Source organism: Ixodes scapularis, unplaced genomic scaffold (genome assembly GCF_016920785.2).
Source record: "Ixodes scapularis isolate PalLabHiFi unplaced genomic scaffold, ASM1692078v2 PGA_scaffold5__190_contigs__length_132052651, whole genome shotgun sequence".
NCBI lineage: Eukaryota > Metazoa > Arthropoda > Arachnida > Ixodida > Ixodidae > Ixodes > Ixodes scapularis.
In genome coordinates, this window is record NW_024609880.1 from 103211653 (window position 1) to 103283741 (window position 72089).

General features: G+C 46.4%; 2 protein-coding genes across 2 annotated transcripts; one reads left to right on the plus strand and one right to left on the minus strand.

The window, feature by feature from the left end:
* Positions 1-412: 412 nt before the first annotated feature.
* On the minus strand, positions 413-37148 carry LOC115316206 (luciferin 4-monooxygenase). Its single transcript, XM_042294292.1, has 8 exons — positions 37124-37148; positions 36925-37028; positions 36185-36405; positions 14649-14817; positions 8395-8667; positions 5202-5346; positions 1939-2199; positions 413-534 (listed from the first exon to the last, which is right to left on the minus strand). Exons 1-8 carry the CDS (start codon positions 37146-37148, stop codon positions 413-415), a joined length of 1320 nt encoding a protein of 439 aa, XP_042150226.1.
* A 19881-nt stretch (positions 37149-57029) lies between these two features.
* Positions 57030-58342, plus strand: LOC115310682. The gene is made up of 2 exons (XM_040213894.1): positions 57030-58113; positions 58262-58342. The coding sequence occupies exons 1-2, from the start codon at positions 57112-57114 to the stop codon at positions 58340-58342; spliced, it is 1083 nt and encodes a 360-aa protein (XP_040069828.1). The 5' UTR covers positions 57030-57111.
* Positions 58343-72089: the final 13747 nt, after the last annotated feature.

Consider the following 72089-nt stretch of genomic DNA (forward strand, 5'->3'; position numbering starts at 1 on the left):
TGATCACAGAAACCATGTTATGGTACCTCAGGTCAGGCGACGTCAATATCGCCGCTGAATATTGTGGGGAACTTAATATTACGGACGTGATACCATGACGTCACGTGAAACTTTTGACGTCATGCGGTAAGACCAACACGAGCTGAAGAGGGCCTTGGTGGAATCCCAAATAAAGTTATTGTTTGAAAATAAAAGAAAAAACATGCCTCCTGTTTGACTCAAATGTTACTCTTGCCTCCTAAAAACGTAAAACTTTCTTTCACAATAGGCTTCACTGGGGCTTGTTCGTATTCACTACTTTCTCCCTCATAAAAATATTGACACAAGTTCAGTTCATTTTTAGATCCTTGTTTATGACAATCGAAATAAAAAAACGCTTTTATCCCAATTCATATCTATTAATTTTCGACTTTCACTTTTCATTAGCAATTTTCGTCTTGAGGTCTTGTCTCAGGATCTTCCCGCTATGAGACTTGGGAAGAGATTTCATGAAAAAAACTCCACCGTACAGCTGCTTGAACACTGCTGCTTGACCTGCAAACCAGAAACAAACGTGGTACAAATTCTAATAAAAATAAAATCAATGTTCCGCGAGTTCACCACTCCATTCCTTCAATCATGTCTTGGCAGCTGTTTTGAAACATTTGTATCTGGGTTACAAGATTTTATTGCAAATTCAGAATTTTGAAATTCTGAACATAGCTGCTACCTACCATAAATGATGCTCGAAAATACCACATGTTTTCTTTTCGTATTCACCAGAAATACTGCGGAGTGACTTCCCTGTGATCACGAAACGTAGTCATAACTTTTTAAACGAGGCGAATGCTAAGGGGGGACACTACCTTGAATTGCACCTTTTTCCAAAAAATGCATATTAAGAACTGCAGAGTTTTGACATGTATGGGTAACAAGGAACACTCTCACAAAGTCTTGTCAATGCACACTGACAAACAACGTAAAAAAGAAAAATTATTCTTTCTATGCTGGTGAGCCGTACTGCACTGCGTAGCACTTGTCATCCAAACGTGAAAATTGCTGAAAGCAATGTCAGTATATCAGAATAAAGCTTGAAAAAGACATCACCTACACTGCTGAAAAAATTTCTGACAATTAAGATGCAAAAAGGAATTTTTAAAACGTCATCTTGAAACTTCAAGTGCATTTATCTCAGCCTCACTTTTTGGCAGCAAATCCCACCTTATAAAACTATCATTTCAGTATGAAACTACCGAGAGACTTAATATTTGCGGATTATACGCCGAAATTGTATCGAGCCGGTTACTATGAAGTCAGATTTTGCAATTTCACGTTTCTTTATCATGGAATTTTTAATTCGCAAAACTTGGCAAATGTAAAAAAAAGATAGATATTAATTTCATAAATTTATTTTTACCTGGAAAACGCATATTTCCTGATATTTCTTTTCATAGTAACCGGCAACAAGTATTTCAGTATGCATTTCACCAGAAAACTATGTGGTGATCAACATTATTTCTCAACGATAGATTCATTGAGTAGATTCCATGCAAAGCTATGCTTTACTTCGTTTGGGAGGTATAGAACCTCATAAAATTGGTTCACAGGCCTGAAACTTTGCATGCCCTCCTTCTATATGGCTGCAAACACCACCAGCAAATTTCACACCAATAAGTGAGCGGTTCAAAAGTAGACATGCCCAGGTAGTGTCTCCCCTTAAGTAAAAATAAAAGGTTTCAGAGTAAAGGTGGCTCCCATATGACTGCCCACCATTGGAAACAAGTCTTTTTCTGCGTTTTGCCTGAGATTCGGTATCTCGAATTTGTATTCATTTTCGGATGGTCTGGTGCACACTGTAGAAATAATTTTTCTATAGGTAACTAGTCATCCATATTTGGCGCCCTTGTGCTCGAAACACAACAGAGAACGACATTTAAATATCAGGAACATGACATATACCTGCAATTAGCTCCTTCAACTCTATCGCCAAACTTTCAAGGTTTTTCTCAAAGCCGTCTTTTACAACGACACAAGCTGCTGGAGCCTCGCCATACTTGGAGCTTGGAACGCCTACAACTGCGGACTCCGCGACAGCTTCATGGGTCATCAAGATTTCTTCCAGCTCAGAAGGGGTGACGACATTATCCATGCATTTTATCATCTGTTTTAATCTGTCGATGATATAAATCCGTCCTTCAGTGTCGTAAAATCCTAAATCTCCTGAAAAGTCAAATATCGGTCATGTTTCCATTCCCATGTAGATTGCATTCGAAGTACACAATTATAGCGATTGTTTTAGAAATGAACGCGTCGGAAGTGCGTACGTGAGACTCTTTGCCTTTGCAAAATTTGTGTTCTCAGCGCTCATGCACTCATCATGGCTGTGTTCTATGTGTGAAAACAGTTTCTCCGCATATCGGTTTCCGATTGGTGACTGGTCCCATATAGAGGAATGTGCATTCCAGTTTAAAGTTTCTTTAAAAATATTGTACAGGTTTACAGCTCACCGTTGTAAAACACACGTTATAAATTTGCGAGGTAACATCCAATATTTTAAAAGCGGGACCTTCTAAGAACGTGAAGTCATGGTTAAGTCGATAGCATTGGCAGGTTTCTAGCACAACATTACAAGGCTTTCCTCATAAAGAAAGCTGTTTAAGCGCATTCGCGTTAAATCAGTTCAAAAACAAAACAAAAAAAATGCACGTATAAAATTGTACTGTGGTGCACTGCTTAAAAAAAGAACAAATTCTACACTTAAGCTGACATTACTTGTGTGTCAACGCACTGCAGTTCAGAGCTGGTTTAGCGAATGTTCACCCTACAGGACGGAGGAGGTTTGGGTGCCTATTTACAAGCATGGGCGGCAGTAAGTCCTCTCATATTGAAAATCCTTTTGAAAATATTTTTACAAAGGGGAATAATACTAACATGGAAGTTTGGGCTAGTTGGTATTTTATTATTAAAAATTAAAACAGCTCAAAGACACGGACAAGAACAAGAAGGTAGACGAACAAGGCGCTGACTTACAACTAAAGTTTATTCGTGCTAACATCACGTATAAACACTGAACGTCATGACAAACAAACAAAGATAAAAAAAGATAAAAAACATGTAATCGACGCCACGTGCTCCTTATCCACCGTTATGCGCCGTCACTTCGTGTCGAGAAAGCAACATTCCTTTTCGGATAAGCATATAGAAGGAGTGCTGACGCAGTTTTCTCCCAATTTTCCGATTTCCCGCGCCTCAATGATTTCTCGAGTGAGCTTGTCCTTATTCTTTCTAATCGCTTTACACTTGTCGAAGACGGGAGTGCAGCAGCAGCCACAACAATGCAGGCCAAGGTGACCTGACACAACTCTAAAAACGTTATACTTGTGTTCTCGCACGCGATCATTGAGGCAGCGCCCCGTTTGCCCGACGTATCTCCTGCCACACGAGAGGGGAATAGAGTACACCACTCCCTCCACACAGTTCACGAATCGGCCGTGGTGTATTTTGCTGCAACACTGCTTTTCTTTAGAACAGGGGTTCGGTACGGTGTTTTCGATTGTGAGAACGTGTGGACTGACGAAGTATTGTATGCAGAGGGCTGAGCGATGTTTACTCTTATAGTACATTCTATTGCACATAATAAAATAGTTCGGATGAATCCGTATATTTTTGAAGTCCTTCAAAATGTTTTCTTAACGTCAATACTGGTTTTTAGGTATTAGCATTGCATAAACCGAAGGTTGAGTTTTTTCTTTGAATCCATCTCCGCCGCAGAAAACAGAGGTTTTATTTCATTTTATTCATTACACCAGAAAAACACGCCGTCGATGAAATAACATTAGAGGGGACCGTTAAAGAAATTTCAAAATACAAAAAAAGAAAAAACTGGTGATACCGGACAGTGTTTTTTTTTTTTTTTTTTTATAACGAAGGTCATTTAGTTAAGTGCCGGAAAGGTGTTGTCGAGAATATTTACCAAGGGTTTATAATTACCGTTATTTAGTACGCGAATCCTAGAAGTCAGAGTTTTGATTTGGACTTCTAATTATAAAAGGGACAACTTGATCTTTCGAACGTAGTTCACGCATACCTAAATAACACTCGTTAGAGATTTTCATTTGAAGTTAAGGGCCGCTGCGGCAGCGCGCCGGCACGGCCCTGCTCCACGCCTAGCCCGCTCATAAATGTTTCGCGCACTCGCCTAGCTACCGTGACGTCACAGAGGGGAGTCGGTGGGCCTCAATCCACTAGGTGATTTTGACAATACCACTGGGAGATTGTTTAATGACTATTGAGTGAAGCACGCTAAAGAACCCAGATGAACTGTCGTATACTCAAACAGGTAAATTGTTTCTCTTCATGCAGAGCTAAACCGACATTCCATATAAAAAAAAAAAAAAAAAAAAAAACGGATGGCACCTTTTTTTGAAAATGTTCAGTGTGATTTTAATGTGTCTAATGGCGAATTCCACAGGTCATTTTGGAGCGCTCCGGGATCGACTTTTCTGGAGCGAGCCTATTTCAATGGGCGATTGGGATCGAGAGGGACGTGTTCCACGGGTCGTTTAGGATTAGCTCCCACTCCAGATCTTGATCTGGATCCGAGAAAAGTCGCTCCGACGATTTCGGCGGATTCAACCGGAAGCCAGCCGGGCCAGCCCTCGGCGCACACTTGTGACTTCCTTTCTCGCGGGGCATCTTGCCTGATCTCGCCCATCTCGCCTAAGTCGAATTCGTAATGGCCGCTTGCTTACCCCTTGGCTCCACAGCCGGTTCGTTTTCCAAAAAGGAAAAGGGTTTGCCGCGCTACGGGAATTCTGGCAATCTTAAGATCCTGAGCCATTCCTGCCGCTCGTGCGCCGAGCACGTGTTAGCGCCACGATTGTGAGCACGTCTTCGAAACGGCCGCGGCGGCTGCGTAAAGGGGATTCCCGGGCAGTTGAATGACGGGAAGGCATCCGATGATCCCGGAGCAGTGATCATGTTCACTGGGGATCCGCAGGCGGTGTGACCCCGTTCGGGACGTATGCTCCATTCCGGATCTGGTCAACTGATCGCGGCGCGCTCCAAAACACCCAGTGGAATTCGCCATATAATTGCTCTACACAAAAACAGTGCGTGAGAAGTGTCTGTGAACTAATAGAGTACAAACGAGATATTTCAGTCCATTATAGCTCAGTTGTTTCTGTATTGACTGCGAAGAAAAAATTGAATGAGGTTTTTACCTGACCGCAACCAGCCATCCTCGCTCAAAGCTTCAGCAGTAGCTTCTGGACTTCTGAAGTAGCCTTTCATGGCGTTTCGGCTGTGAACCACAATCTCGCCTTTTTGATATGGGCCAAGTGAGTCTCCGCTGGTTAAGTCTATAACCTACAACATACGTCTTGGTTAACATTTTTATACTCTGTGTTCATAGTAGTGTTCACTTAAATAGACAACTGGCGCCACCAGCTCCCAAGAATTCCGGCGTATTTGTGACTATCTGTGTCGATTTATGATCAAATTGAACATTTAACACTTTCACTTTCGTACACCAGTTTAGATGTCAGGAAGCTAATTTTTATGTTGTAAGCTGGTTTGAAAACTGAGATAAACACCTTAAGGTTAACATATAGAACGCTTCGATGCAGTCGCTGAACGTTTTACTCTCCGCGTAGCAGACGGCATCGCACAGGCCTTATATAGAGCCTGTATTACAGAGAGTCTCCCCTTGGTCGATCGGGGTAACGTGGTTTATAAGCCTCGTTATTGGCTGAAGCTGAGCATGTTGGTTCATTGCTTGTGAATGGGGCCAGCTGAACATGGAAAACACACAGAGAAAAAATATATCATTCGCACCGCTGGACTAGCAACATTTAATGATTCCTCTTTTTCCTTTTCTGCTAATACTTGATTCCGGTTTCCTTTTTCTTTACACTTAGATTTTTTAATTCTTTACACTTGATTTACGTTTTCTTTTTCTTTACGCTTAATTCGGAATTTCTCTTCCTTAAACGCATTGTCCTTTCTGCCTTCGGAATGTTCTCATCCCTTTTCTTCTGTCTCCCTTAAACGGTCTTCCTCTTCTTCTACTTTTGCCTGGTCCTCATGTCACTCCGCAGGAAAATCTTCTCGGAGTTGTGTAGTGCGACGGAAGGGGCACTAACACAGTCCTCGCCTTTTTCTTCGATGGCTAGGGCTTCCAGGAGTTCACGGGCGAGTTGATTTTTATGTCGCCCCACGATGCTTACGTTGCACAAGGTTGCCCCGCATTCGCATGCGCGACAATGGGCTGCAAGGTGTCCTGCTGCTGTCACGTTTCGTAGAGATGTGGCATGTTCTCTGGTTCTATCGTTGATACAGCGCCCTGTCTGCCCAATATAACACCTTCCACATGTTAATGGAATGTTATAAATGACCTCTTTTTGACATTGGGCGTACTTTGTTTTGTGTGCGATGTTACATTCCTCTTGGTGCCTACGTTGGACTAAAAAAGATCGCAGGCCGGCAAGGGGTCCAAGTGATAAGCTCCGCGCCAAACAAAGGGTATTCAATGTGCGGCAGGGTAAACGAAGACCAACGTAGGCACCAAGAGGAATGTAACATCGCACACAAAACAAAGTACGCCCAATGTCAAAAAGAGGTCATTTATAACATTCCATTAACATGTGGAAGGTGTTATATTGGGCAGACAGGGCGCTGTATCAACGATAGAACCAGAGAACATGCCACATCTCTACGAAACGTGACAGCAGCAGGACACCTTGCAGCCCATTGTCGCGCATGCCAATGCGGGGCAACCTTGTGCAACGTAAGCATCGTGGGGAGACATAAAAATCAACTCGCCCGTGAACTCCTGGAAGCCCTAGCCATCGAAGAAAAAGGCGAGGACTGTGTTAGTGCCCCTTCCGTCGCACTACACAACTCCGAGAAGATTTTCCTGCGGAGTGACATGAGGACCAGGCAAAAGTAGAAGAAGAGGAAGACCGTTTAAGGGAGACAGAAGAAAAGGGATGAGAACATTCCGAAGGCAGAAAGGACAATGCGTTTAAGGAAGAGAAATTCCGAATTAAGCGTAAAGAAAAAGAAAACGTAAATCAAGTGTAAAGAATTAAAAAATCTAAGTGTAAAGAAAAAGGAAACCGGAATCAAGTATTAGCAGAAAAGGAAAAAGAGGAATCATTAAATGTTGCTAGTCCAGCGGTGCGAATGATATATTTTTTCTCTGTGTGTTTTCCATGTTCAGCTGGCCCCATTCACAAGCAAATTATAAGCCTCGTTAGCAATACCAGCTGCGAGGAGGTGTCAAATGCGTTGATTGACTGCGAGCGTACCTGCATTTCCGCCTGTTTTCTTCCTTGCCACGGGACAATGCAGCGCATGCCCACTTGCGACCAATCGGCGCGGGAGGTGTCCACCATTAAAACTGCAGACGCTCTCTATGGTTTGAGGTGTACCCCAACTTCCATCTAGGGTCTCTAACCTCGATGACTGTGGCGCCATCTGGTGGCTTATGCGCTAAATCAAAAAGAAGGTCAGACGCCTACTGTACCTAATTGTATTGTATTCTGGGCTTGAAACTTTGGGTTGACCGGTGTTAAGATGTTACATCTAGCGTCTGTATTTGATGCACGACATATTACGGTGCACACTTCTTCGGTTCGCACAGCTATAATTACATAAACTGTTTTAATTACTGCATTATACTAGATATTAGTCTACATGTAATGTACAGTACGCCAATTCGTTGCCACAACGTACGTAGCGGCACATACAAGTGCCGTTTAAGGTTTACAAGGATTGTTATTTCTAGAAAGGAAATGAAAAAGTCGACGAAAACATGACTATAGTTTTTAAAACCATTCCCCGTGCCCGATGAGACACCTCTGCCGTCGCTTTAGGATTTTCGAGATACCGTTTGGCATAGAAGTGGGCTGCCTAACTGCAGTCGGCCGAGCATGTCCCTGCCGTTCATTTGTCATCGGCTATCGACCTTGGCCAAACCGTTGACAAAACGTCTATTCCCTTTACGGTGCGCTTGCTCCCCAAATTTTGTTTGCAATCTTCTCAAAAGTTTCAGTCGATTTAACTTCATTTTTCATCATAAATCTGATTATGCACAGCTGCTTCAGAGCCACTGACGCACATTAAACGCGGCCATAATAGCTAAAATGGCTGCGCATGCTTCAAATACGTTATTCCGAGCGTGAGATATTTGAGATAAATTACGTTAACGTCCTTCCCGAATTTAATCATGCAACACTTGCTCAGTGATTTCTGATGAACAAAACCTCGGACGGCCATCGGGATGAAAAATTGATTTTGACTCTAGTGTAGGAAATTATACAGTGAACAATGAACGGTTCGGGCAATCTTTGAGCGGTACCAAACAAATGTGTTTGCATATAACGTATACCGTTTGACGCATTTCAGGCCTACCTTGACTTTGCTGCCGGCAACAGGAAAGCCGCAATTGTCGAAGGTGATTTGTCCTACAGGTGAGGTGCTCAGAACTGCAAACGTTTCAGTTAAGCCGTAGCAAACGATCATTGATTTCAAGTTGAATATTTCACAAATGTCCTTTGCGAGCGAATTTTTGATCACTGATCCACCAACCATTATTTTGTTTAGACGAAATACATTATCACTGTTTTTTCTGGCTTCATTCACAACATCTTGCATCCGAGCAGTATGGCCAAGAAAAAGAGACACCTGCGATATGTAAGAAACAATAATGCAGTGTTTTGTAGGTAATGTTTGCAGAATTCAAAAGAAGATAGTATGGCGCAGAAGTCCAGCCAGTAAATACATTTTTTTTTTTGCACATCGGTAGCTTAGTTTTATGTTTGCCGTAAAAAAAGAAAAAGTATGTTTAAATTCCGAGTTCAAGGTATGCTTCTTATGTAAGGCTCGTCAGGATATTGGGCGCTGGAGAGAATCAGTCATCTGTGTTAGGTGCTTATTTTTAACTCTTTGATCACGTTCCACCCATTGAAATGCATGGGAAAAGACCAAAGGACCTCATGGCCAGGAATTTGCGACAGGCACTTCTAGTTCACTAATCTCTCTCCACATGGCGCATTCACCTTTAACTTTCATGCCGTCTTTGAATTCCCTACAAGGCGGGGTGGTGTGTGTGCAAAGGAAAAAATAAAAGAAAAAAGTAACTGCAAAGATAAAAAAATATAAAATAATGAATGTCTTGCGGTTGCAACATACTGGTACGTTACCATTTCATGGCGGTACTAAATCAAAGGAAGTACATCGGAACTTCTAAACAATTTCGCAAAATTCATCGCACCCAGTTCTATAGTTCTTATAGTTGACTTAGAAGTCGATATAGTTAGGTACCTTCAGATATAATTGTGTTGTGAGTGTGGCAACCTGCAATGCTGTTTGGTTTGGCGCTATCTAGCGACTGAAGCAAGAAACATTGGGTATGCTTGACAGTGGCGGCCAACGTTATTAAAACCAACTCAGTTCTGGAACTCCGCTCCTGAGGGGGGTCCCTTTGCGTGGCGCTTGTTAGACGGCGCGCGCTCCGCATTAATACTCGCTATCATCATCATTGACGGCGCGCTTGTGGCCGTTGCCATAGAGATCGTACATGGCCGTTGCATCTGGCCGACTGAGTTTACGGATGTTCGTGGCGCTTTTTCTGACGGTAGCAGACGACTTTCAAGTGGTTTCTGCTGCAGTTGGCAGTCATCGGCACATCTACTATTACAGTATCTACTATATTACTCTGATTGTAGCCACCGGATTGTGGCGCCGACGAATTTGGGTTGTTCGAAACGCTTCGCGCTGACAGCACAGCGAAGGCAGCAGCATTTTACAATAATGCAAAGCGTATGCCAAGACGGTCGTAGCGCTTTTCATGCTCTAATTGTAAATTTTACTGGCGAAAGGGCAAAAATTAACCAAAAACCATGCTGAACCTCGAGAGGAGTCGGGACTCGCAAGCAGCCGCGGAGCAGAAGCAGACGAAAACACATGGAATAATGCGCCGGCAGCGCCACCTAGCTGCAAAAAAATCGGACACGGTTTCGGACCCCCTCCAATGTACAGTGTCTATGGGAAGTTACGGTGGTGGCGGCTGCATTGTTCAAGCGTGAGCTATTCCTCTGGTGGCGCTGCTTACCCTAGTGACTGAAGCAAGAAATACTGAGTAGGGCAGGAGGCCGTGATCGCACAACGTCGGAAGCTACGGCGGAAGCTACGGTCTTGGCGGGCAACCGGAGCCTGTCATCACAGTGCGCGTTTACTGCGAAGATGTATCAGGCTTTTCGCTGCGCCATGCAACAAGATGTGTGCGTTGCGCTCGTTAAAGTAGCGCAAATGAAAGCGGTCGGCACAAAGAAGGTATAAAAGAGTCCGCTTTGCCTTTAAACGTTCTATAGAAAATCTTTTTTTTTTTTTTCGGGGGGAGGGGGGGGGGGGGGCTCTTTATTATTGTGTTTAGGTGTTTTTTTTTTCACGACTTTTGCGACGTGCGGTGGATGAAATTCTATTTCAAAATCGTTTCATGGTCCCCTTAGGGCCGGTTGCACCAACGTCGTTTACCTTAACCCAAAGCGGCTCTTTCTTAAGTCCGCTTAGCGTGCTAAACCGAGCTCGGATAAGCACGGGTTTAAATTCCGGTTGCACCAACGTAAACCCGCCTTTACAGACGCGCCCCTAGCTAAACGCTGGATTTGCGTAGGGAATGTGGGGACAAACAGAGCGAACTAGGGAACGCTCAGAGGGACGAATACGATTGGCGGAGAGGAAACACGTGATGTAAACAAAACAAAAAAAAAAAACTGCCCTAGTAGTCGTCGTTGGCGTCTGCTTTTTGCTGTATTTCTTCGGTGAGTAACAAATTAAAGGTCTCCAAATTCAATCATTTTTTCACTTAACTTTCAATAACAGAAGTCAAAGCGTTAAATAAACACGAATGCTCTTTACATATGTGATTGTGTGTTTAATATCGGTTGATAACAGAATATTTTGACAGTGGCAGTAGTTTTCGTGCTCACATTTTGAGGTGAAGGAGCCATCGGGGGCTCCAAATCTCACCGAACGCGAGAAGGACACTCTACTCGCTACATCGCTGAAGACAAAACATCATCGAGAATAAGTAGGCAGGTAAGATGAGTGCTAAAATCAAGTCATGCCTGAGAGCGATAAAGTTCAAAACAGTGACGAACTCGGCACGGCAGCTGCGAAAATGCCTGGAAATCGTCGAATAGAAGTCGTCGAGAGGTCAGGTCACGAGACCTTGCTTCGAAGGTACTCGTTGCTATCAGCAAGGTGACAGAACTGTATTGTACCGTCGTTGAACATCACCTGCAGCCTCAAACGGACTTTACTTTCACACTGTTGAGTTCAGAAAAAAAAAAAAGAAAAACAACAGCTCCCACTAGTACATCACGTCGTGCCGATAAGAACGGTCGTCTCTTCGCATCACCTGCCCCAGCCTGCCCCAATACAGCAATGAACGAATCTAGCATAGTTTTCGTTACGATTTGTCGTCGCCACGAATGAAAGATATAAAGCAAAATATTCCTAAAAAATCGCGATCACCAAAAAAGTTACGGTTATGGAACGATACAGTTTTCTGAAGCCAAGATTCTACTCGCGAGATTAGGCAATTCCACTGAAGATTGTCTCAAAACTCAGAAAATGAAATAAATTGAATTTTTGCTGTTTTATTACTTAAAAGCGCCGCAATCTAATGCAGACCGCAGAGGTGTCGACAATCAACTGATCGCCGAGATCATCTACTGCCACTATTCAACGCGCTGATCGGTTTGAAGGATACGCGCTGCAAGTGTAAATAAACAAGGTGGTAAATAACAATACGTTACAGTTATTCGAAAATTAGTAAGTACATATGAATAAGCTCGTTGACAGAAGAACCAACGGGAAGACAGACGTGAGGCTAACAGCTCCGTACATATCTCGGTTAGGGCTAATACGCCCTGAGAGTGGAGAGCCAACTTGAAAACAGGGGTCGAGAAACACTTCACGCGACAACATTTTGCATCCTTGTCACAACCGAAGGTCATTCTGTCGAGACTTTCACGCTGATGTAGCCTAAAACACTTTGCACAACCAATTTCGTCCACCGCGTCGGCCGCGACAAACCAGCCGCCATGTTTTAAATCCAGGATTAAGAAACAACCAAAAGCAAAGCGCCCAATGTTGAGCGCTCAAGTTAAGCATAGTTTAGTGCTAGGTTTAGCGATAAGCGATTTTGGTGCAACCGAACGAAACCGAAACTAAGCTTAGGTTCCCGGCTAAGCTCCGCTTTGCGCTAAGCGGCGTTGGTACAACCGGCCCTTAAAGACCGAAGTAAACTTCACGCTTTCCACTTTTGCCTGCCTCCTCCTTTCCTGTACCCTCTCCACTTTTTTTACCTTGCCCCAACCTGACTCCCCTTGTAGCCTAGGAGAGGGAGAGCGCTAAGACTATAATCTCTCTTGCAGAAAACCGAGGTTGTACGTCGGCCTTTAAAATGAAAATCATGTTTCTTTGGCCAACCGACAGCCGGTTTTTATCCCTCGGAACTTGTGCCGTAAATATCACTGTTTTTTATCACTGCTAAATATCACTGCTAAAATAGCGCTAGAGAAATGAGCAGTGATATAACAAGGCGACAAGTTGGGGGGAGGGGCGGGAAAAAATTGTGCTATGGGTTGTTTAGTTTAGTTTAGGCTCCGTAATTTGATCATTACAATTATATATCATTGCAAAAATTAGAAAACCATAAGCTCGTATTAAATTGTTCGACCGTAGTGCCTTTCCAGGTAAGTGTCATTGACTTAAACAACCTGAGTAAAAAAGGGCGTCAGCCATAGAAACATGCTTTCTATTTGAAGCTCTAGCCACCCGCCTTGATTGAACATGTTTTGCACGAAGTGGTTCGTTCCTGGAGGCTAACACATAATGATAAATTTGATTAGCACCTAACTGTTTCCGGTCCTTCACTCCTGTGACGGAAGACAGTCCCACGATTGCTGTGTGAGCTTTCGGCTTGAGGGCTGGAACGCGTGCTCTCATTGATTGTATCACAGCCCAACACTAACGCCAGATCGGTGTCTGATACGTGCCTTGCGTTGACCTCCGGTATGTTGTAACAAGTGATTTGGTTAGCGGGAGTAACTCAGATATAGCTGAGTACAATTTAGAGCGTAGGCCACGTAAAATAGACACACGGTACTGTATGGAATGGCGAAGGAGCGCTGAATATATTTAAAGGGCCCGTGCAAAAATGTTTGGACGCTGTTCAAATAATTGGGTTAGTTATTCCTTGTCACGTCTGAATTAAAGAACAGAAAACCAGGCATGCCTACGTGTGTTAGTTCTTTTTTCTCCTGAAAAGCTGTCGAAAAATTGACCGTTTTGGTTCCCCCCCAAACCCTTCTCAACTCCACACCTTGTTCAGAGCCATGTGCCAAGTGACGCGCAATGGGGACACGGAAAATTCGGTTTGGTTCTCGTTCAGAGCTTCCAGCGTAGGCGGCCTCTGCTTACGAAGTTGCGATTCACATGGCGACCTTGAAGGTAGCTCTGAGTGATGTAGAGAGGGGGAGAAAGAGAAACGGGGGAAGGGGGGGGGGGGGAACAAAGTGTTTGCTTTTTCGTAAGGCCCGCTTCATACAGGGTAATTTTCCCCGCAAACTTCATTTAGGATCTAGGGAAAGCTGGGGAACAACCGGCCAGCAACAATGAAATTTCTGGGAAAGCCGCCCTGTCTGAAGCGGCCCTAAGGAAGTTCGATTACGTAGTAGCGCAACGGGGTGAGGCTCAAAAAAAAGAATAGTTTTTTTTCCATCTCGGGCTGATAGTGCCACTAAATCTTAATTTACTACAACTCTGTCGATGACATGAGGTTTTCACGCAGTTACAGATGTTGAAATGACAACATTTAAAAAATATAGCATTAGACTAAGAACATGATGGCAAATCTTGCCAACTTATTACATTGTACCCAGGTGTGCGTCACGCATCAGTTCCTACAGCTGCCACGGCTGCAAATCGCGAAATATTCCCCTTGTTTGCATTGCTTACGCAGCTGAATCGCGATATTTCAACAGAATGAGGAGGCTTTTTCACCCCTTTTACTGATATATTAAACAGTGTAAAAATTAAGAACTGAGAGTTCTTTCTAAATTGAAATTGTTGCATGGCCCCTTTAAAGTTATCTACCCGAGGTACGTGAAAGCGATTGGACACCAGAACACGAGTGCTGCGTCCGCCACTGACTGGGACTCAATTGTTTTTTATTAAACAAATGCACTACACGTTTGGCCCTCGCTTCCCTAGCTTACTGCGGGAAAACAAAACCACCACAGCAATAGAAACATCGGCGGCTTAAAAACCGACCTACACTTCGCGCTTCCATTTCTGCCCGCTTTTCCTTTTCTATATACTCTACCTTGTTCGGTTCGCCCTAACATGGCCTCTCTCACAGTTCAGGAAAGGAGGACGCTTCGACGATTATCTTCCCTGTAGATAACAGAGGCTGTACGTCGGCCTTTAAGACTATAATACCAATACAATATGTATATTATAAAAATAAATTTGTTTAAAAATGTGCTGTGGTAATCCGTCACTGCGTGCGCCTGTGCTGTCAATATACATGGAAACAGACAGGTCAATATTTTGAAGGATTTTGATTATTTGTAATTTCGCCTCAAATGTATTACCTGAAATGTTTCGAGGATATCCTTAAAATCGTTGTATGAAATCCAAGGCTCAGCGATGACGATTTTCGCGCCTATAAGCATACCAAACATATCATATCCGAAGCCTGACACGTGGGTAATCGGATTCCAGGCAAGGTAAACGTCCTCTTCAGTGCAATTTCCAGTAGATCTGGAGTTAGAATACAAAAAATACATACATAAATACAATCACAATATTAAAAAGATGCTGCTTAAAGTTCATGAATCAACTGTTCCTCTGTCGCCTTTAATTCTACCTTAAACACTGAATATTTTGCACCAATGCAAGCGCTACTTTTTTATAGTGAAGCACCCTTAATATTATATATAACCCAGCTCCTAAGGGGACAGGAAACGAAAAAAAAAAGGAATATTTCATATACTTTTATTGTAAACGACGTGGTAGCATCATGGTTAAACTTATCGCGAGAACCTCGCAACCGCCCCCCCATGATATCGCCGTATGTTTGAAGTGTTGGTGACATAGTCCACACTGACTCTCCATGCCTATCCTAGTGTTCATAGATGCGACAGAATGACCTTTCCTTTTCGTTTATTTTTGCATGCACTTCAAGGCACGGCTTTCTGGCGCTTGAGCTGCTTAAACTTTTGGCCTCCTTGTTGCACTGCCACGTTTCGAGCCACTGGTTTCTACGGCGTCGCTCGCTTCATCGCAATCCTTTTTTTTTTCTGAGAACTGCTACGTGCCCTACACAGATATTTTTCAGTGGTGAGTGTGGTTACAAAAATATATGTGTTTTAGCTGGTAATTTTTCTTCGGCCCGCTGGCGACCAAATCCAGTGATGGCCAAATTGACCCAGGAATTTTGAGAATGCTGAGCGACACGTTTGCACTGTCGCGCAACATGAAGTACTTAACTCGGGGACAACCTTTCATGAAAATCCAGTTAAAGGTACGGGCACGCGTGCCCTCCCCGATTTTGAGTGCTGATCAAACCTGTCAGAGCACACTCCTCCTCTCCTGGAAAATTTCAAGAAAAGTTGTCCACGAGTATACACCATTCCAATAGGAGGTATTCATTGGACGCCATATTTGTGGGTGCTGTTTAGAGCGCATGCTCAGAACGAGCTCAGATTAATAGCCTGCTGAGACCGGCAACCTTGATGGTGCTAAATGCGCGCTCCAAAAGGACTGCGGAAGCTCGCCTTCAGCATGCGCTCAGCAGCAGCGCACACGGATATGGCCGCCAGTGAATACTCCCTATAGGAAGTGTTCACTGGCGGCCATAGCTGTGTGCGCGACTGCTGAGCGCGTGCTGATGGCGGGCTTCCACGTTTCTTTTGGAACGTGCAGTCCGCACCCTCAAGATTGCCGGTCCTAGCAGCCTATTGATGTGGGCTCGTTCTGAGCATGCGCTCTAGACAGCACCCACAAATATGGCGCCTAGTGAATACTCCTTATATTTACAACTTCCTCGGCCCACCGTGCGATCTCCTGAGCCCAGCACGCGCATGCTCGTCGCTTTGGAAAGGGAGCAAATCATGCGCCATACGCACGAACACTGAAAATAGAACCGGCCAGGGGCCCCTTCCTTAATATCAAGCATGTTGTCCCGACAGGTGCACACTGCGTGCAAGCACGTGCAGCTTTCGTGTGAAGATAGCTTTGGCAGACTTGCAGTTGCACGTGCTTGCAACATGAGGAAGAACATGGCGGCCGCCGTATGACCTGTTTGCAATCATCTATAGAAAGATTAAAGTTATGACGTATCACACGAAATGTGAAAGAATATCGTATAATCGAAACTTCTAAGAGTCCCTGTTCCCTGTTCACCAAAAGACGTGTCCAATCCTTCCTTTTAAATGAGTTAAAGCACCAACTCTCTGGAAGGTCCCGATTTTTTGCCCTTCGTCCACCGGGAATGTCCGATGTTATTATTCGTCCATTTTCCTTTAACCTTGGGATGGTTGACCCTTGGAATGTAGAGACTTATTCGGAGCCTGTGGCCGAGACGGCGGCTGATGGGGGGCACGGGTCAATGGTCGCACTTCGGGCAATAGAGCTTTTTCAAGTGACGAGCGCCGTCCGGTGAGTTGCGTGGAACACAAAAGATACGGGGGCAGATCAACATGCCTCTTCCGCCGACGGAAGTTAGAAATGCTATCAGGGGGCGTGAAGTTAACCCCGTTGCTTCCCCAAACATTTTCTCTTGAAGCTCGCCTCTTCTCCGTTCTCCTTAGCGAAACCTCCTTTCCGCTAAGGACTTTCCGTCATGCCCTGAATGGATGATGCTTGTGTGTACGGAGCAATTGGCTCAAAATGGGAGCTTGGGTTTGTTGCTAATGCATGATGATTAAAATGTGCAGCACAAAAAAAAGACACGACAGAAGAGAGGGTATACAATCAGCGATTTTGTCTCCACTTTCATCTGTCCACTCTTTGTGCGCTGCACGTTTTAATCATCGCAGCAAATGGCACTTTGGTGGGTTGTACGGTTCTGTCCTTCACATACGAAGACCACTGCAACCGAACACTTGGCAAACAACTATGCTTCTACTTCCTTCCTGGTTCTGTATCAACGCCACTGTATTCTGTTCTTGACAGATTGTGGCCACCGTGCAAGTTATATTGTTGAAAGTCTGGGAACCACGTGTTTCCCGTCTCCCTATCTAGGCCAAGCACACGCAGGCCGTGGGAGGGTTATGGCGACGTCTACCTGGATACGGGGCAAGGCAGCATTCCTCGAAGAGGGCGTGTCTACCCTCGCCCTTTTGGTTCAACGTGCCTCTAGTGCACCCTTTGGAAATGATTGTGGACGCGGCCCAAATGCGGGATAAGTCACACCACCTACCCCGGGCGCGTCCATTTTCCGCTGGCTAAATAAGCCGGCCACGAACGGCGGCCGGGATTCCCATCGGGGGAGGCTCTGGGCCACGGAGCCTCTTTCTTTTTTAGCATCTCCCTTTCCACAGATCTGCCTAACACGGCAGCGTGGGCCCCCTCCAGGTGAATCTGTCTAGTGCGACAGCGCCAACATTTTCCGTTCCTTTTATTTATTAGTTTTGCCGACGGCCACAGCGTGGTGGCACAGGAGCCAAATAAACCCGCTTCTTCCGTACCTTTGTGTTTCAGAGTGATTCCTCTCCTCGAAGCTCACGGTAACCTTCGCACGGACCCGGCCGTAGCAGTCCTCAACATCCAGCTACGAAGTGGGATCGACCTCGTGGTGCAGTAAAGTAAGACGAATTTCACATTTGGCGTCCCAACGTGCGGCCTGTCCGGCGACTGCAAACAAAGCAGCACTTTCGCAATGACAGCGAACCAGGCCAATTTCCGTCCTTGGATTTTGTGGGCGGAGGGAGAGGCGAACGCCCGACACCCGATGGCACTCAACGGCTTAGTGGCTTTGTCAGCCACGGAAAGACATTGAATAAGTAGGGTGTTTTCGTTGACGGCGTTTCCTCCTCCGCTAAACCCTCCGCAACGAAGAAGCCACTACTGCGCCTGCGCGCCGATGGTTTTGGCTGTAGAGTTCCGGGTATCGTAGTGGGTTGCGGAGAGCCATTGCGGGACAGCAGAAACTATCTACAAAAACTCCCTAAAGTCTCGGCCGGACGTCCTCCCACACGGAGGTGACTGAACGCCCGCGGAGTGCGTCCGAGGCATTATCCTTCGGGACGAGGCCAGCCTACTTCGCTGGGCAGAGCGCAGCTGCGATTCTTGAGGTCAACCCCGTTCTCGAACGAAGTACGGTGACGCAACAAGAGGCAAGTGCATCCTCTTAAGTTCGAGACGGCTCGCGGGGCCCACCCAGAGTGGACACCCCGTGACAGCACAAACTAAAAGCGTATCTCGGAGCAAGAAAATGCGCTGTGCCTGGCATCCCCCACTGCTAGAATACGCTGCGCGGGTGATTGCGATGAACACCGGTCTCAGCCTAGCGAGGGTGCGGAGACCGCCGATGGTGCCTTTCGCCGCCACGTCGACGGACCAGTGGTCATCAGGTTGACCAAGAGACCCCCGGAACAAAGGCTCTCCAGGAAAACTGAGTGAGTCAAAATGATTTATTTTTTACTCCGTCTTTTCTTCCCGCTCTCAAGGGACAGATGACTGGCGTGAGCATGGTTTTCGAGAACTATATTTTAGCATGTTCCGTTTACCCGCGATCGACTCCGGCCAAAAGACAGTGAGCGTCGCATGCAACAATAACGTTATGAATTTTTCAGGGCCACCTATCGATTTCCGACCCCGTAAAAGCGATGTTAATTGAGAAAACACCGCGAGGTCTGGCCCAGACCCAGCGCTGTTTGCGCGGTGATGCCCGCGGTGTTGCCTACGCACACTTCACCAACTTGTCAGGAGCCTTCGTCGCGCTTGACCAGATGAAAGCCTTTGACCGCGTCGAGCATTGCTTCTTGTTTAAAGCTTTGCTCGCTTTTGGTTTTCCTGAGGCATTCATTGCCCTGCTTTGAACCTTATACAGCGACTTGACCAGCCGCGCCCTGATCAGTGGGTGGCTCCTCACACCATTCCCCGCCACTCTGAAGGAACGGCAGGGCTGCCTTCTCTCCACTCTGATATATTTTATTAGCCTTGACCCCCTCCTTGGACGTCTGAAATCCAGCTCGGGGACTGACGGCTTCCCCTTACCTGGCCGAGGCCGTTGTGGTCGGTGCCTACGCAGTCGACGTTTGCTTGTTTGCCCTAGATTCTGGGAGCTATGAAGCTGCCATGGGGGAAGCTCTTCTCAGTATGTGGTACCCTCTCTGGTCGTCCGCGCTCAAACCGCTCCAAGAGCCAGGTCCTCTTATTTTATGGTGTGCCACTTCCACCCTTCCCAACATACGTTCCGGTCGTCACCGAACTTCGCGTCCTCGGCGTTGTTTTCGACTGCCGGGTTTTGGCGCTCCGTACGTGGGAAACGGCAATAGGCAGTTTTAGCATAGCGTTGCTGGCTCTTGCGTACGCAATACGCTATAGTATAGCGTACGCTAAAATTGACCTGCTCGGAACGAATTTAGTTGTGCGTTACGTTTTCGAGTGAACACTGCGCAGGATCTTGGTTAGATTTGCTAGAGCTGCAGAATTCCGCGTGCTTACAGCGCAACCATGCTCCTGGAAAGAAATATTGAAAACGAAAACGTGTCCAATCATTTTATTTCAAATTAAACCAAGCCGCAGCTGCCTCGTCAAGCGCGCTTTTCTGCGGGGTACAGAGGCTACGAGTAAAGGCCGGTTCAGACACTTGCGCTTGAGTGCGTTTGACTACGTTACGTCGAGAACCGAAAGCGAGTCACCGGTACATCTGTGCTTCGTGTGAAGCGTGCAATCCAATTCAAAGAATCATCTTAGCGCGCGATATAAGTAGCAGGGATGTCCTGGTTTCTTGCTGCCGCAACGCAGTCAAACGAAACTGTCTGAACCAGGCTAAGAGTGCGTAGCCAAATTCGATCACGGAGCCTCCCTCAATCTTTTCTTTGAAACGGCACCTTTTATCAATGCTATCACGGAATGAAATTCATGACCTACTGATGTCCAGTACTTAGCGAGAACTTCGGCGATTTCTTTTAGAGTCGCTCGTCCGTCGGCGATGAACTGTGCGAATAGGCTTAGCGTTGAGCAGATCGCAGCGTGGAAGCACATTCCAAGCGCATTTTCACTGTGCACTCCTTCAGCTGCACGGCGATCTCATTCGACCGCCGTAGGTCCCGGAAAGAATTGCCCAGCTGAACACCACGCAATTTGACGTAACACAGAACTTCGAAAACACCACGTCGCCTTTGCTGCGCCAGTCGAGGTAACCGCCATCTTGAAACTGGCCGGCGGACCCAACGAGAGCGCCAGTGGCGCTCTCGTTGGGTCCGAGATCTTTCGAGAACGTCCTGCAGAGCCCGCTAGCCCGCCACGCAAAATCCCCAGCGTTGCGTGCGTACGCAATACGCTAGCTCTTCTATTGCGTTTTGCGCACGCGCACTCCCGACCCGCAATTTTTTTGCGTACGCAAGGCTTTAGCGTACGATCCACTAAAACTGTCTAATATCTGGTCTCGAGCAACGGCTCTCGGCTGCAGAGGCATTTATGCTGTGCCTTCGAGACCGAGCGTACTTGGTTACAGCAGTTTCTTGCGGCCAACTTTTCTGCGCTTCTCACGTTGCATTTCTACCCCCCCCCCTCCTCCCCCCCCTCCCCCCCTCTCCCCCCCCCCCCCCCCCCCGTTTCGTCCAACGGGCGACCTCCTGTCTCTTTCACTTTTATTAGAGCGAAGGCACGAAACTTGTCGCAAGGTCAGTCCTTCGTTTGCCTGCGTCCCTTAGTGGCAGAGGTATGCAGTGTATTGACACCAAGTCCCGTCTGTTTGCTCTTCGCACCATCTTGGGGGTGCTAAAGAACGAGCACACCGAGCGTTTCCTCGCTCTTTATTTCTTGGGACCTTCACGTCGTGCGCTTGTCCTACGCTATGTGACCCTTCTGAATGAGAGCATTTCGCTGTCTTTCGCGCCCCACATCAAAGTGTGAGTAGCGTGCGCACCTGGGCAGGCCCACTCCTCTAGACAAAATATTTTCTTCTGTAGCGTAATCGCGCTTTTGTACCAGCTGCCTCACAGCATGTCACGTCCCTTGAGACGCCAGTTCTGATTTCTTGACCCCAAATGTCCCACTGACGGACGCATGTAGATTCATGTATAAAATGTAAATAAAATAGTTCTATACATGAACTGGAAATTCTGTGGGACGTCAAACACTGTAGCACCGCCGGGTGGCGTTTGCCGTGAAAAGGGTCTTTACCCGGCAAGCTTGCAACTGCGCACGCTTCCCATACGAGCGACACTCGCTTGACGGCCGAAAGATATTGGAATGACGTAACGACAGGTCGGAGTTTTTTTTGTGTGTGTTTTCTCGCGTTAAATTTAATCTTGGGAGGTGGGGAATACGAATGCGATATTCAGATCCATGTCATAAAGCTACCCTAAAACCTCTTTAGCTTCCCTTTAACGTGGGATATCAACAACGTAATATTACCATTGCGTGCCGATCGTCTCACAAAATGTGTTTACATCGGTGAAACTTTCTGAATTAATAGGCAGTTTCATTCATGTCATGATCCCTTAGATAACGAAGATACGTCGATTGACGTGTTCAACTGAATGCTTAAAAATTTTGACGATTATTGTTCCCCATCGCGCCCACGCAAAAAAAAAAAAAAAAAAAAAAAAAAAACGTTTGCGAGGGGTTTACATGATAAATAGCAATGCTCTTGGTTTTTTTAATTCCTCTTTACTACCATGCATGTAGGTCGTTGTAATATTCCGGTTTAACGTCACTGTTTTTGGGCTCTCGAGAGTTCACGTTGGTGGTTTGGTCAAGGATAGAAAACACCGGACTGGTCCGAAGAAACCGGCGCGCCCGAGACAAAGGTAGGGAACGACGACCGACGTGCTCGTTCGATGAGAAACAACGTTGAACTTGAATCTTAATTTAATTATGAGATCTCACAAAGCCATCGCACGTGCCTTGCTTATTTTTTTTAATTGTCGAATACCGCAGATTAAGTCGCTTGTTCAAGGGATTGTTATAATAATAGGCATTGTGACAAATGTTGAAACAACTCAAGTTGACTTGGAAGGGACACTACATGGCATGCCCCTTATGAAGACATCAAGTTTAACGTACACAAAACTCCACTTAGAGGGGTTCAAAACGCGGCAGTGGCTCTTGCCGTGGCAAAGGGCCGAAAATGTTTGATAATGCAGCTCGGCAACCCTGAGAAAACTGACAGCACTGCTAATTTATGTTATACCGACGTTCACTTATTCTTGAGGTTCTTGTCGGTAAAACGAGACCCTAACACAAAGTTAACAGGAGCAATTTCTGCAGCCGCTCACATTGCAAAGGCTTATTCCAGTCACGTTGTCGCGCTACGCCACGCACTACTTGGTTTTCTTGAGCTACTCAGATGCTATCGTCTGCTCATCCCGGTCCGTCATCCGCCCATTTCCTTCGCGTCGTTCTCGTAAAACCTACCGGAGGGAAGCAAGCGCAACGATATGAGCAAACTCTACAACCAACCACTCAACACTCATGTGACCTGGTCACAGGGTTCTTAAGAAACACTTCTATGTTTTATGACAAGGCTCCCAACATGCTGGAGCACGCCCCCTTTTAATATGTTTAACCTCCTTGCAACCGCCCCCCAGAGTACATTGGCATCGTGCCGTTTATCCTTGCTCATAGCTTTTTATGCCCCATGCTACCCGTGCACAAAAGAAAAAAAAAACTGCGGAGTTTGCCGTTAGCACGCTCTCAGCAGCCGCGCCCACAGATATGGCCGCCAGTGAATACACCCTAGAGACGTTTTCTGTTTCCTGTTCTTCTCAGCTACGTGGGTTTCGTATCTGGTATACAGGACGAAAAAACAAATAAAACATATTAACCTGGAATATGCGAGAAAATATAGGTGAGGCACAACAAGAATGTCTGACAATCTTGCACTTCTTCGTAAACACCTTCCAGCTGCGTGGGGAGATCAAAGCGATGTTTTACTGCATACCAGAAGTGACGACATTCAACATGGTTGCGCCTTTGCGGAAAAGGTTTATTAGCGATGTGCGCGACCAAAAGCGTTGCTGCGGTCAGCTTTCCAAGATTGACCAAACCACGAGTATAAGAGCATTGTCAGACAGTCAACTTCGACGGTGTTAGTTTCCATCGAACTTGTCGTCGTAACTGATGATAAGTAGACACGGTAACAACTCGTGACGTCAGGGAGAGGCAAATCCTGGTGGTGACGTCACGGATGAAAACCATAAGCGGGCGCAACTGAAATATCTTGGCGCTTAAGTAACTGTTCTATATCAAAAGCCTAAAACAAAGTTCATCTTGCATGCGCGTTCGTCAACGCCTTATTTCGGTTATTTACTTCAAAGTCTTTATAGATACTTTAGGAATTAAGGCCTCTTACGTTCAATATGAAAATACTGCCGAGTGGCGTGCGCAAAAGACACCATAAAAATGGCAAGTCTGTCATTTGTGTAGAGTCTCTTGCAAGTGAATGCTATACTTGTTACATATTTCCCAGACTGTTCCTAGTTTTTTTTTTTTGCGCACGCCACTTTATTGTATTATAGGATATAGCCCCCTCTCCCGTTTACGACATTTAGCGGCGACAGTTTGTGAATGGCTCATTAAAATTATAGGAGGACGTTTAAGCTTCGCCTGTAAGAATGGAACGCGATAGCCTAAACATATAAACCTTCGCCCGTTCCCAAGCAGTGGAAGCATCTCTGCCTGGCCGGTGTCCGCTCGGCAGTCGACATGTGCGGACGCTGGATGGCTCTTTTTAATAGCAAGGTAATAACGGCCGACGCCGACCGTGGTGACAGGTCATTTTGCACCCCTGCCGATTACCGGATCGTGCCGCCGACGTTGCCGGCCGGAGGCAACGGAAAAAATCAGATCTACCTTCACTGCGACATCAATGCCAGGCCAATAAGGATCGTCGACTTGAAGGAGCCTTTGAGAAAAGCTGATCTGCCTAAGGATGTAGCAGGGCTAGGTGTGTGCCAAATTGGAAACGTGTGACTGCTGCCTAAAAAGGGCGGCAGCGAAAGAACGACTGCTACAGCTTGGCCGGCTCACGGTGAAGGGAAAGCTGTGCATTCCAGTGGACCCCAACCGGCAGGAAGTTCGGTCTAAGTTACACTGGGTCCCTTTCGACGTACCCAATGACGTACTCCGGAAGGTACTGGAAGAGTACAGCACAGTCAACGAGGTGACCAAGGAGAGGTGGCGAGTGGATTACTTCGAAGACATCGAGGCGACCGCCATGATCGCTAAACTGACACTCAAGGAAAGCAAAACAACGGACAGCCTACCTCACTAGCTAAGCCTTCAGGGGGAATGATCCTCGTCGTCGTACCCGGGCTGGCACCGCCATGCCTCTGGTGCCGAAGGACAGAACATATACGGCGCGATTTCCGTGTACATCGCTGCGGGCAGTGCCGTGGTTTCGGTCATGTAACCCAAGAGTGTGTTCGCTCGTACGTGAGTGCTGTAGTCAGCTGAGCGAGCGATGAGGGATGCGACCTCATCATGGATGAGGCGGAAACAGAGGAGGCCGCAACGCCGTCGATGCGGTTTGAGAAGACACAGCAGGACAAGACGATAGTCGAAGGTTATGACACCAGGAAAGCGGAGGCGACATTCGAATACAAGCAGCGCACGGAGACTGCTCCTGGAGCCCACGAAAAGGACGTGCAGGCGACAACGACTGGCGTACCTTCGCCGGAAGCTGCGGCGGTGATGGTGGTTGGGAGCACCGACACCTAGATAGCGGCCATCGAGTTTGCGCCAGCCGTGAAACTGGATCCCTTAAAGCTGAAACGGCGGCTCGACGACGAGACTCCGAGAAACGACTCTCCGGTACAGCATCGGTCTTAGGGCGAATTTCAGCTGGTTTCAGCACGTCACTGTCCCGCGAGAAGGAGGGGGGAGGGTCTGTAGCCGTGAGTATCGGGCCTGGTATGGCATGAGGCGAAGGGTAATCGCCGTAAACTAAGTCTAACGGGAATAAAAAAATAAAAAAAAATCGAAACAATTAATTTTTGGTTTTGCACAGGGACTCTTAACGTCAGGGGACTTGCAGCACGCCGCCGACAGTGTTAGCTGAGTCGCCTCCTCCTAGAGAGGGACCTAGACGTCCTGGTGGTTCAGAAGATGAAAGTCGAGCGTGAACGTCAGACGGAGGTCCTTGCGAAACCGTTTACGTCGAGGTACAATGTCGGCGTAAGCCATGCTGTGGGTAGATCTGGAGGATGTTGTAACTTCTTTAGGAGAACAGCTGGGCTCATTGAAAAGCACGTTGTATCCTGTGAGTCGTGAAGGTTTGTTCTCTGCGACTTTTATTTCCTAAATCTAAAAAGGAGGGTTATTTTCATTTATGCGCCAAACATGGAGAGTGAGCGAAGCGTCCTCTCTAAATATATTGACAGATTTGTGATCAGGGACCGATAAAAGATATTGCCGGTGGACTTTAGTTGAGCCTGTATGCCAGAAGGCCGGACCAATCAAAGATGAAAAAATGAGCGGTTCAGTGAAATTTTAATTCAGTTAACTCAAGATAAGGGGCTCGAAGACCTGGAAGCCTAAATATCACCGAGGCGTCGGTCCTTTACCCGCATCATCGAGGCAGAAGTCATGCGAAGCTTGGCAGAATATATGTTTCAGCCGACTTAGTACACCAGTGTAACAACTTCGCGGTCAGTCATGTTTCGTTCAGCGATCGCACTTTGGTAAGCTTTACCTTGGGCCAATGTTAGGAACAACCTAGCTTTTCGTGGGAGTTATGGAATTTAAACGAAAAGCTCTTCGAGGACCAAGAACCAGGAGAAAATTCGGAAGTAACCTAGGCAGACTAGAAAGCGTCTCGGAAAATAACATATGTGAGGAGTGGGAACTATTCAAACAGCGGGTTAAAATTAAGCCTCCTCGGTGGCTCCGAGGCGACAGCGCTGGCCTACGGATCCCCATGTGGCGGGTTCGAGACCTAGCCGAGGTGCCCGCAATCTGACGGAGGCTTGTTGCGGAGGAGGCGCCGTGCCACCGAGCTTTCGGTTGCACGTCAAAAGATCCCCAGGTGGTCCAGATTAATCCTGTCCTCCGCTGGGGCGTGCCAGATGCCCGTCGTTGGCTTGGCACGTAAAAAACCCCAAATTTGGTTTAAAATTGATGCGAATAAACGAGTAACTAAAATAAAGCGGGAAGAGCGAAGGGTAGACAATAGTCTTCGACATAATTTACAAAGGCTTTATGTAGAGGAGGAAATAGCGCCAGGAGCCCTAAAAGACGGCATAAGCACTATTAAGGCTGAGCTTGAGATAATCGACGAAGAGGGATGTAGAAGGCCGATCGTTCGAGCTCTTGCTGAGAACTTGAGTGTCGGGGAAACGCCCAAAAAAATGGCATTTGATTTGGAAAAAAAATTAAGCCTGGGGGACTGGGATTGAAGAAATAGAGTACAGAGGCGCAGTAACTCGAGATCAGACAGCATTCAGCATCCTTTTCTGGAGTATAATGCACATTCGTTTGAAAAGGAAATGTCAAAAGAAAAGGGGCTTGATATAAAAAAGCGGTTGCCCGTTTTTTCCTTGTACACGCTCACAGTTTGACACCGAAGTGTAATGATGCCGATAAGTTACGTAGTACTAGTAATTGCAGACTAATTACTCGGGCCAAAATTGACTATAAAATGCTAATGAAGGTTTTAGCCCGTAGATTGCAGTATGTTATATGAGATATAGTAGGGCCGGACCGAACCTGTTGGATAAAGGGTTATAGCATTGGCAGAAACATAGACACTATTTGAAGTGTTCTAGAGGCCTATGACGCGGAATATAGGGAAGTAGCTATATTTCAGATAGATCTTGAAAATTCATTTGATCAGTTATGCCACGATGTTTTGCTTTCAATTTGACAACATACGGGAGTTGGCTCTGTGCTGTTTGAGGGAGTAAGGATGGCATATGTATATTGTAAAACTAGACTAGTAATTAATAAAACAGTTAGTGTAGAGATTAACGTCCCCTCTTCAGTGCGGCAGAGATGTCCTTTATCAACCTGCTTTCCGCAACCTACGTACAGCCGTCCTGCCGATGCATCATTCAATCTAAAAATATCAGGGGCTTTACTCTACAGGAAAGTGGCATTAAAATATTAGCATACGTAGACAGTGTTACTATTTTTTTGTTTTAGCCCTCAAAGTGTTTTGAAAGCTGTTGAAGTGACCAAAAGGTTTTGTATAATCACCGCCTGTGCGGATAATTGGTCAAAGTGTGTGGGGTTCTTGTACGGTGAGTGGACGATTGCTCCAGTTGTTTTGGGGAATGTTCAATGGTCACGGATGCCTTCAAAATACTCTGGAACATTATTATGAGCCTACAAAATACTGGCGAGAGGAAACAGAGAAACTCAAGGCCAATGCCAAGAGGTGGGTACGGAGAGATTTATCCATTTTCGCGAGAGCCACTGTGTGCAATATGTTTCTTCTGTACAAACTGTGGTATGTCCTCCAAGCGCTGCAGTGTTCGAGAATCAACATTCAGTGGATTAACCGTGTATTTGCTGTGTTTATTAGCGCGTCTCAATGGGAACGAACTAGCCTTACCAACCTTTTCCCCCAGGCGCGAAGCGGGCGGTGTGGGCCGGCCCTGGGCCACGCATTTGTTCGCAAATCGTCTAACGCTTTTTGTTTATCCGCGATTAGTGTGATCCCTTTCTTCGAACCGTGATTTGGACAAAACTGTTTGAACATGCGACTAAGGTTACGACGATAATGCAATTAATGCAAAGGAGCAAGCTGGATTTACTTGTATGACGATTCAATACCAGGACGACGCAGATTTTTCTGGTTGCGCACCAGTCACCTAGCTGTGTTTAGAGATTTGTGTTGGTCATTTCTGCCCCTTGTTCTCCTTCTCCAGGGATTACTATCGTCATCTTGTCCAGCTCGTTTTTTTTTTCCTTTACATTAATTGTAATATCATCATAACCTTAAAATGCAGGACGTTCTCTCTTGTTGGTGCCAGAATGGTGACAGCTGATAAAACCCGTTTGCTTTACTGACGTCTAATTCCTGCTTAGCTCAGTTGGTAGAGCGCTCCACTGGATTTAGAGAGAATCCTGATTCGATACCTACCAGGACAAAGCAAATTTGTTTCTATCGCGCACCAGTCACCTGGCTGTGTATTAAGATTTATGTTTGTCCTTTGTCCCCATTGTTCCCTTTCTCCAGGGGTTATTATCGTCATCTTTCCCGAGCTCGCTTGCTCCTTGCATTAATTGCATTATCAACATCGTACAGGGTGTCCTCGGAAAAAAATATATACAGGGCCTTTATAACCGTAAAAATAAACTGTGCTTCGCCGAACGCTCGATATCCGCTCAAATGTAGCTGTAGATGTCCGAACCAGATGCCAAAGTTTCACTACGATCCGATATTTTATTTTAAATTTGTAAGAGATTTTTCTGAAAATTTCAATGCGAAAATGGCGGCAGACGGAGTTCTCGAATACATGAAGCTCTATGGCCGCTAGAAACCGAAAACGGGCCGAAAACATACCCCATTTTCCAATTGCAATTTTCATAAAATAACCTATAACTTTTGAATAAATATCGCTTCGTGCTGAAACTTTGTCAACTGGTTCGGACCTCTAGCGCTATCTTTAGGCGGCGAAGGAGCGTTCGGTGGTGCGTAGTTTAAATTTGCGATAAACAAAAAGGACTGTAATTTTTTTTATACTTTGTATATAAAATATTGTTTATTAATAGAAACGCACGTCAAGTTGTCCCCTAACGTTACAAGTCTTTTGATGCCGAAACCCGGAATGGACTCACTCAACAAGGTTTTGATTATCGGACCGGTCAGCCGGTGCTCAGCCAGTGACCAAACGGAAACGTACGATCCTTTCATTGGCAAGAGCGATTTTTAACGGCTACCTTCTCTCGACATATATTTAACAACGACAAACAACGCTAACGCAACGGTTCACTTAGAACTGAGAAAATCTTCAACACAACTGAAAATTTACATTTCACAAAGAATGGAACGTCAAAAGAGGACTACTCTCAGAAATAAACATTTTAAATTACATAGATTCAATATTTTCGGATCAGACGTCAATCCCAGCACTGAATGAGATGACTGAGCATTTGGATTCTATACGGCGTTGGCTGTCCGTTTTAAATACAGAGATAAAACTTCTAGTTCAGGAGGAGGACCTCGAGCATGAACATACAATTAGTCTCGTCTACAGCAACAACATCCCCATCCATCTCATCAGACTGAATTTATGAACCAAGAAAAGGAAGGATGCAAAAAAAACACTCATAAAACCTCTCCGAGAATCACTCAAACAGTCAACGTCATGGGACAAACAAAACATAGACAAAAATACCAAAAGCGAGACGACTTACATAATCACTGCTTGAAGGAACGAGATCACACCTCCTTGAGGTATCAACGCTGTGTTTGGCATGAACAAATTAAAACATAGAGCAATCACATCGAAACATCCCTATTGAAATATATTTTTTACCGGAATGTTATTTTCAGTAAAAGTCTATGTTACTGGATTATGGCGCTGTTTTCACTTCCAGTAAAGCTGTAGTTTACCTGAATGTCACCTGTTGTTTTACAGGAATCTTACCGGACATTTACTTGAATGTCACCACATTTTTTTACCAGAATGTCACCGAATTTTTACCGGAAATTTATTTTCTTTAAAAGTCTAATTTACTGGATTATGGGATTCTTTTCACTTCCAGTAAAACCAGAATTTACCAGAAGATCACCAGATTCTCCAGAATTTACCGTGTTTTTTCTTTCTTTTTTCGGACGTCAACGGAAGGCACCTAGGAGGAAGCCTGTGAATCGTGGTTGGTGTTTGTTTACCAGATGCTGGACGATTCGGTAAGAATTAAAGTGTTTAGTCCATATAGACCTGAAGGTTCTATGTCTTTGTTTAACAGGGTCGATACCAGTGAAACAATCTGCACAGCTGTAGACAAGAGCAATCAGACCAAATAGAAACAGCCGACTTCTTTGTTGCAAAAGATATCTTTCAAGGTACTCACAATGCAGCTGGGTAAATTCTTAGGCGTACAGTGGTTCAAGAAATAAATCCGCGCAGATGCACCACACGGACACACAAACGTATACTGTCAGTAGCACGCTTACCGAAAACCACGAACGCGCGAAACGGACATCCGCCGACGTTGAGAAATCTTGGGCACAGTATTTTTCGCTCGCTGGATGCTCCTGAAGCCGGACGGACAAAGAGGCGTAAGGAACAGGTCACTCAAAAATATATTTTTTTTTCATCTGCACACCCAGCTGCTTTGGAAGATACAGGTCGCACACATGAAACAAGAGGCCGACACAGCGTTTGTTCCTGGCCGGCCGTTGCCCATTGGCGGACAAAGAAACCGGTTTTCTTAAAAAAAAAGTCAGCAAAACGACCCTCTCGCATTTTCCCCACGAGCCCGATGCGAGGGAGAGAGGGTGCGTGGAGATTTGTCCTTGGCGCGAGGCACCATAATTACACACCCGGTCCCCGGCTCGTCTCGGCTTCGCCCTCCCCTCACGTCGGCTTCGAGTGAAGTTCGGTAAACAGGGAAGCGAGTCACCCGTTTCGGGTAAGATTTCTAGCAAACCCGGGTCCTCAGGTAAACGAAAGTGTCTGCCGGTGACATTCCAAAGAAATCTGGAAACCCGATGCCGGTGAAATTCTAGCGAAATTTGTTTGCTGGCAAATAATCTAGCAAAGACTGGTAAACTGGTTTGGAATGAAAATGGGTGAAAGTGCCCACCTTTTTGGATCGTCAAAACAGTTCGCTGCAGGCACTTTTTGAGGATTGCAACGTCGTCCCGAGCTCAATCTCGCACTCACGAGAATGCCGCCCGAGTGGTCTCGTACCTGCTCTGGCCCCGACTTTTGCCTGTCGCAAATGGCAAGTTGCCGGTGGTCGCTGTCCACCTTTTTGGATCGTCAAAACAGTTCGCGGCACGCACTTCTTGCAGGATTGCAACGTCGTCTCAAGCTAAAACACGCACTCACGAGAATGCCACTGTTGGCGGCCATCATTACAAACTCAGTCCCCCTGCTCGTCTTGGCTTCCTTGTCTTTAGCCGTTCTCGTTGCGTCGGCTTCCAGTAAAGTTCGGTGTCCGTCAAACGAGAGTGGCTCCCGGTAGGATTCGAGCGACGGAAAATCGAAAGTGGTTCTGGTAAAACTTCCAGCGAAAGTGGTTGCCGGTAATAATTCCACGAAAGACTGGTAAACTACGCTGGTTTCTGGTGAAAATGAGTGGAAATTAACCCGTTTCCACCGAATGTCACTGGAAGTTTTTGCCGGATTTTTACCGAAAGCAGTTCCGGTAAAACTTCCACCGAAATCTGGTAACTGAAAGTGGCGGCCGGTAATATTTCCACCAAAGAAACTGGTAAACTACAGTGGTTTCTGGTGAAAACGAGCGGAAATTAACCCGTTTCCACCGAATGCCACTGGAAGTTTTTGCCGGATTTTTCATTAGGGGACAACGTAAACGTTGAAATCGCGGAGATTGTGCATAATCATCGCAAACCAAATGTATGCCCCCATCCTAGCTTTCCTCGAACAGGAAGCAACTCGATCCACAAGCCTTTAACAACGAACAAAATTGCTGAAGTTCAATTTTAATTTAAAAGAGACGTATAGCCATGATACTGAAGAAGTAACGAAAACTTTTGGCCCCAAGCAAGAACAAGCAACTTCGTCTCACGACAGAGTTTATCAAAGGATGCCACAAGAGGACGTTCATCTCGATTATGTCATGGAAGACAACAGCTAGGAAGCGAAGCGGTAACAAAAGAAACTAAGCAGATACAGAGATAACACTGAACGAAATCAACAATATCGTGTAGGAAGGATTTCGACAAGGATTGAGAAGCAACAACACAACGTTCATATAAAATATTAAAAAACTTGATTCCATCAACTGGACGCAGCAAACGACAAAAACGAAGTTGCCTACTAAGAAGGATTAGCTAACATCAACGAAAAAAGAACAAAAGAAACGGAAAGGAATACTGTCTAGACACACCAGATTCGCCTACTTTCCAAGGCTTCCTCGCGCCATAGAAGGCCTTCTAAGGTATCTGAATCCCAAGGCCTGGTTCCTAGACGCACAAGAAGATGTCGATGGTTTCTCTGGAACGTAAATTCTTCTCCGCCAAATGACAGGAAGATAAAAAGCCATGCCTGATGAACGGAACGGTGTTGTGATCACTGATTTGGTGCTTCAGCGAAACCTTACAAAGTTTACAAGCCAAAGGGACACAGCAAGCTATCACGGACTTGGTACGATCTTGGGTAATTTTTGTGAGGAGAGATTGTTAGAATTTCTTTACCTGCGCTGAAAAAAATAAGGAAGTTAAGTAGAAGGGTAGATGATAAAGAAGTGAGGTTGTAGGCTCCTGCAGCGCGGAACGCAGCACCAGGTTTATTCTTGTGTTACGTTAGTCACAAGTCCAAAATCAACATAGTTTAACTTTGAAGAGGATTTTAAGGAGCGCGTATGGCACACGATACTTACTTGCGTAGCAATAAAGCACCCGAATCGCAGCGGACACAAGCGGACGCCGTATCTCAGTGTCGACAGTAGCGCCACTGCTCCATCTTAAACGACTGCTCCTAAATTTTCTTGGTGCTTCTTTTCACAAGTAACAACAACTAAACGAATGACGAAGCACACTCCCTAGGGACAAAATGGCGTCATTTAATAAGCTCTTCTGGTGTATTCGCTTCCTAAAATCTGCACCGTCACGCAGTCGGTGCTTCAAAGAAATGTCGTTATTTGTAGGCACCTCTTATCTAGGAACTTCAACTGCCCCTTCTCTCGCGCGCCGATGCTGACACCTACCCTTCTAGGCAGCGTAGTTTGGGTTGCGATGGGATTCGTGGCATCTAATTGGCTTGGCTGAATACCGGCTTTGGATTGCCTAGAACACCTTGCATGGGCACATCAAATAACGTTGCAACTGTTCGCGTATTCGAACAATGAGTGAATTGTTCACATTAGAAGTTCTTGCTAAGTGGTGCTAAAGACTATGGATCCTGCGAAAGTAGCGCCTCTGCCTCCCCTGCCTGCTAGCCGGATACAAACGCGTACTAATATACACACGAACATACCTCGCAAGCTGATTGGTTAATAAAGAAAAAAGTATCGACACTGAGCAATGAAAGACATAAAAGTCGCCCGGAAAAAGGCAGACCACGTACATACGCTAAGCAGAAGCAGGGGTGGAGGTAACGAACAACATAACATAGCGAACAAAACATGGTCGCACCTTACATCTCGTAAGCACACAAAAGTAGGGCTCTATCTTTTACCTAATTAAAGACAATTCTAGATAGGTGTAGCATTTGGCCGGCCAACGGCCGCACCCCATTCCCCGCACCTCTTACACTCGTGCGAGTGTCACGAAAGACAAGTGAATGCGACTAATGACCAGCTGCGCGTTACGGCAAGGCTACCACCTGAGGAGCTCCTCCTTGCCCAACCAAAATAGTGCGGAGTCCAGGTGTCGGAGCAGTGTACCCCGCAGTCGAGAAAGCACGGGCCACATTACACGAGACCGCCGTTGCTAGCCAACTGCTGGGCAAAGGTTCTGCCCCTCCCCCCCCTCCCCCCCTCCCCCCCCCCCCCCCCCCTTCCTCCCGAGGTCACCGACTGCTCGACACAAATTTCCAGATGCGCAAGCCCCGGAAGCCATGGTGGTGCAAGCCTCAAATCGAGCGCGCAACAGGACAATCTGAAATAAACGTGGGTGTTTGTCTCCACCTGCCCATAGTGGGGGAAGTTAGGATTGGGAACAATGCCTCAGTGGTGGAATCGTTGTCTGGTTGGAAGAACCCCCAGCCCCGAAGCCAACAGAGATTCTCCACAAATCCGGGAAGGCGACGAAAAAAAGAAACCGACGAAATTTACGGAAAGGCGGCTTGGCGTGTGCCACTGGAGATCAGCTGAACGGCCGCCTCAATGCTCCTCTTCAGGTCTCACATGGTGGATACGCGGCTGTCGTAGACTACTCTTTACAAACTCCCACATGAAAACATTGCAGATCGTCAAGTACGCTGAACGGGGCCACGGCATTGTGGAAGGACCTCTGCCCTTCCACTTTGCAGGGAATGTGCGGTGTCCAGTTATTCCCTCACAGCGGACGCATAGTGCAGGAACGCCCCGTCCTGTTGAAACACGCAAACTACCCTTTGCATGCGGAGTTCCTCCAATTCGGGCACAAAGTTGTTGCGCAGTGTACGAAGGTTAGCGTCTACAATGACCTATTCTTCAAAGAAAAATGAACGAACGATACCTTCTTTCCAAATGCCGCATACTATGGTAACCTTGGGGAGCGTCCCAGTCTCTCTTGGTTAAATGCGGGTTGGACTCGGTCCAATACACGCACTTTTGTTTGGAGACCTGGCCGTCGAGGTGGAAGACGATCTCGTCGGCGAAAAGAAGAAACTGCATTTGGCTGGGTCCAGCTGCGATCCGGCACTGCTCCTCTTGGCGAAACACGAGGCGCCTTGTCTTTTAAGGATAGCTCATGCAAATTCAACATCTTGTATGGGTCCATTCGCTACATCCGCAAGGTGCCCCTGACATCGTAGTGGCTGGCTGCTCTTCGAATTGAAAGATGCGAGTTCGACGAGAAAGCTCCAATGATGGCATTCTTTAGGAAGAAGTATGGCGGCGACCTCGTTTCTCGGTGGTCTGTTGCCGACGTCCCCCTCCTCGGTAAAGCACCGTAGCCATTTCAGTGCCGCGGGCGAACTTAGCCGCAGCCTTATGAACTCCGTCCAAAAGCCTTCCGACTTTCCTTGCACTCTGCGTACCGAATGATCACTTCCGCTCTTCCGGCAGGTGTCAACCGAGCCATTACGGTAGTAAACGTGCAAGGCGACACGAAGCTTTATTAAACAAACCTGGAACCTCAAAGAACGCAAACGAAAATCGACAACAAAGCAGATAGAAAATTGACAGAGATGAGCGCGATTTAATGTAGACCAATTTAACTTCCGTTCCCAGATTTCTTAATAATGCGAAAGCATTAATTGTCCCATGAAGTGGTGCCGGTGACGTCTGTAACCGCGTAAAACGTTAGGTAAATTGGCTGCGACGCGTCATATTTTTTTTTTCTTTTTACACGGAAGCCGGCGTGGTCGCTCGATATCAAAGCTGACGTGCCCCGGGAATAAAACACAAAGAAAAGCATAGCAACGCTGATGCCTCGTCACCGAAGCCGGCGGGTGCGCTGAAGGTAAAAGCGGACGCGCTTCGGAAATAAAACACAAAGTAAAGCACAGCAATTAACGCAATGCTTTTTCACGGAAGCCTTCGTGAAGCCGGCAAGGTTCGGCGCGCCTGCGCAGTGGGGGAGCATGATGTCACCACCGCAGCACCGTGTGCGATAGGAAGACGTGGCGCGCTGGTTGTAGGAATGCTTTCGCATTCCTACACGTAAGCAGTCTTATGTGTTTCTGCCGTGTGTTTTGCTTAAAGATCAAGATTAACCAAGTATAATACTTCAAGAAGCATACATTAGCAACGTCGAGGCAAGCGTGATAAAACGTTTTGGAACAACGCCTGCTACCTAAATTCGAAGCAGCTGCCTTTGATGGGACAAGCTTGGCACGCCATACGAGTCGCTTGCGTTGCTTACGTGATATCTCGGTGGTGTCACCAAACAGCGAGTCTCCGTCGGCTAAAAGACACGGCAGACTGCCTGGTGGAGGTTTTTCTTTTCTTTGTTTTAAGTGTGGAAAGTCCATCTCCTCATTTCTTCTCGCACACGCACACACAGACAAAAAACAATTTACCATCTGCTTCAGTTTCTGATCTATATTGCACAGCGATATGTTAGTAAACCAATTTTAGCGGCCCGTTTAAAGTCCCCAGGTACCACGCAGTTTGATCCAGTCTTTTAAAAATAAATCGCCTTCTTCCACTCCAATCGGCATACCTGAATGCATGAAACGCGGCACAGTACGCCTTGTGTGATAGTTCCACGCCCTTTGGAAGGCCCGTTGATCCTGACGTGTACAGTACAACCACAACCTCTTCCTCGTTGTCAGTAGGCACGTGGGACTTGAATGAGGCATCCGATAGTTCTTGAAACTGAAGGATATCAATGAAACCGGGCACGCTTCCGATGGCGAACACGGCCTGCGAAGTAATACAAAACTACTCTTAGCTGTTGTGGTGTTTGCCTGGTAGATCAAAACAATGGCACATATTCCTCATAACAATAGGTGAAATTGCCTAAACCCAAAGGAAGTGACAGTCCCTTTCTTATTAAGTGATAACATTTTCATTTTATACTATGTGAAGTGAATATATGCTTGAGCATGTTAATAAGTTCTTATTTTTAATTTATTCCTGCTAGGGCAGTCTCTCGAATGTTGCAATAGCGAACAAAGCCTTTTTTGGTTTTCTAGCCACATAAGCGCTATAAAAAGCAGACAAGCTTATCCACTTCCTTATAAAAAATAAAATGGATTTAGTGATATTTTTACACAACCCTGCAAAATAAAAAAAAATATTAATCTGTTCAACAGATGCGAGCTCAGCTCCAACAATTTTTTCTTGTACGATTCAAACATTATTTTAGCGGTCGTGTTTTAGTTTAGCGAATAAAACCCAGAGAAAAGTTGTATAGCGTGGTCAATGCTCAATTTGAAAAATATATCATAATTTTCTCACCTTAACGCACGTGGGTATTACAAACTTCGCAACATTCGGTGCGGTTTGTTGGTCGACGAGTAGGAAAGTGCAGTGACTGTCTTCAATCATATAGACCAGTTCCCCTATGGAAGCGGTCATACGTTAAGGAAATCTTGGTTTTGAAAAAAAAGCTTCAGGTCATCAGCTATTGAAACGGAGGCATGTAACGAGCACTCACTTGCCACAGATGTCGCCTTTGCCATGACAAGGGTCCCACCCGCAAACACAACCCCAAACACTGCAGCTACATTTTCAACTCCATTGCCAATGTGGGCGCACACCCTGGACCCTGGTTTCATACCATGTTGTTGAAAACCTACAGCGTATCTGCGTACTTTTTCCAGCAGATTACTTGCATTCATAGTTTTATAGGTGTCAACCTAGATGAAAAGGAACAAAAAATTACCCTAGCCAAGCCTGATCGCATCATGGTCTTTATATTAACTTGTCTGGGATCTTTTCGTTACGCCATGAAAAAGCTATTCCAAGGAAGAAATTGAAACACCGGAGGCGTGCTGCTGACGTTAGGAGTCAAGCAATCAGAACGGTCGAAAATCCCAACGCACGGACGTGTGTTCCTGGAAGACACCTTAAAGAAAGTCATTGGACTTGTTTACTCGTTTATATAACTCTGCTATTACCAAGGACCCTTCGAAAAGATGACGATCGTTAATACCATTTATACTTGATACGTAGGGGGCACTTTATTTCGGTATAAATTAAACGCCACGCGGGGGATAGAACTAGATGTCACAAAAATGTATACACTTCTAAACTTTAAAAGAAAGGCTAGAGGTACACTTCAGCACTTCTTATGAGTTGTGAGTGCGAAAGCATGGATATCGTTCTCCACGCCGCGGCCGCTTCTGATCCTCTCGTCGCGGGCACGCAGCGCCGTGGGGTGGCGCTAATTGACACTGACACGCGGCGGCTTCATATCGCGGCCGTTTTGCGTGGTTTTCTGCGTGGTTTCAAAGCTAGGAGGCCTCAAATCGCGGCTTCGGGAATCCACCTGTCGTTTGGTGCGGCTGATGACGTCGGCTTGGTCCATGGGACAGGTAATGCTTTAGTATAACAATCTGTACTTGAATCATTCCGGACGCGCGAATAGTTTGTCTGAAGACCATAGTTTAAACAATTCCTTCGGCTGTCTCAAGTTGTCGCTCAAACTTATCATGACGTTCAGCAATTTTCTAAATTTAAAACGCAGAGATGAAAAAAAAAAATCAGGACGTTAACAAAACGGGATACGCATCGGCTTTGTTATGTGTTCGTCTATTTCTTGTGTGTTGGCAACTTACTGTATTACGAGAGAAAAAATGGCGCCACTTCCAGCATGTATGCAGTAAAGGGTTGACCCGGGAGTACAATGGACGGCCCTAAAAATAAGAAGCTCGATCTATACCTAAGCGCTTATGAGTTGTGAATGCGAAAGCATGCAAGCCACTCGTCCGCTCGCTTTGTCGTCGGCTCGTCCGTTGCCTTTGTCGTCTGTTGCGTACTTTTCGTCGCCGTTCAGCACGCGTACTCCCCTCGGCACGCTGACCTTGGACGCTCCGCGTTAACGGCGTGCTGATGGACACGCAACGCCATGGGGTGAGCGGCCGTGGAAACTGACGAGCGCAGTGGCCAATGGGAGCCCCGGTGACGCGCAAGTCAATGAAACCGAAGGATCGGGGAAACTAGGTGATATTTTCGCGCTTCAAACTGACGACGTCAGCACGCTCCATTTACAGTAAATGCTTTCTTATTCAAAAAAGAAAAAAGTTCCACGAGGCGCAATCTACACTTTAAAAAAAAAAAAAAAAAAAAAAGGTTCCTGTTGCCACACCTTTTAGAGTGTGACTTGCTTGTCCCTGGAGTTCGTCTCAAGACGTTAGCAAAGTTACCCCTTCCGCTTGGGAGTAACTTTTTATATCTAATTGGGAGCAATAGCCTTTCTATCAAGGATGTAATTTTACTGCCGTTAAGAGGTAATAGGGCATATGGTTGGGTTGAAGGTTTGGGTTTTGGGAGTGACAGCACATCTTCAAGGGTGTATATTTACCTCTTCTAGGGGCAGTAACTGTCCATCAGCTTACACCCTCTCTGAGGCTACCTCAACGTTACTAGAATACTGATTGGGTAACTGCCATAGGAGCCTGCATACAAAACATTGCGGTGGCTTAGCTCGGTTACGCCAGGATATACGTTGCGTGAGCTTATGCGCAGAAAATGAGAGGCGCTATCAAGCAGCTCCGGTGCAGCGTCAGACCTGGCTACTGTGCAACGGAGCGGACAGCTGGGCACGCGGCGGCGCCAATGCGTCTGCAGCGGCTATGACGTCATTCCTCTGGATCGCGCAGACCGGCGAGGCGCGCGCGGCGGCGGAGCGCGCGGCGCTCCGCCGCGCGCTTTACAGGCTTATTTCGCTAATTACTTGAAAGCGGTCAATATGCTTGTCTTAACAAAATAGCGTAGAATGCTTTCCTTTGGCATTTGCATACCTCTTCATCTTAGTTTAGATTATATTTCTTTTTCATGTTTATTCGTAAGGCGCACTAAGCTACTTCTGTTTTGTTCAGCAGTCCAACTATTAAAATACAAGGCTTATAAATGCCATGGGCATTTCAGTAACCTATTGCTAAACAAAGAGTTATGTTCGGACAGCAGCCCGGCATGAGGTCCTGAATGTATACATATACATGATGTATGATTAATGCATCATAGACAGCAGCTGGGAATTACTGGTCCTAGGATGGTGCTGCTGACCCCTGTGATAGAAAGCAGGCGCATCTTAAAATCTGATAATAGCCCTGTCATGAAATATCCTTGGCGTGAGCCTATAATGATGCAGTTTTGAATCACCACATCACGCACACCAGGTGATTCGGCATAGTGCAGTATAGTATTGAAGTTTGTGCAGTATAGTATAGATAGAAATCAATACTCACAATAATTGTCTTGTTCGATAATGTTTTCAAGCGTTGCTCTATAAGTTCAGGTGCACAGCTGTTTCCAACGTCGAAGTCCAAAAAAGGCGAGTGTATTACTCGCTTCACAATTCGAGCGGCCATACTTAGAGGTTTTTGTTTTCTAAAGCTGCGAATCGGGGGGCATTAAAACATATTGTTTCACAAACTGGACCGAAAATACAAACTCATTGGTTATATTGTTCACTAAAGCTAAAGCAGCGGAACTACATAATCTAGCTTCATGATTCTGCTCTGAACGAATATCGTAATTTAAGAACGTTGTTGATCTGTTGCTCATTGCAGTTTCTAGATTAGAAAGTGAACTTCTTGCGCGGAAAATACAGTATATACATATATAATGAGAAATGCGAGTTAAGCGGTGGCGTTCTTTGTAAAAAATTAATATTTTTACCGATCTTTACGAAGGATCTTCGCGGGGGGGCTTTTCTTTTGCAGAGAACCTCGCAGGGCAATGGAAATCACGCCGCTCACCACAATGACCAACCATTAGTCTACAAGAGGAGAGGAGCGCACCTGCGCAATGTGCACAACTGCGCAGTATCCAGCTGTGGCAGTTACATGTGTGGGAGTTTAATCGTTTTCAGGAAGACACATGCAAGCCGGAACGATGGCCCGAGGAGTCCCTGCCGCGCATGAACTGGAAATACCCGACGCCACTGGAGAGTACCGGCTGCGCGGCAAAAAAACATCGCAGCACCTCTGCCCCCCCCCCCCCCCCCCCCCCCCCTCCCCGGGGGCCCTACCGGACGCGAAATTCGTTTGCAGCCAAAATTGGTTATGTAATAAGTCCGTTTAATAAATCGTATTTCTAGATAGAACATTCCAATTTCTATACTTACATGTTGTGCAACAAAATCACCGCAAGCGGGAGTGGAAGAACTTCGAATGCAGCTTCCAATTGCATAATGCCGAACGTTGCGCAGATCGTTCGCGCAAAGCTTGTCGAAGCCGCCACTTTAAAACGCAGTTCCCTGCAGTTAAAAGCTTGTAGCCTTCGGAGCTGGACGGTTCTGCTTGGTATGTAACTTTGCTGACTTCTCACAATAGAGGCTTGCAACCGACTGAGAGTAATTTGGTGGTGAACACTGCAAACATGTCTATACTAGTGTGGGCACCGAATGTACTAAAATTTGTCACAGTTACAGCAAAAGCTAATCAACTGGAAAATTTAACTCAATCTGAACATTGACTCTTCCGATAAATTTATACAGGGACTGTGAACTAGTGAGCTTGCACACTTTCCTGCATCAACGGGTATTAATACTTGAGGCATAGTTGACAAAGAATAATATTTCTTTGGGGTGATGCTACTTACAACAGCACATATGCAAGCATGAGTGTGGTGTGATAATTAGCACAAAAAATTGGTTATGATTGATATTTAACTTGTTAAGCTTCCCATTTAACTGTTGAATCTCAACATGATCAGCCCTTTGCCAAAATATGCCATAACAGTTGTTGGGCTTTGTTGACTGAATTTGACTTCACACTATTGAGTGGTGTACTCAAACCTTCAGGAGTTCAAAATATTAACCCCTCAAGTGCCCTGGACGAGCTGAGCTCATCGGTCAGTTTCTGGCTCAAACTGTCATGAACGAGCTCAGCTCGTCCAGTGGTTTTTTCGGTAGCCCTCAATTCCACGGACGAGCTAGGCTCTCCGAGTAGTTTTGCAGTGCTGATCATAGATGGCAGCACTCGTTTTAGTTGGCGAATATTTTTTTCGGCTCCGCTGTTTTTTGCGTAATAAACTTTTCACATTTTCTCTGTATTACTAGAGGAATTCAACCCGTTCAATTCAATTAATTCAACCAGTTCAATTCAACCATTTCAAGATAAAAAAAATATGGCAGTTTTAGGTTACTTTTCGAAAAAAAATTTGGCAGTTCGGCGCCAACCACAAATTCGTTTTGCGCCCTAAATATAGCTCCAAATTTTTTTCTTCTTTGTAAATTCCTTTTATAATATTTTTCCATCTAGCCTGTTTAAAAAAAATTTTTTTTCCTTCGCATGGTGTCCTCCAAGGGGTTAAAACTAATAAGCCTGATAATTACAACATCTCGACCTAAGGAGTCGTCGGTGGCTACTGCAGCAGGAGGCGTCGAGATACGCTACCTATCTGCAGCAGCACATTATTTCTTGATCCCATGCTCGCAGTAAAGCCGAGTTACACTGACATCAAAGATATTCAGGTCTTTTCGAATTTTTTTGCCCAGTGGTTTTTAGACAACCCAAGTTTGCTGGATGCAGAGTGTATCTTTATAAAATAATACTTTTATTGCCTATCTTGGTGGCTGCCCATGCTCCGTTTCATACTTAATGCGGAACGCTGTCAAGGCTACTGGCTCAAGCGTCTGGCTTAATCTTGCACTTTCGCGCCCCCTTGCATAAGTGGGATGCTAGATGAAGCCACACGCTTGTGCCAGTACCGTTGCATTGAAGTATGAAACGGAGTATAAGAATTAATGATTGGAATGTGCCAACCAATGTTAAGTTGCTTTGAATCTTGGAAAAATACACTGTGCATTTGGTTACTTATTTAAGAAAACAGCTGGCTTCCGCGCACTACTTCAGCTTTGGAACATGCTTGCATTCTTTATCGTTCCAGAATGTCTGCTCGCCAAAAAGGGCCTTGGGGCGACTGAATACTAGGTGGAGAAGTCACTGAAGTCATGGCTGGCCCATGCGAAGGAACGGATGGAGATACGACAGCCAGAAGGGTAGGGGTGGGGCTGCTAATTCGACTGCAAGGTTCTAGTCATTTTTAAATACTGGGCGTCTTAAAAGAAAGGTTAACTCTAAAACGGCCTGTAAAAATCAACGGTTTGATGTATCGAGAGAAATTTTCTAAAATACGTTGTTTACTGGTCAAATTATTTAATTGTATTTGAAGTTTTAATTCTGACTTGAAGGAACTTAAAATAAATTCATTACTTTTTCAAAAACTTGGTGGCAGTTGTTGGTAACAGTTCCTACAACGACATTGTTTGCTTGCCTTTTGCAGGGAAGGCACCACCAGTCCAACAAGCGCCACGCACTTGTGTTTCTAACTTTGTGTTCCTGCGGGAGATACCTGTCAGAATTAAGTTCTTCGTGTGCCTGTCTAACCTAATTGAAAACTCATGCCAAGAACTTAATTCTGACAATTATCTCCTGAAATAATTGTCAGAATTTTTAACTGTTCGCGAGAGCTACCGCTAAGTCCTTGAAAATATCATTTTTATAACTTTAATTTCCTTCATAGTCGTAGTTAAAACTTGCAAATTTTAATGGAAATATCTAACCAGTAAACAACATATTAGAGGAAATGTTCTATGCAATACATAAAATCACTAATTTCTGCAAGCCATTTCAGGGTACAACTTTGGTTTTGACGCCTGGTATATTATGTTATATTTTTATTTTTGGAACGTTAAGCAAACAGTTATTAGAGAAATCTTGTTCTGATAATAAAGTATTCAATGCTGTTGATGCTAACATGTGCCCATGTCTTTACTGAACAGCTTTCTTCGAGCTCAGCCCTACAGGTTGGCTCAGATACCTCACTCGCATGAAATTTTATTGTTGTCAAGCTCATAGTCACTGTGGAAGATGTGTTTTAGGTAAAAACACAGCTGGCAAACTGCGCAGCCGAGTTCTATTGGTGCAGACCTGACTTGCAGCTGACAGCTCTGTGAAGCAGGCCACTGCCTACAGCGTCGAGTGCCAGCCAGTCAACGCAACGGAGATAATATATTACCATAGTCTGGCCAGCACGTGACGAGGTTGGCACGCTGTATGTTGGAGCTGCCTGTAAGGCCCCCTCGTATAAACCTACAGTGTACAGACGGCAACCCGTAGGTTCTGGTACGAAGATCCCAGGTATAAACGTAGGAAATGCTGACAACACCCATAGGGATATGTTGAGAATATACTGGGGACCAGAAAAGTGGACTAAATGAATATCCCACGAACGTCCTAGGGAAGTGCATCTCTCACCACAAATATTCTGGGGATATCCCAAGGACAACCCGGATCTGGTATGGAGATCCCACGGATAAACGTAGGAAATACTGACAACGTCCCAGAGGAAATTCTTTGGATATACTGGGGACTAGAAAAGTGGGCCAAATAGATATCCCACGGACATCCTGGGGAAATATATCTCCCACCACAATTCTTCTGGGGATATCCCAACTTCCGAGAGGGATATTCTGAGGAGGTCCTCAGAATATGCATGTTCTGTCTGGGATCATTTTGTTTTCTACGCCTCTACGTCCTGAAGCAAGTTTCACGAAAGTTTTGACGTAACCTTGATAAATTAACTAAGATCTCCAGACATGCATCATATCTTACGCTATCTTCTGCAAGGAATGATGTCTAAGTTACCGATATCGACGTTCATTCGTTCAGTACATGATCGCTGTTGAACTGCGAACTTCTAAAACAGAACTTACTCTGGCAGACATTCTTCGTTTACCTCCAGGGCCTTAGATGCAGGCTCATAACCAGGCAAAAGGTAGGATGCTAGAGTTGCTGTTAGTGATCATATGAATCACCTGTCGCAATAAAGTATGCGTTCAATCTTTAAGTACTCGGGATTGGATTGTTTTTGCACTCAATCAATCAGGAACACTCAACTGATATCTAAATTATCGGTGTGATAACCATCGTCCCAACCAGAAATATAAGTTCCAAATCGAAAGTAATTTTTTTCACATTGCCCTGAATGAGCAAATCAACTTGGCGTCCGGATTTTAGCGCGCGCAGTAATCTGTATTCTGAGAAGCGGCTGAGTGCCACCGGAGTCTGCGAACCTATAAATTAAAACGTGAACCACACGAATATAGTGATAATTGAAAACTACCAATCCTGGCCGCTTCATACATTCGTGTGTGCTTGTTTAGACAGTAGGTTATTCATTCGCAGTGGACGTCTGGTGTCTCAGCTGTAGATAAGTAATTTGGCTAGCGCGGACCATCCGTTATCCTGGTGTCTTTAACGTGCATCACGCAGAATTGAAACACGGTCCCAAGCCGGTACGGTGCTCATCCAGATCCAAAAGGGCCGGAGCGGGGACTGACCAGTTTATCGGATGCAACACACTCTAAGAAATATAGAGGAAAAAAGTAGCAACGGCGCGTCTTCCTCCCTTCTACTGACGCGCCCCCAAGCGGACACGAGAAAATCGGAGGAACGAAACGTTTTTCTCCTTCTCCAGGCAGACGGGAGAAAGCTTTCGCCCTCGCGACTCATCTTCTTTCGGTTTCGTTTTTCGAGCAGGTCGCGCACGTTGTTTAATAAATAGCTGTTGAGTTGATTGAGCTTCAGCGACAGTGAAGGCCGCCTGTAATTCCGTCTTCTAGTCTAAACGTACAGAACATTTCGGTTGCATTGACGTTTTTATCACTAATTTTATCAAACGAGCAAACGAAGCCGCTAGAAACAGCGAAGTTGTGGAGCAGTGCCAGCAGCGCCACGTACACTGGGGGATGGCCGTCTCCGGATTGCGGGACTCGCGCGCGCGGCGAACCGACGGAATTACAGTCACTACAGTAGCGAAACCACGCGGAACTGTGTCGACGTTTTCGACGTTATGGAAACCGCAGGAACTGCGTCCAAGACAGGCAGGTTTTGCTGCCGGCTGCCTGGGTGCCTTCCGTGCTGAGTTCGGTTCTGTTTTCCGATGCCGAGTGCAACCGGCGTTCAACATGGTTCTGTATTTGTGCGTGTCAGCAACATAGCTGCAACATCGTGATGGCAGTGTTGTGGGTTGTGAACAGAAGACTGGAATTATCGCCGATGTGACCGTGTGTTCGCGTATCAGTGGTGTAACAACAAGATGAGATCGTAAACTGTCGGGCATTGATGCCGTTGGTCGGGCCGTGATGAGGGGCGGGGTGTCGCAGGTTGACATTCCGCTTTACATTAAAAATTTGAATACCACTTGAGGGATTACGTGCAATCGATCAACGTGCGGATAGTCATGTTGGAACGCTGGTCGGAACGCTGGTCGGAACAGTAGAAGCTCCTATCGCTATCGTGCAGTGGCCAATATGACTCTCGGAATTGTCTCGTCCCCGAGAGCGATTGCGCTCTGGGGCAAGGACTGAACAGTACGAAATCGTGACGGAAAGTACGTGTATTTACAGTATGGAATTTCGGCATTAAAAAACAATAGGTAAAATCGAAAATAAAAAGCTACCCTTTATTTTGCTGTTTAAATATACTACGGTTCCTGGAGAAACTGCCTTCCAAGTGGCGCGCTGGGATGAGCGCTAGAAGTTTTTGGGCTCGCCACGGCGTAGCTCCGTACACTGAACACCTGCCGCAAGTCGCGGCTTTGACTGCATTCAAGTTGATTGAAAAGCGATTTCTCAGCATGTGAAGCATCACTTCCAGCTGAGTGAATATCCGCTCTACAGAGATTAATTCAAGACGGCAATTGCAGCTTAGCGCGAACAGCACAAATAGAAAAACCAATAGAAATACAGGCTACGACGTGCCGTGTGGGGAAACAAACCCATGGCTTCGAACCGCATTGGAGCGGCTTGATTTATTGGCTTTCAAATAATTACGGCATGATCGAGTATTTACTTTTTAATAAGAGATTCATCCCCTGAGCCATTTAAAATACTTTTAGAGGTATGTAGGTATGGCTGGAAAAAAATCAACATGCTGTGAATATTTTTTATTGCTTAGGGGGTCACCGAAAAGTTCCGTACGTTCAAAACGACCAGTATAAAAGACGGAATCGCAGAACACGGGTGTAGTGTTCGGGCTAGTGTGGTGTTCCGTTGTAATAAAATTTGTGTGTGCTGTGTATGTGCTCAATGTATGTTCACCTAATGCTTGTAATAAGCGTAATGTGTGTATAGTAAAAGACCCTCAAGCAGAGCCGTGTATTGAGAGAGTTTGGTCAATGGGAGGCGCAGGAAGAGTCAGGGCGTGCGGCAGAGTCGGAAAGAGGACTTGGCATGCTCTCTTGACCAACCAGAAGCCGAAAAGAATCCCCTAGCGGTGGTAGCGGCAAACAGTTCTGATCAAAAGTCTATGTTCGTATATGGTTTCAATAAACGCGTAAGAGTGAAGTGCAGTAACTCTTCGTGGTTGAAAATAGGGTGCACGTGTTGTTTTGATCATGATCATGCAGAAAGATGTAAGAAACGAATCCGCCGCGCAACTCTCTTTTGCACGGACGTTCGGACGGCAGATTCCCGGCCCTGGGCGCTTGGCGTACGGATCATGTCGATCGTTCCGCTAGTCGCACTCTTCCACCATCATTTTGGATTAACGTGATTGAAACATCACGTGTACCATATTTTCAGCCATTGAGAGTTACTCCAATGCAGTTATCACGTTTGTTTCTCGCGACCACCGCCAGGGTATTATTTCCGGCTTCTGGTTGGTCACATTCGAAATTCTGAAGACGCCCTGGAACACGCCCAGCCCGCTTTCGGCCAATGGCGCCTCCTCATTTGTCTCCTATACTTCCCAACGAATGGCCAAACTCTCTACATTTACGGCTCTGCCCTCAAGCGCAGGAGAGCGGCTCTGAAGCGGAGTAGTGGCCTGAGAAGAGTAAATTATTTTTTTGTGGAACATGAATTGGGCGGTACCTAGCGCCACCTAGCCTAGCTACTTGCAACTACTCTGCTTGACCCCGCCATCTGGTGGCTAGCGATTTAACCTTTCACGCTACGCGATAAACAGCGGCTTGGAGTTTGTTCTTTCGAGAGCGGCTTTTGGTTGGCGGATTGAGTTTGCCCTTCTCCGTGATGTGCGGTTGACGAAGGAATTGTGGCTCGAGGAACACCAAAGGTAAGACGCAAAGTGCGCGAAGTAACTGGGTGTCGGTTGTCTCCGTTTAACATCGCAGTGCTGTCGACGAGAAGACTGAGTAACTGCTTTCGAAACGCAAGTTTCTGTACCTGTGGGGGGAATCTGGCTTCGGAAATAAACACAGTTTGCGGAAAGCTCGTGATACGCTTTTATTTGCTGCTGCCCTCGTCCCGTACAAGAGACGTAGCGTCCTCGTCAAGCCTTATTGGGCCCGATTTGCTCGATTCGGAGCCGCCATATTGAGAGGCAAGCGACAGAGGAACTTTGCTCCCCTGCTTCAGGGACGAAAGTTTCTCCCTTTCTAAAGGAACATAGGTTACAAGACCGTTCCTCCCCTAACCGCTCATTCACACTGGAAGCGGATCCGCGTTCGCAAAGCGGTTGCGAACGCGGTTGTATAAAGATCCAGTGCAATTGCACGCGCACTTGATGTCCTCGAGCGCGCGTGCAATTGTACTGAATCTTTATACAACCGCCTTCGCAACCGCTTTGCGAACGCGGATCCGCTTCCAGTGTGAATGAGCGGTAAGGGAGGACTATCCATACCCTTTTTTCTAAGAGCGCACGCTGTTTGCGAGCATGATAGTTCTATGGTTCCCACCCCAATATTAGTACCCGCGACCGGTTGATGTTAGCCTCGACGTATGTCTGTTCCCGGGAAATTCACACAGTACACAGTATTGTGCAAATTGAGGTATTCATTTGTTAAAAGTGTAACTACGGAACATTTTTTTTATATCTTAGGGTTGCGGAGGCTTACAGTGATGGAAGTGTCCCTGGATTACGAGGCGTCGCATTTTATTCGATGCCTTGAGTCGTTTTGTAGATATCCAATCTCAAAGTTTTGTTTCAGGGGTCTATGGCGAGACCAAAACTAGCGAATCGAGCGTGATGGAAACCCTTGTGATAAGCTGCGTGGCTATTAGCCCCGTGCGCGACCGAAAGCGTCGCTGTGGTCGGCCTTCCACGATTGGCCGAACGCTGACTATGACGTAGGAAAGGGGATTTATCATCGACGGAAATAAGAGGAATGAAATAACTTTAATTTTGACGGTGTTGGCAGTGTTGCTTTAAGAGCTCAATGATTTCAAGCGTCCACCGTGCTAGTTACGAACACCATCGAACTTGTTGTTAGCAAGGTAATGACGTAACAAGGGGGAACCATAGGAGGGCGCCACCAAAACATCTCGCCGCTAATTGTGTGATGTAAAGTTTGGACTTCGGCACCGCGAAACGTACGACTCCCCAAGTCGAAAGTGCGGTTTCGATCAGCCAAGTTAAGATGCTACTGCTGTTTGACCAGTTTTACTGCTTTGCTGTTCATACATCAAGCATATGCAGCAAATATATGTAGTCCGGCCAGAAAGCGAGTTCGCCGATGAACGCAGGCTGAGAATGAGTCCCCAGTTATCTTCCGACAATACCGACAATCTTGCTGGTGTGCAATACAGACTGCAAAAGGGTTGTGGAAGCTAAAAGTAAGCTCGCGCTGAGCAGGAATGAACTAAATTGTAGTCGGCCATAAATACATTTTTTCGGCTCCAAGACGCGCCTGAGCCAGCAGGGAGTAAATAATATTCGTGGGCGATCGCCGCAGATCACTTACAAACTGCGGCCACCAAAGCGTTATATAACAAGCAGAAATCTTTCGCTGGGACGGCTGGAAGCGCAGCACAAAAACGGGGCCAAAGAGGTGGCAGTAGGAACAAGAAACTTCTTTGAAAACGAAGATGACGTCAGGACACAAGGTTTCTAGGCAAACAAGCACCCCGCTGAATGCCCGCTAAAAAACTGGTGGTAACATTTTTTTATACATCGGGTTTAGAGTGGATCGCGGTTTCTCATTAAGGTAATAGTTTGGCAGTGCTTGTATTTAGTCTCCATAAATCGTTATCAGTCACTTACTTTGGTTTGACTTTTGACCAGAGTTACCCTTCAATATAAGCAGGTATAAACCTCGTCAAGGAGAAAGATGGAAAATTGCATAGTAATGGAGAAGAATAGGTTGTTTGAAAGCAATATGTGAACTGGTTGTGCGTCAACAGCACTAGCTTCAAGAAAATCTACACCGAATTTCCCTAAAACCGCTAAAGGCCCCGCGTGACTCTCGTTCTTTATATAAATTAATTTTTGTAAGCAGTGTGACAGATGCACCGTACCTCTATGGTAAACAAGAAATAACTGACCTCAAAGTATTATATATTCTGCCTCTACATTTGTTTGGGAAAAATGTTTCTCTGAGTATTCGCGTACAAACCTTTTTGAACTGTGCCGTTATACAAGTCCGGGTTTAAAAACAGCGTTAATTTTGACTGGAAATTTTGCGCATTATAAACCTAAGCGCCAAGTTAATAAATTAAATTTCTGATGTGAAAATAGATTTTTTAGGGTCAAAATTATTTATTTCTAAGTGTACGCAATGCGCTACTTTGGCAATCTAGAAAGACAAATTATCATGTCAAAACCCTTCATTATTTTCAGTCTGATCACTCACAGCTTTTGAGCCAGTAGAGTACAAGATCTTACGCAATATTCTAGTGTTAGGCAACCGTTTTCACCCGTGCATTCAATCTGATTTGAGAATCCTATGAGATTTGTAAAATGTTCAGAAAACTTGGGCGTTTTGAAAACAGATCGTGCTTACCCCACTGCTGCACCCTTCACTTTTGCAATACTTTTTATCCACATATATATAAGGAAATAAACAGCAAAGTAGCAAAGTACTCTGAATACTTCTTGCTCTCGATAAAATCTTTGAGGATTGCTCTACAAGTTCGTTGTTATATCTGTTTACAGTGTCGAATTACGGGAGCGGCAACTGTGTTATTTAGTTTCAAATGCGAGTGCCCGTGCTCATCGGCATTTTTTTTATTAATGGAAACCAAAAGGTCCACCCCTCTTTATTTCATGACTCATTGAGATGGCCTAATTGGAGTCGCAGCGGCTCACTAGATTAACGTAGAATTTTCGAATGCCGTCATACTCACCAGAGTATAGCTTAGCATCGACATATTCCGTTTTATGTTCTAGAAAGGATTAGGGTTTTAAACACTGCCAGCAAAATATAATCATAAGTGTGAAGGAGACCATGGTTTTGATGTTGTGAAGGTGTTGTGAACAAATATTAACGAACGAATTCTAAACGGCGGACCTGATGGTCTGTTCATCGCAGTCCATCACAGTAGAGGGGAACACACCACTATCCACAGCTGCATTGTGCCCTTTGTATGAGTCCGAGCAGATAGGCAGACAAACCCGCATTATACAGGCGTGTGAGCGAATTGCGGAGATATGCACTGTACCCAGATGTGTGTTTTGTACATGTGAGGTACTCCCCTATTCATCAAATAAGATGCAGCACTGACAACTGTCGGTATCACTCTTTCGTAAAATAAATTTTTAAAAAAGGTATTAAAGTTCTCGCCTAATTTAAGCCGGAATTTTTTTTTTTTTAAGTGGGGGGGGGGGGTGATTTAGTAAAATGTTCTAAGTACTTTACATGCAGCATTTGTTGCCCAACTCGTACAAAATATCTTGTTTTACTTACAGCAGCCTGGAAAACTTGAAATCACAATTTTTGAACTCTCCCCATGCTTCATGCCCGGGGAGTTACGCTTCCACTATCGCTAGCGTTTGGCTAGAACCCATTATATGGAACTCATAGACGATGCATTTGTTTTATATTTAAATTGGACGCATTTTTCCTAATGGTGAGTATTTCGAACATGCATGTGCCTTGTTCTGCCGTACAACATAAACGTAAAACAGACAAAATTGGCAGCTACCATTAACTCCGAAGTATTATATTGCACAAAAGAACAGCACTTAGAAGCGAGTGTTTCAGTTGTGTGGAAGTCATTCTGGGAGTAAAGATCCTATATTTTAGACATTTTGGGGGAAACTGAATTGCTGTGGCACGTAACCTGGGAGGGGGCAAAGTGAAGCGAGGCAAACAGTGCGAGAGGGGAGAGGAAGGACACTCAGAGAGGGGTGTGGGGAGGCGGAATAGGGAGAAAAGAGGAAGGAGGGAGATATCGGGGAGGGCACGGAAGGAAGGCTGATGAGGAGGGGGAGAGGGTGCTGTGGGAGGTTCAGGAGGGGGATCGGAAGAGGGGAGGGACTGGAGAAGACTGAAGATGGAATTAGTGTGTCACGTGACATAAATATTCACGCTAAATGTAGCGGGGAAAGTGATTTTGTGTGGGAGGGCATCGTGTAAGAGGGATGGAGAGAGAGAGAGACGAGTGGGGGAGGGGAAGGTAGGGAGAGGTAGGTAATTGGAGCTAAATGAGAGGGAACAAGTGTTGAGGTGGCGAGCGGGGTTCGAGAAAGAACGGCCTCAAAGCTTGCGTACCAGATCTCCAACTGGCTTTATTCTCCTTCTTCGTTGATCTCCTTTTTTGTCTCCCCTAGCGAGAGTTAAAATTAATCGTCTCCAATGAAGAAGTGCACAAGGTCGTTCTCGCGTGTGGCGAGCTGTGTGGCTTTGAGCCACTACAGTGAAGGTAAGGGAAGCAGATGGGACGACAGCCTACAAGGGGGGGGGGGGGGGGGAGGAATTGAGAGAAAATGGAAGGAGGAAAGGAGGAGAAGAATGGGGAGAGGAATCGGTGCGTCACGTAGCGTATATTTGCCCGCTAAGTTTAGCGGGGAAACTGAATCGTTCTATAGATGACGTGACATCATGTCAGGTGACGTCGAATTACCCTGCTAAACTTAGCGGGGACAGTGAACGGGTGCATGTCCCTTGACGTAAATTTTCTCGCTATATTTAGCGCGGATACTAAATGGGCGAATAGGTCGCGTGGCGTTAATTTTAGCGCTAGATATAGCGGGAAAACAAAATTGGTATCTAGAATATAAGACGTAAATTGTCCCGCTAATTTTAGCGTGACGTCAATTTTCCCTCCGTGTTTAGGTCACGTGACGTCACTTTATACGCTAAATTTAGCGAAAAATGCACGGACGGACGGATAACAATTTCGGATTGGTGGATTTTGCTAAAAGCCTTTTATACTTTAAAAAAGGTGGTGGCTTCTGAAAGCTATATGGGATTCACAAACTATCACTTTGTCAAAAATTTCTACAGAAACTTCATACTATACACTTATTGGCATTTGAGAGCGAGGTTATAAAGCTCTTAACAGCAAACTAGTTTCTAACATAACGTTTTCAACGCTGATTAATAACGTAAATGCACATGTGGAGATGCAGGTCGTCCATGTGGAACACATATTTTAATCCGACTGCATTTATGAGCTCATGCCGCACAAAAGCCGACTTTTCTGCCTCTGGGACGAAAAAAAACTTAATTGGTCGATAGCGTCATGACGCCACAGCAACTTGTGACGTCACGCGTGTTATGTCACGCCACATGAACTCTCGCGGGAAAATTTTAACAACCCACAACGCTCACGTGTGACTCATACGTGACGTCACTCGTGGCACACGTGACGTCTTGCGGACGCGGGATTTGAACGCACGACCCGTCTGCGTGGCCTAGTTGGTAGACACGCTAACGACTAGACGACGCAGAAGCGCTTTACCGGGTTGGGAACGAGCGCTGCTTAATATGTTAAGCTATCACGTTGCACACTTAAAGGCTAACTGCAAAATAAAAACATGTTTTTTAAGCAGCTTAATTGGGACAAGCATGTAACAAGACAAATTTTTCACAGAAAAATATATTTTTTACATCAATATTTTTTGCGTGAGACTCATTTTAGTTCGCGGCTATTTCGTCCGTTTTAAATCGCGCGCCACAAGGTTGGTATTATACGTCACGGAGTGACGTGCGATAGCAACTCTTCTCATTGGCTAAGAGATTGATTGACAGCTTAGATCTTGGTTGTTAAATCTTTGTGATATACTGTAATTTCCTTTCGAGTGGCATATTTCTACATTTAAATAATAACCCATGTAGTGAGAGTTATTATTTACAAAAGGTTTACAAGACGGGGACTTCTGTTTGGATTCATACCCTAACTAACAAAAGCTTCGTCATTCTTTCCATGGCCGACGCTGTCCCGCCTGTCTCGCCTACCTCGACTAGTCGTTTCGCCTAAGTGATCATCAGTGTTTTGTGTAACCCAGGTGCTTGAGTGAGACTTCCTGAAGTAAAGTAGTGTGTGATTAGCAGCTGTCGCTGGTGTTAGTGATAGGAACCGACGCTGGGTTTGGGATTTCATAGCGCGGTTTGTTACTTTCGTTTTCCTGGGGTGTTCTCGTTGCTTCCGTAGCGCGTTTCCTTTGCTTTCTTAGCGCGCTTTCTTTCTTTTTTTTTTTGCGGATGTAAATGCCGATTTTTTGGAGATGTCAGTTTCTGTAAAGCGTCTCCGTAGCTTTCTAAAGTGCTGCCAGATTAGTGATCGCGACAGCGACCACCAGCGAGTGTAGCCCAAGCGCGCCGAAGGCTCGGGAGATTCGGGCGGTGCGCCGTCGTCGTTGCTAGCAGCCGTCCTCCTCGGCGTATCTTCGTGTGGGCGATGCCGCACTTGCTCGCAGCGGCCAAGAAGCTAACGCTTTAATTGAAGGTACATTTTGCACGAAGTTCGCACAGAACACTGAAGCTACATAAGGCTGTGGCACGCACACGAGACGCACCGGTAGTCGAGACGCTGCAGACGTTGTTTCCCGCATCGAGACATATCCTCACTGCCATCTCTGTGATGTAGTCCATAGCCTGGCATACCTCTTTTTCACTTAAGCACCGCCCTTTGAACTTCGGGTTGAGGAAATTTGCAGCCTCACGTGCTGGACGGCAAATAAAGTTGCATCGCTCACGTAGAATTACTGCAACTCTTTCCTTTTCGCCCGTTGTCAAGGCAGAGTATGGAAGGGCCTCTTCGACTTGTCTTGTTACTTTTAACAGGATATCATGGTCGTCTGAGAGAACAGCAGTGTCTGACTTGGCCTCGGAAACAGCACGGGCAACTGGCTGCAGCACGTGGAAGATGCTTTGCAGATCTCGCCAAAAGTAGTCTTTATATATTCTCGTGGTTGCTATTCTCGGCTCACTTAAAGCTCCGCAGCGATTACAGATTTTTGTAAAGCTTCTTTCTTCTTCAATAGACCTTCCAGTAACACAGTAAAAACAAAATACCTGTCCAGCAAGTTTCACCTGGTAGCCTTAATGTGGTCTGGTTTCCTGCATAGCACTCTTCTTGCCTCTTAGCAAAGTGAGCCTCAACCACGTGAGAGTTTCTGACCTACTTGATTGCAGCCTTGGACCTCTTGCAAACTTTTTGCAATGTCACCAGTTTGAGCATTTCTGGCAGCAACAAGTTTAGTCCATGAGCGCAGCATCCAAGAGTAGTGATGCTAGGGTAACGCATATTGCCGATCGTCCACCCGGCCTTATGTTGCACACTCTAAAAAAAGGGAGTAGTGCTTCCTCCCTTAAAGGAGAAACTCGCGTGTCCCTTATATTGCTCTATAAAGGGAGGAAAGTTCTTCCTACAAAACGGGGAGGAAATTTTCTCCCCTAAGAAAGGAGGAAAGTCGCTACCTATTTTTGTTCGCGGAGGAAACGTTCGTCCCCTAAGGAGGGAGGAAAATTGCCACCTTTTTGCTCTCAAGGGAGGAAACTTCCCCCCCCTCGTGTAATTGATATAGCTTCCAACAGATGGCGCTCAAAACGGCAAAAAAAAAAAAGACGGAGAGGTGTAGTTTTTTTCTTTCTTTAGGATCTGCCGACTTTCGAACGCTACATGGTAGAGATGCACATGCATCACTGAACACCCAGAATACACGGAACACAAGCAGATCAACCACGTACGCAACAGCAGCAACGCAGCGACACCGGGCCCCCTCGCCTCTCAACGTACGCTAAGTTCGCACTAGCTCTATATATGACAGTCTTATTTTTTAATCCGACTTTTTCGGTGACTGCCATCATTTGGCGCATAAACACGGAGAGGCTGAGTAAATATTACTCTTACTTAATACATAATTTGAATTGTCTTGTGGAATAGCCCCCATTTCTTAATTCAACACCCTGAGCAAAGCAAATGTAGATCATTAGGCTAATTAACTAAAATTTAAAAATTATCTTCTGAATAAGTTCGATGAATCATCTTTTCAATGCAGTGCTAGAATGCAGTAGACTGTGCTAAACATTGCAAATCAAGCTATTGCTTGATTGCAGTGTTCAGTGCCAGTGTAATTATTTTCCGTTTTGGTGGGGTAATTAATCATTGTATTCATAAGCTCAACGGATTTTCAAGCAAACAATATTACTGATTTTAACAAGACTCGTTGCAACAGCAGAGAAGATGTCTTGGGTTATGCCTTGTCACCGGTGTTACAGAAATTTAGAATTGTTTTAATTTACTAATCTGGAGCGTCTTTCCTGTAAAAAGTAAGTGCCGGGAGTGATAAAGACCCACGAACCATGACTTTGGTATCCTCAGCAGACAACTAAAATAAGACTGTCTTTCGTGATATAATGCAACCGCTTGAAAATATCACATTGCCCTAGTCCGAAAGTTAAAAAGTTCGTGTTGAGAGTTTTAATATATCGTTTAGTCACTCCCGCAACTCCATACTCAATCCGCTATGACCTCAGCTATATATACTGTAGCGGAGCCGGGTTTTCATGTTCTAGTAGAACGTTTGCAGCCCGGTGCAGAATATAGCGTTGCGCGAGCTAACGCAACGGAACTCTTTCGGACACTAAAGCTAAAATGGAGGTTCGTAAAGCAATTGTTAGCAATCTTCTATTCATGTCTCTATCTAAATAGTATTTTAATTTATTATCGAGTGCTTATGTTCATGTTTGCTTCTTTTATAAGTACGCCCAGTACGTTTGGGACGAGTTTGAAATCCAGGTTGTTAACGCCGGGTTGGCTTGGTCGTGTACTACAGCCGCGCTCGTTTCGCGACACAAAAGGAACCGCTAAGTGGGCAGCATAAAAAAAAAAAAAAACAGTTTTTTTTTTTTTTTGAGTACGAGTTTTGACATGCAGCAGGAGATGCGGCACAGCGCAAACTAATAAGAAGCAGCGGTGAACCGTCGGTTGTGGAGAATCATTCGTTCCTTCAAGCCCGCGGATCTGCCCTGCTCCCCCACTTTGCTTCGCAACCAGAATGGAATGTCTGTACTGCCCTTTCTTCAAGTGGACTCTTCCCGAATGCATAGTTGACCCTACTTTCCGGATCCGTTGCCTCGTCCTGTTATATTCAATTTCGGTATTCATTTGTGTTCTTTCACCCCCAGGGGGCGCGTCCTTCCTTTGTGTATATATTTGATGTATCGTGCAGAATGAAGTGGTTTTTCCGTCCGTCCTTCGAAAACATCACATTGGCGACGAGGATGTAGCCCGTTCCAAGCTACCTTCGGCATCCCGTACCGTCCGGCTACGCCCGCCCCGCCATGAGCTTCCCCGGCCTCGCTCCGCCGCCACCGTTCCTCCAGACGCCCGGCCGTCCGTCCCTGCCATGGGAGGAGTGGGAGCAGACTTTTACAGTCTACCTTCTAGCGTCCGGAGCAGCTGAGTGCCCACCAGAGCGACGCAAGGCCATTCTTCTGCATTGTTTGGGGGCGGAAGGGCAGCGTGTTTTCCGGACTTTACCTGACAGGTCAAGCGCCGCAGCACCGGCAGTTGAAGATAAGCCTACCGCGGCCACTACTGACGTGTACGCGTCTGCACTCGCCACCTTACGGACGCAGTTTTCGACGTCGTGCAACGTAGTCGTCGAGCGTCATCGTTTCCACCGCCGCAACCAACACGCAGGCGAGTCCGTTCATGACTTTGTTGCTGCTTTACGGCAGCTCGTTTCGCATTGTTCGTTCAATTCACAAGATGAGGCTCTCCGTGACCAATTTGTTGCCGGCGTTGCTTCCAATCGCGTACGTGAACGGCTCCTACTCGAGGGTTCCTCCCTGTCGTTCGAGAGCGCAGTACGAATCGCTCTTCAGTTTGAGCAAGCAGCTGAAGAACTAAAGGAATTCTCTGCTTCAGTCGAGCCTGTTTCTGTGCGTCGTCCGCATTCTTCGCGAAAAACCAGTTCACAGCCAAAAGAGCATTGTCAGCAGAACTTTTCAAGGAAAGCGAGCGGTTCACGTGCGTCGCAGGGGCACCGCCCCCCTCGGCGAGACAGAGATAGCTGGTCCGTTTCACCTCACTGTTTTCGGTGCGGCTCGCGGAACCACCGCGCATCAACGTCACAGTGCCCAGCGCAGGGAAAGAAATGTTCGTTTTGCGGCGTCAAGGGGCACTTTCAGAAAGTATGCAACCGCAAGCGACAAACGCAAGGCAGGGTTCGTGAAGTTGATTTTGATGACGATGTTTTGTCAAGTGGAAGTTCTGAGCAAGTTTTGACCGTGCAGCATTCTGCTCGCAGAGCAATATCCATAAAAGGGAGCGTAGCGGATGTCAGCTTGACATTTCTTGTTGACTCGGGGTCGTCTGTTTCGATTCTGTCTGAACACGCATTTCGTCGACATTTTGAAAGCGTTTTGCTCCTTCCAGCTCCGCACGTCACCTTGCTTGATTTTTCTAAGCGTCCAATTTCCGTGCTAGGGTGTTTTCAGGCAGACGTTCAATTTAAAGGGCACTCTGCACTACTACTTTTCTACATCGTTCGCCAAGGCACCTGTCTGATTGGCTTCGACGGCATTAAGGCTCTAAATCTTCGAATTCAGGGTTCCACTCTCGAGTGCCTGCACACGTCCGTCGTCCCGCCGCCGCGTGTCAATGACCCGACACCTTCTCACATTCCAACGCAGTCAAGAGGGCAACCGAGGCAAGCAAACCTTCCGCCAGCCTTGGCACCCGACTTCGTTTCACTTTTCAGTCCTGAGTTGGGCCTTGCTAAGCGATTCACGCATCGTGTCAAAACCCGGCAAGGCGTGCAGCCGGTAATTTCGAAGCTTCGTCGTCTCCCATATTCACTCCGGGAACCAGTAGCAGATGAACTTCGCAGGTTGCTGAGCCTTGACATCATCGAACCTATCGATGCTTCTGAATGGGTTTCCCCCATTGTTGTCGTTGACAAGAAAGATGGCAGCTTCAGAATCTGTGTTGACCTTCGGGAGCCTAACAAGGCTATTGTACCAGACAGCTTTCCATTGCCTCACACAGAGGAACTTCTTCATGCCTTGGTAGGCGCGACACACTTCTCAAAGCTTGACTTGGCTTGCGCCTACCATCAGGTTCTTTTGCACCCTGACAGCAGGGATCTGACAGCCTTCATTACGCATGAAGGACTCTTCCGATTCAAAAGAGTTTGTTTTGGGTTAGCTTCTGCCCCAGCGGCATTTCAGAAGATGATGGCCAAAATTCTTGATGGCTGCTCTGGAGTGTTGCGCTACATTGACGATGTGATAGTCTTTGGGAAAAGTGCAGAAGAACATCTTTTGAATCTAAAAACGGTCTTGCAGAAGGTCAAGGACGCCGGCCTGAAGTTGAACAACAAATGCCTCTTCGACGTTCCAGAACTTTCCTTCCTAGGCCATAAGGTCACGGCACAAGGTATCGCACCGCTTCCAGAGAAAGTGGACACGATAATTAACACTCCAGTGCCAACAGATGTTGCGGCCCTCCGGTCGTTCCTAGGTCTTGTCGAGTACTATTCCAAATTCGTCCCACGCTTGGCCGAAGTGGTCGAACCTATGCGCGTTCTGCTTCGCAAGAATGAGCCTTTCATCTGGTCAGCTGAAACAGACAGCAGTTTTCGGAGAGTCAAGGAAATGCTTTCTTCGAGTACAGTTCTCCACATGTTCGATCCATCACTTCCAGTCATCGTGTCGACCGACGCTTCCGACTGCGGTTTGGGAGCTGTCCTGCAGCAGCAAAATGGCCACGAGCTCCGCACAGTGGCTTTCGCGTCTCGCAGCTTGTCACCAGCTGAAAGAAAGTACTCGGTTGGTGAACGTGAAGCATTGGCATGCATTTGGGCGTGCGAGCGATGGCACACTTACCTGTGGGGTCGCCATTTCAAGATTCGTACGTACCATCAGGCGTTGGTATCATTGCTATCGTCGCAGGGGCGTGGAAGAAGGCCACTCCGGATTGCACGCTGGAGTGCACGACTCCTGTGTTACAATTTCACGTCGAGTACCGCAAGGGGTCCACCAACACTGTGGCCGATGCTCTTTCTCGGTTGCCAGCTCCTACGTCGGAGGCAGAACTTTCCAAGGAAGAAGAAAACGTCTCGTTGGTCGAGCCGGCCTCCATGACGAAGGAAGAATTCAAGCAAGCCGTCCTCAACGACGATTGCCTGCAAACCGTCAAGTCGTTCGTGTGCGGCTCTTGGCCACCACAAAAGTCCGTACCAGAGGAGGCAAAACCTTTCTACTCAGTGCGCGAAGAGCTTTCTATTGTTGATGACCTGCTGCTGCGCGCAGAGCACCTCGTTGTTCCGTCCTTCCTCACAGCTCAGTTCATCGCAGTTGCCCATGAGACGCATCCGGGCATCACGCGCACAAAGGCGGGACTTCGTGAGCTATTCTGGTGGCCACGAATGGACAAGCAAGTTGAATCGGCCGTGAAAAACTGCCACATCTGCCTGGAGGCAGATAAGTCTGCCAAAACATCGCCAGTGCCATTGCAGCCTGTTGAGTGGCCTGAAAGACCCTGGCAGAAACTGGGCCAAGACATTGTTGGCCCATTGGAGCATGCACCTCGCAATAGCCGATTTGCTATAACATTGGTCGATTACCATTCCAAGTGGCCAGAGGTATATTTTTGCAGCGAAGTGGCCACAAGCACCGTAAAAGAATTCTTAACCAGTGTCTTTGCCCGTGAAGGATACCCGGAGGAGATTGTTTGCGGCAATGGGCCGCAGTTCACTTCACGCGAATTTATAACCTTTCTTCAAAACCAAGCCATCAAGCTGTCACACTCATCGGTATACTACCCCCAGGCGAAAGGGCAAGTCGAAGGGCTTAATCGAACTTTGAAGAACTTCATCCAAGTTTCACTCCTCGAAAGGCGACCTATCCGACAAGCAGTCACTGACTACCTTGCTATTTACCGTTGTACTCCACAGGCTACCACTGGGGTTGCCCCAGCAGTTCTGCTGCATGGGCGGATGCCTCGAACCAGGTTGGATGTTGCAGGGTTTTCGGCACCAGCGTTCGCAAAAGACCCAGCAAAGCAACTGGCGCGACTGCGTCAAAGGGTCCGGCTTCAACAGCAAAGCAGCAAGGAGTACACGGACCGGAGGAGGGCTGCTAAGGAGCCGAAAATAGCAGTGGGCGATTTCGTTCGTGTCAAGAAGCCGTCAGTTCGCTTCAAGGGAGATCGCGCCTTTTCTTCGTCAACTGAAGTGTTGGCGAAGAGGGGACCTGTCTCTTTCAGACTTGGAGATGGCCGCACATGGAATGCCTCCAAGCTTTCCAGGGTTCCAGAGAGGGGCACGAGTCCACCGTCCCAACGTTCAGAGCCACCTGCGCCGCAGCTTCCGGTTCGAGTGCCGCAGCCTGACCTGCCGCCGCCGCCTTCTCCCGGGTCGCAGCCGCCGCCTCCTGGCGGACTGCAGTCTGCCACACCGCAGTCGCCCGTTCCTGATCCGCAGCTGCCTGGACTGGAGCCTGCCATGCTGCAGCCGCCTTCTCCTGGGCCGCAACCGCGGTCCCCTGGGGTACCGCAGCGCTCTACAAGCTCACTACCATCCCCATCCGTGCAGCGTCCCCATCGCCCGTCCCGAGAGCGCCGACGACCGGCCTGGCTCAAAGACTATCAGACCGACTAGTTGTCTGTGTATAGCAGTGGTTATGTAGTGTGTAAATATGTACAGTGCATGCTTAGGTATATCTAACACTTACTAGCAACTAATCACTACGGATAAGGGAGGGAGTATGTTATATTCAGTTTCGGTATTCATTTGTGTTCTTTCACCCCCAGGGGGCGCGTCCTTCCTTTGTGTATATATTTGATGTATCGTGCAGAATAAAGTAGTTTTTCCGTCCGTCCTTCGAAAACATCACATGTCCCTTCCCCGAATCGTCATTTCAGTGTCGTTTCTTGTGCGGGGCTATGGTTTTTTGGAAAACGCGTGTTCCCGCAAGCCGGTCGTGGTCCCGATGTGGACGGACTACAGCGTGTGTCGGACGCAGTCGCTCGCCGCAACGCAGTGCTCGTTCCTATCGAATGGATACAGAACTGAAATAAACGCCTCACGGATTACGGTATGTATGGTACGTACGCTTTATGGTACGTACGCTTTATTTCAAGAGTATACGTTTCTCGCGGACGTGACGCCAACCAAGCTACCAAGCGCTCAAGTTGCCGTCACCGCCATTAAACATGTTTGCGGTGGCAGCGGCGGTTCGACCACCGCTGCCGCCCCGAATATAGAGGAATTTTCGTCCCTTTTTTAAGCACCACTAGGTCGTGCTGCATGTGGATCGGTGAAAGGGAGGAACGGGGGCAACTTCCACCCTTCCGTTGGCGGCAGGGCGGAACATAATTTTTTCCTCCATTTCTCCTCCTTTTTTTTTTTAGAGTGTAGCCAAAATCTTAGTGTCAGTGAAGGTCAGGGTGCACGAGCATCTATCACAATGAATTGCAAGGTGCCACGAAGGCATCGTTCTTGCAGAGGCAGCGTGCTCGCGAGTGCGATCATTAACGCACCTGCCCGTCTGGCCCACGTATGTCATCCCACATGTCATGAGGATTTCATAGACGACGCCAGTGGCGCATTCGACGCACTTATTTCGGTGTTTAGTAGTGCACGGGTCTCAAGACGGCTGTGGGAAATTTATCTGGCGGCAATTCCGCGCCATCTTATTGGGCGGTCAAAAAACTACCGGTAGGTTGTAGCGCTGGGCTACCTTTTTTAGATTGTGCTTGACATTGTGCATATATAGAATGTCAACAGGCCTGGAAGTCGGTCTATCGCTGTTTGATTTCTTATTAGCTTCATACTTTTTGATTAAACTTTCTGCCACCTGAACCAAAGATCTCAGCGGAAAACCAGCCCTCTGCAGGCGTTCTATCTGACCCTCAAAGCTGCCTTGCGCGCTGTGCAAACATGACTTTCTTAGGGAAGCCCCCAGGCACGAACTGGCTATGCCCCTTTTCACAACCTTCGAGTGGGCGGAATCAAGAGGAAGGAAGCCCTTCTTTTGTTCGAGGCGCATACTTCCAACAAACATGCTCCCCCAAAAAAGATAGATCGAGGTCCGAGAATTGCAGTTTGCTTTCTTCTTTTAATTCGTGCGTAAATGTCAACCAGGGGCCAGCACAATTTAAACACGTCTAGCAACTGAGAAATTCCACTGCAAGGGGCCCCGCCAAGCGGCTGAGGACGAGGAAATAGTCGACGCAGGACCAACTTAAATAAGGGGGAGACCTGTCTACTGAACGGTGGCTCAGCGCCGGCTCAGTAGTACGCGCATTCCTCACGAACGCTCGTGGTGGCGCTCGGAGCCCCCCTACCCTTCCCTCCCGGATCCGGTCCGAGACGCCTTGGGAAACATTGAAGCGGGGTGGCTACGCCGCTGCAATCTGTGTGTTACGATACGAAAATTTAAGTGTCGACTCGAACTGCGGGTAAATGGGGCACTGTTGCGTGCCGCTGTGTACCTCGCACAACAAAAAGGGCGAATGATTTTTATTTCACAAATTTCTATCCCCAAGTATCCACAGAATGGAATAAAAGAATCTCAAAAGCGGGTAAGTGTCGATTTTTTTTCTTTTCATCTCAATCATTTGGGAAAATAAGAATAATAGCGTCATATTGTATTAGAAGAAAAAAAGGCATTGAGGACATGTTTCAACGTTGTTGTTGTTGTTGTTGTTTTTTTCGTTATTTTCTTTTAAATGTGAAAAGAACTCCCAATGGCGCCCAAGTGGCAGCGGGGGCAGTCCTATGCTCTCAGAATTTTACAGCAGATGACGATAAGGAAAATGTAAATTTGAAAGAAAAAAAAACAAAAAAACTGAAAACCAGAGCGGTGCCAACGGTGTTCCGTGTTCGAGATTTAACCGATCCACAAACAGTGCAATTCAAAGCAGACTTCAAAACATCCGGCGATACCCGCACCACCATCGCAAAAAAAAAGTATGAATTTTTTTTTTTTTTTTTTGCGGTCAATTTATTTTTTAGGATAATTGTAACAGTTATACATGGCGACAAGATTTTTATCTGCTACGGACGGCGAGCCCGGTGATCGAAAGGAGTACTGCCTCAGAGGGGCCGAGGTGGAGTCGATGGACCCCCCGATATTTTGGCTCGAAAACAGATTCTTCGAGTATGTGGACCACTGGAAGAGAACGGCACCGTCGTTCAGCGTATTTCTAACGTCCGAGACGCCCGAAGCCTTGGCAATCACAACGTTGTCTACTGTATTGTGCACACGCCATCTGTCGGACCAAGGATTTAAGTACGTTTTAACGTCCAAGTTCTCTTCACACAGAGAAGAGTCGCCCTTCTCTGCGGTGGGGCTGAACGGATGCTCTAAGGCGCCCTCTCCTCTCTGCACAAAATTGTTGTCATCATCATCTTCGCTTATTATGCTTGTAGGTTCTTACGGTCATTCCACAAGGGAGCGGCCTTCGCCACGAAATATGAAGAATATTTTGCAACCCTTCCTAAAGGAACTTCAGATGTTCCCAGATAAGGAACCATTTTATCGTTTATAACAAATTAAAACTAGTAAAAAACGCAAAACAATTTTTTTAGTAGGTTTTCCAGCTCCAGGGCTGCAAACCAGCGCGGAGGCACACATCGGAGGTTTCCTCTTGAGGGCGGCTGAAGACAACATTGCCAGCGACAGGTACTTGCACCAGCTCAAGTCCCCTCAACACAACAGCACAACCGTTACGATAGCATAGAACCTGGACCGTGGGGTACCGCGCAACCCCAGCCCCCGTTTCGTCAACTTTCTGATTACGTTTGAGAGCGCAGCCAATTCTGCCCAGACGGGGTTATTTGCACTGAGGAAGTCACTGCTGATGTTTACTAAAAGGGTTCTGCCGGATATTCCGAGCAACCTGCTATTTGCCTGTGGAGTCACCGACTGACAAGATCACAAAACAGCCCTGGGTGAAGTCGTCGTCAGGAAGTTCACGGGGCCTTTCCTGACGATCATTGCATCAAACATGATGAAGGAGCACCAGGCAAAGTAGGTCATAAAAGGAAAAACCGACTTCCCGAAACGTGTTGAAGGTGTAGGACTTCTATGAAAAGCACGCATAAAATTTGTTTTGTGATTAGTGAAAAAAAGCTATATATATATATATATATATATATATATATATATATATATATATATATATATACACTGTGTGAATCCAATAAAATGAAATATTTGCGCACATAAGCTGCACCAATGCTAAATAATTTCACGCTTTAATAGACGCCTGTAAGACAAAATCACCGGTTTCAGTATCGCACCGTGAATCGCGCAGCCTTCCCAGTTCAAATCGATGGGGGGGCTTTGCGCGCCACCTCGTAGCCGCAACGTCAACTAGAGCTCCAGTAGCTCTCCCATAGGAGGGGCGCGCGATAGACAGGTCTCCCCCCTATTCAAGTTGGTCCTGAGTCGACGTATCTGAAGATATTCACATTGTCATCGTTCGAAATTTTCAAAACAATGTTTTTTTCCAGAGCTGCCCAGAAAAATGTTACACAGAACAGGCGCAACACTAGACCATGTTCAAATGCCTTTTCTCTGCACATAAAAACTCCCTTCAAATAACGCAAGCGTATGTTTTAAGTAAAAAACCAGGAGCTCAAGAAAGTTATCAACATTGATGCCCGAAGAATGCTGAAAGGCGACAACTCCGTTCTGGTCTATGCATTGTCTCACCGCCGAGAATAGGGGTTCATGAGGAATCGAGTAAAATAAATCCTCGGCGTCGATGGGAAACCCACTGCGCATACAGTGCCCCCCTCCCTCAAAAATTGAATGACGCATTTTGAATTTCGCACTATGAACGGGTCATTCAGCTCAAGCAGGCAAAAATGTTTGCGCAGAGAATTATTCATGTGAAACTGCGAAGCACCTCTTTCTGTAACAATGGCCCTAAAGGGAACTTCAAGCTTATGTGTTTTAGCGGTAAAAAATATGTCTAGGTTCAATTTCTTGCTAGACTTTGTTTTACTCGATTCCTTATGAACCCCTATTCTCGGCGGTGAGACAGTGCATAGACCAAAACGGAGTTGTCGCCTTTCAGCGTTCTTCGGGCATCAATATTAATAGCTTTCTTGAGGTCCTGGATTTTACTTAAAACATCGGCTTTAAGTAAAAGACGAAGAAAGCAAAACGTAAAAAACACAAAGAAAAACACCAAGCGACATTATAAAAGCAGTTTTTATTTCCAGTTTTGCGAACCTACGCGTCAGCGCGCCGTTGATGGCTCCGTCAGATAAAGAGGTTTGCTTTTTGCAAGCTAATATGAATAGCATTGTCTGGAGTGTTTCAGCTCCGAAGATGGTGCTGTTCTTGATAGAGGAGAAGGTGTTTAGAAATGTTATCTGTTTGGGCGACGTTGTTTCCTTTCTGTCCTTTTCACTTATAAAACCTGTGGGAAACACGTGTTTCCCGTCTCCCTATCTAGGCCTAGCACGAGCAGGCAGTGGGAGCGTTATGGCGACGTCATCCCGGATACGGGGGTAAGGCCGCATTCCTCGAAGAGGGCGTGTCTTCCCTCGCCTTTTTGGGTGAAAGTGCCTCCGGCGCACCCTTCGGAAACGATTGTGGACGCGGCCCACCTGCGGGATAAGCCACACTACCTACCCCGGGCGCGTCCACTTTCCGCTGGCTAGATAAGCGGCCGCAAACGGCGGCCCTGGCTCGGGAGGAAGTGGCCGAGTGGGCTAACGCGTCTCAGCTCGGAGCGTGGAGCGAAAGCTTGCGCTGGGAACCTCCTGGGTTCGATCCCCGCCACCCCCGCCCGTTTCAATCTGGATGAGTTTCGTACCGGCACGCGTTCGTGTGATCACTACTGCGTAATGCACGTTAAAAATGTCAGGTTAGCGGTTGTACCGCACTGGCTAAATTTCTCATCTACAACTAAGAGACCGATTACTCGGTGAGGCGCATCAAGGCTGTATAAACATAAAGAGCAAGCCAATTTTTTTTTTGGCCCTGGCTCTCGTCCGGGGAAGGCTCTGGGCCACGGAGCCTCGTTCTTTTTGGAGCTTCCCCTTTCCACGAATCTGCCTAATGCGGCAGCGTGGGCCCCCTCCAGGTGAATCTGTCTAATGCGACAGCGCCGACCTTCTTCCGTTCTTTTCTTTTATTAGTTTGGCCGACGGGCACAGCATGGTGGCACAACAGCCGAATAAACCCGCTTCTTCAGTATCTTTGTGTTTTGGAGTGAATCCTCTCCTCGGAGTCCACGGCAGCCTCCGGACGGACCCGGCCGTAGCAGTCCTCAGCATCGAGCTACGAAGTGGGATCAACCTCGTGGTGCAGTAAGGCAAGTCGAAGCCCACAAACCTTCGTTGCGAGTACAGCTTCGTCCACTAATATCCTCTATAGGGGGTGCTGGATGGCGCATTGAGCAGGCAGGTATGAAGCCACCGGAAGCAAGCGGGTTCTCCCTGAAGTAAACGCTTGACAGGTTTTTCAACTCTTTCGAGTTCTGAATCAAACAGCGTTCAAGAAGCTGGATTTTTTTTTTTTTTTTTTGTCATTCTAAGAGAGCTTGCTTGTTGCGGAGTAACAGCGCATGCGGACCCGAGAGGCCATTCGAGGGAAAAATTTTGAGATTCTAGTTGATCGAGTGTGCGTATGCCCCACGTTCAAATGCTCTATTCCCAGAATTTAATTCAGAACGGGCGCATTAAAATCCAATAAAAAAGACAAAAAAAGCATGGACCAAAATGTTGTTTGAATGCACTATAAGAAGCACAGCACACGCCCGAATTTCGGGACAAGCATCGAACTTTCGGTGGCTTCACTTGCGCCGGGCTCGGAGACACGGTAGAAGAAACATTTAGGGGATGACTCTGTCCGACGCGGCGACCACGTTATGTTCGACGCGCTGAGCGCTTCACTCGCACGGAGATAGATGGCCCCTAAGTACCGGGTAACTCCCAAACCGACCGCTCCGGTTGCTTCTCCCCAAACTAGCGCTCGTTACTTGAAAATGTAATGCATCGCAATTAGAAATTATCATTTAAGCCTAAAATGTAATGGATTACCGTTACAAATTACTTTCGCTGAAAAGTAACGGACTACTTCACTCTTTACTTTACCAATTACTTTCGCGTTACTTTCTCCGCACACTTATCCAGAAAACAATAAAAACAATTTTTATATTTTTAAAAATTTTTTTGCAACACTACTTTTCCTTTTTTATACTCCCGTATTATGGCGGTCATTGTAAAAGTAAAATATTTTCTTTAAGAAAAAGAGAATAGGTGCACTCCATTCACCTGTAATCTGACAAGGCACCGAAAGCTGCAACCACACCCACCCATGGGCGTACCAACCGGGGGGGCAAAGGGGGCACTTGTCCGCCCAGTTCTCAGAGTGGGGGGGCAAGGCATGCGTTTTGCCCCCCCCCCCCCCCCTGAAACGGCCGCCACTGGGCAGACAGACACAGGCCGGCGGCGCCCAAGGAATACCAAGGGCACTGCCCCCCGACCCGCGCGGGCATATTTTTAACGCGCAGGCGATACAAACCCTAACAACGGTGCTCACGCACGCCGGATTTTCTGGTTTGTGGAGCCTTGCCCCACGAACAAGGCTACACGGTAACCTAACGGAATCCATCCGCGAGACATGGGCCGGACGGGCCGTCCAGACCAGGACGTAGGCCCTTACACAAAATAAAAATTTGCTTGCTTGCTTGGAGATAGGCGCTGCCGCCGTCAACATAGGCAGCGGATGCAATGCGAGTTTCCGAAGAGGTAGCGTAACTTAGTGGTGAGATGTCTGCCTCATACGTGTCAGACCCGGGTTCTATTTATGGTGTGGGCCGGCTTACTTCTTTTTATTTTTTTTCTCGAACATTTTGTTTTGTCGAGGCATTTGGCGATATTTACATTTCTTTTTTACCATTAACACTAAAAAAACGAATGTTGTTGACGAAACATCGCTAAACTAAATCGTATCGACTCTATTTACGGAAGTGCATGGGGGGCAGCGGGGCTTGGGTTGCCGACCGGACGCCGCAAAGCGGCGTGTACGGGGGGTGGGGGGGCTAGGTGGGTTAATAGATTTGTAATTAGCAGCCGCACACCGTCACCGCGAAGCGGCGTGAACGCAGGCGCGGGGGTGGGTTAACGCGCTTCGAGTGATACACGAGCAGCCCATCCGGCGTGAGCGTCGTTGTTAGGGGTTCTATCGCCTGCACCGTAAAAGGAGCAGTGTGTGCACCTCCTGTAGTGGGCAAGAATTCCTACAATGGAGAGAAGCGGGGACAAGCCCTTTCTTTAAATGCGTCAAGTCTCCTTGAGCTTCGGAATACAAAGAAACGCCACTATTCGGAGCTAATCCCACAGTTACTCGACCTCTCTTGCGTCGTGTCTGTTCGCTCCCCGCGCCTCGTAGCAGTGTTGTTGCAGTGGGGGGGCTCGTTAAAATTTTGGGGTTTTTTTGGACTATCTAAATCACTTTCTTCCCTCCCATCCCCCCCCTTTTCTACTCCGCATGCTTCCCCCTCTGCAAATATCAGCTGACCTTCCGACATCTTTTCTGTGTTGATAGGCAAAACAACCACTAAAATTAGAAAGTAATTTGTAATTTGAGTGGAAGTCACTCGGAAAAGTAGTTAAAGTAAACTACGAATTACTAGAATATAAATGTAATTAAAAGTTACTAAACTACCCAGAAAAGTAGTTAAACTACAGTAACTTGAGTAAAGTAGTTGAACTACGTACAAGTCTGGCCCGGCAGGCGCTCTGCGTAAGGGTTTTCGCCTATCTGCCTAGCCCAGCACACCATCACATGGGCCAAGAAAGGTGTAGTTTTACTGCAGAGGAAAAATCAGCAGGGTCCAAGATGGTGACAATGGAGGATGGGGGACTGTTCCAGTGGCTGATGGCTTGAGAAAGGAATGACCAATTGAAAGCATTAGTAGAGTCAGAAATGTGCTTGATGGTGCAGACGTTGTTGAGGCGAGAAGATGTTCGGTCGGGGGGTAATAACAAAGTAGTTTTGAGGTCGGGAATGTGGTAGTAGATTTTGTGAATAAAGCACAGCTGAGAGACTTTTCTGCGAAGCTGCAAAGAGGACATGGTTAGTTCAGTTTTTAGCGCTGAGACACTGAAAAAAAAAAAGTCATAAGTGGATGAAATGAAGCGAGCAGCTCTGTTCTGAACTGCCTCTACAGGGTATTGATGAGGTACAGTCGATGGGTATTCCAGATGGTTGAAGCATATTCTATTTTTGGTCTGACGTACGTGTCCAAGGTTAGCTTACGAACAAAGGGTGGAGCCCTTTTTAAGTTACGTCTGCTTAGTCCAAGAGTTCCAGATGAATCGGCAGTAATGACTTCAATGTGGTTATTTTAGGGAAGGTCAGATGTTAGTCTTACACCAAGGTATTTATACACAGTAGCGGTCTCAATCAGACCGGAGTACAAGAAGTAATTGAATGACAGTGTTTTTTTTTCTTGGCGAAGTGGATTAGTTTGCGTTTATACTTGTTTAATGACATAATCCACTCTTTGCACCAATTGTTAATTTTCTCTAGATCTTCCTGAAGCTGGTTATTATTTTGCACACAAGTTACTTTGTTATGGATGACGCAGTCGTCGGCGAAAAAGCGGTTTTTTGAAGAAATCCCAATGGAGATGTCATTAATAAATATTAAAAAGAGTAAGGGCCCAAGTACGAACCCCAGGGGAACACCAGGAGATACATTTATTAAGGAAGATTCATGATCATCATGGACGTGACGTGTACACGGGAAAAAAGAAAGTCACGAATCTAGGCAAACGGTTATTTGGTCGAGGCAAAAAGATGATAGCTTAGAAAGAAGGCGTTGATAAAAAAACACGGCCGAACGCTTTGGAAAAAAATAAAAAAAACTGCGTCAGTTTTTTCATTTCAAGGTTCAAGGTTAGTGTGCAAGTCATGGATGAAGTCGCAGAGTTGTGTTTCGCAGGAAAGTACAGTCTCCGGCGATATGAAAGACCCACTGGGAGCGCGTGGCCGAGGCGGTGGCTGGTGGGGGCGCTGCGAGCGCTCCGGGCAGTTCCATTCTGCTTCGAGGGGAGGACGCTCATTCGGCACTCGGCACAAACTGATAAGCGCGTTTCGCTTTATCTGAGCCCGAGTGAGCGTCCTCCCCTCGAAGCAGAATGGAATTGCCCGGAGGGCTCGCGGCGCCCCCGCCAGCCACCGCCTCGGCCACGCGCTCCCAGTGGGTCTTTTATATTGCCGGAGAGTGTACCTTTTTGAAAACCGTGCTGCTGTTTAAAGAAAAGAAATGGGATGATAGGTGCCTCATGATATTGGAGTAGAGGATATGCTCAAGTAGTTTGCAAGAAATTGAAGTCAATGAATTAGGGCGATAATTAGATGCGGAAGAGCGGCTGCCCTGTTTAAAGACTGGGAATTACCCTTCCCACCTTTTGGTCAGATGGAAGGCACCTTTGAGATAAGGACTGAATAAAGATAAGTTTTAAATACTCACTCGAAATAACACTGGTGTTTCTTTAAATTTTAGAGTTGATGTTATCGGTTCCAGCGGACGAAGTAAGTTTTAGTTTATCAATCAATGTTATAATACCGGCGGAGTTAACGTTAATAGGATGCATGCGCTCGTAAAGCTCTTCAGGGAGAGTGGGGACGGAGTCCAAGCACCTGTTAGTAAACACTGATGAAAAATATTCGTTAAACACAGAACTATCATGGTCGACGTTGCACGCCCGACCATTCCTAACTCTCCCCATCTTCCTAAACGTCCGTGTGTGTCCGAACACCAGAAACCGGAATTTTAAAAGTTAAAAACGGCACGTTGCGAATATGGAACGCGCACTTTCATGCAAAGCTGACGTCAAGTGACTCAAATCGAAAAACATGCATATTTACAATATTGTTATCTCTTCTGGTGAAGGCTCAGCAACCGTTGCATCCGTTTTCGCGCACGAAACGGCGACTACCAGAGAAAGTAAGAACGCAGTGATTGCCTTTATTTTAACAATGTAAACACACTTGCAGGCGTGCGCTGCTGAAGCCTCAAAATCAAAGCTCTCGTAGTGTGATTCGTGACTGTGCCGGCTACTACCCAACCTCGTTGTCACGCCACTCTCTGGAAGCATACACCAAAATTACAAGTAAACACACAAAAGCGACATCGATACAATTATCTTCTAGAATATCACCTTATTTAGTCATAACTCTTTCAATAGGCACTACAAGTTGTATTTATTTTAAGAAGAAGTAGCAAAATTTTTTTCGTGAGAAAAAACAAAATATCAATGTTAAGTCTGGTAACGT

Coding starts and splice junctions, on each gene's coding strand:
- LOC115310682 (XM_040213894.1), top strand. CDS start 57,112: ATGAGCTTCCCCGGCCTCGCTCCGCCGCCACCGTTCCTCCAGACGCCC. Junction 58,114..58,261: donor TAAAAGGGAGCGTAGCGGAT/GTCAGCTTGACA, acceptor TTTCCGTGCTAG/GGTGTTTTCAGGCAGACGTT.
- LOC115316206 (XM_042294292.1), bottom strand. CDS start 37,148: ATGGCAAAGGCGACATCTGTGGCAA. Junction 36,406..36,924: donor TAATACCCACGTGCGTTAAG/GTGAGAAAATTA, acceptor AGCTAAGAGTAG/TTTTGTATTACTTCGCAGGC. Junction 2,200..5,201: donor GGATGGCTGGTTGCGGTCAG/GTAAAAACCTCA, acceptor TTGACTTTTCAG/GAGATTTAGGATTTTACGAC.